Below are 72,089 nucleotides of genomic sequence, written 5' to 3'. Positions count from 1 at the left end.
TACCACTCGGGTGTCGTGGTGGTGATAAGGTGTTGACCGCATCGATCAACGAGTAGGGTGACTTGCCTTTGCACTGTAGTAGGTCTCGATATCTTCTTTAGGGAAGCTTTTTTTCCAGCGCTTGCTCCAACTGCTGGTAGATAGGTTGTTGAAGCGATTATCCGTAGACGTACAATCGATTTTAGTCGGAGCCATCAATCGCGCTGGAATAGGTTGTTCAGCAGCGTCGTCTTACCACAGTCCGATTTCCCAATGATCAACTGACTTATCGATCGCTAAAGTAGGAGGTAGTGATTACTCCTCGCGGGGGCGTTGGCACTGTAGGAAATGTCTTCAACGTTCATTTATTAAAATAACATAGAGATGATTTTCTGCGTGAAAGTCATAGAAAGACGGACACAGTTAACACAAGCGCTAGCGAGGTAATGACCAGCAACGGGCGACGAAGAAAGGTTGGCAACTACAATGTGTGCGATGCCAAGAAGTCTCAGTTCGTTGCCACAACCGGTACAGGGTTCATGAACAAACTAATCAACCGATTACCCATGGAATTGCATGTACCCGGACACAACTTCACCGGGCGAGGGACTAGACTTAGAAAGCTACTACTTCCCGATGGCACCCGAAGGCTTGGTCAAAACCCATTATTCAAGTTGACCAAATATCTCCACGATCTTTGTTATGCCCAGCACAAGGATGCAACCGCACGCAACACCATATGTGACGAAGCTATGCTAGCCTCGCTTAACACCATTTCCAACTGTACCACACACGAACGCTTGGACTGCAGTATCGTCGGACCAATCATCGGTACCAAAGTTCGATTCCGTCTAGGTGTTAAAAAACTGTTAGCTGGACTGATGAGCTAGCTGAGGAGTTGCACAAACCAGTTTGACGTTAGTTTCATAAACGCTGTGTAGCGGTGGGTGGTGTGGATGAGACCTGGGCGGCCGACCTCATTGATATGAGTGACTTCTCTAGGGACATCAAGGGAAATAAATTTATCCTGAGCATTATCGATGTCTTCTCGAAATATGACTGGCTGATACCACTCAAGAACAGGAAGGGGCTGATGGTGCGGGATGCCTTCCAAGCGGTGTGCCCAAGAAGCTATGTACAGACAAAGGCACTGAGTTTTACAACACACATGTAAATCAGCTGCTTCAAAAGCATGGTATCGATCTTTACTCCACCGGGAACGAAGATAAATCGAGTATTGTCAAACGTTGAAACCGCACCATGAAAGAGAAAATGTTCAAATACTTTTCAGCCAACTCCACACGCACCTATATCGATGTCCTGGACGATCTTGATCGCCAGTGCAATACCACCAAGCACCGCTATCAAGATGGTCCCTGTTGCCGCAAGTCATAAGGAGAATGAAAACAAGTTGTATTGGAACCTTTACGGCAGCATAACTCCCATTAAACCACCGCGATTTTCCGAATCACCAAGATGAAAGGTACATTCGAGAAGGGATACACCCCTGTCGAGGATAAATAGAGACAATCACATTACGCGGGATTCATACATGTACTTATACGCGTTACCGCTCTCTATATGTAACGTCATGGTTGCTATATATAAACGTCATTGTATTCCAGCATTAAATCATCCATTTGTATAGACGTCTTTTTCTCTATTCATACAACACAACGCAAACTTCAATTATACGATCACGAGATTGGTGCCGTGACCAGGATAAAAGATGGATTCGTCGAGAATCAAGTGTATTCGAGCTGGAAATAGAGCCGCTGTAACGAAGTTTGCAATGACAACAAATATCAAAAAGGCATTTCTGCAAGTTGGACTTCATAAATCTGACCGTGATGTAACTCGCTTTTTTTGGTTAAGTGACCCAACAGATTCAACCAGTCCGTTTACAACATATCGTTTCAAGTCAGTCTTATTCGGAGCTACATGCTCACCATTTATACTGAATGCAACTTTATTAAAATACTTTGAAGAGAATCCTAGTCCAACAGCTTCAAGAATTACACAAGACTTGTTTGTAGATAATGTTTTAACTATTTTTACTGCCTAAGACGACTTAATGCAATTTTACCGTGATTCCAGGTGTTTATTACAGAAAGGAGGCTTTAACCTCAGATCATGGAACTCTAATTCTAACAGACTACGAGAACTTGCTGAAACAGAAAACGTACTAGATTCCAGTAACGAGGTCAACATACTTGGAATGCGCTGGAATGTTGCGGACGACAAACTTTTATTTGCCGAAGTAGACATAGATTCAACCATGGTAGATGTAACCAAAAGAGAAATATTACGACAGTCGTCTAAAATCTTTGATCCGCTTGGCATACTTAGTCCCGTGACAGTGAAAGCTAAGATACTAATGCAGTCACTATGGAAACGTAATTTTGGATGGGACGAACGCTTACCTGAAGATGTAACTACGCAATGGACTACTTTATCTACAGATCTTAAAGATACAAAATCAGTTGAATTTACCAGACTACTTAACAACGATGGATTATCGCCACAAACAGCAAGATTACACATTTTTACCGATGCTAGCAAACAAGCTTATGGAGCATGCGCCTACATTGTACAAGGAAAACATTCGCAATTAGTTATGGCTAAAAACAGAGTTGCACCGCTTAAAGTAATTACTTTGCCGCGATTGGAGTTGATGGGCGCCGTAGTTGGAGCGAAATTAGCTAAACATGTGTCAAATATTTTAGGAATTACAGAAATTACATTTTGGTGTGATAGCCAAATCGTTCTGAGTTGGTTGTATTCGTCAAAAATACAAAAAACATTTATAGCTAATAGAATTACACCCCCCACTGGACCGAGGAAGTATTCACCATTTCCCTAGTTTTGTCAGAGGTCAACCGGGCAATCTTTTCTACGATCTTTTCATCTATCTTCTCAAGGGTTTCAACCAAGTCCTTGGCCGCGGTGAAAATCTAGTTTCCAGAGTGAAAGTATCTCTCGTTCTCATCATCCGCCTTACCTGTTGGATTAATCTTTTCAAAGGTACAGTGCATGATCACATTGGTTTGCCCCTTACAATGCCCATATTCTATAAGTTCCCCACGTGACACCCGAGAGACCTCAAGGGGGGTCTGCACATCCATGCCATGATGGGGTCATATTCCAGGTAGTAAATACATCTTTAAAGGCTTTCTACGGCAAATGTACCTCAATGTTATCCCCAGTGGCCTTCCTATCTTCCCAAATCTTTTCCTGCACCTTCTTTAGCAGTCGATCTATCGACAGCCTGCTAACCCCTTTCAACTCAAGTTGTTTTGTCTGGGTGATAATCTCCTTCCTCGTGTGGGGTTTGGGACGACGATGAAATTTAAGATTTGTCTTCGTTTCTATCACCTCTCAACCAACTGATCTTTCCTCAACCGGGAATACCCTCGAAGGTGGTTCATTTTGACTATACCTCTCAGGGCTTTCACGTTTTCAACTACTAACTCCATGTTCACTATTGGATTCATGTCTTTATCCTAACAATAAAAAAATCAATTTAGGTCACCCCAAAAACACCATTCCCAGTTCACTGTTTTTCAGACCCAGTTTTGGGACCTACAAAACCTATCCTAACACTCTCGATCCTACATCCTTATGAAAAATCAGAAAGTCGTGAAACGTACCCGGTGTGTCTGGATTTTTTAATCCCATAGCTCAAAAATTGCACAGCTCCATCGGTCTCTCTCTTTGCCAAGACGGTAGAAAGCTGCTTGTTTAATCTCTCACATTCCCATGTGCGAATAGTTTCCCCTTTCGAGCACAAGGTTACAATTTTGCAGACTTTTACTTCGTGTCAACATCTTTAATGTCTTTGACAATCCATGTTGAGTCCGGCCTTAATCCTTGCCATTTGAGAATTTCCTCGTCATTGCAGCGCTGTTCTCGATTGGCCTTAACAGCGTCCACTTTTTTTTCAGAATTTATACCTCTTTCGCCGTATTCTATCTCTGATCAGACATATTTTTAATCGTAAAATCCATTGTGTTTATTCTATTTTGAATTTTTATTGTCGAGCCTGCATCTTTTGTTGCAGAAAGCTCGACATAGGGATAGTGATCCGGCGGCGGCGGCGGTGTTAGATTACTTTTTAAAAACTTTATATTTTAGAAGGTAGAAGATCTGGATGCTTCAAACTTTATATATAGATGCCTCATGTTACGAACTTTCCGTCAGCCAATGTCATTGACCTCATTTTCATGGTTCAGTGACTACTTGAAAAAAAGTTAAGATTTTTTGTAATGTTAAATTCTCTCTTATTATTAGTAATAAGATAACTATATTTGGTATGTGCATACCTTGCAAGGTCCTCATGTCCGTCAGACAGTTTTCACTTGACCTCGACCTTATTTCATGGATCGGTGAACAAGGTTTAAGTTTTGGTGTTCAAGTCTATATCTCAGATACTATAAGCAATAGGTCTAGTATATTTCGTGTATGGAAGGACTGTAAGGTGTACATGTCCAACTGGCAGGTGTCATCTGACCTTGACCTCATTTTCATGGTTCAGTGGTTATAGTTAAGTTTTTTGTGTTTTGGTCTGTTTTTCTTATACTATATACAAAAGGTCTACTATATTTGGTGTATGGAATGATTGTATGGTGTACATATCTAGCTGACAGGTGTCATTTGACCTTGACCTCATTTTCATGGTTCAGTGGTCAAAGTTAAGTTTTTGAATTTTGGTCTATTTTTCTCATACTATATGCAATATGTTTACTATATTTGGTGTATGGATTGATTATTAGGTGTACATGTCTAGCTGACAGGTGTCATCTGACCCTGACCTCATTTTCATGGTTCAGTGGTCAAAGTTAAGTTTTTGAGTTTTGGTCTATTTTCTAATACTATATGCATTTAGTCAACTATATTTGGTGTACGGAAATTATTTACATACTTATCTATAATAAAATTATGTCAGTCGCGCAGGTTTTATTTGATTGACCTCATATTCACGGTTCATTGCTAAGTGCTATGTGTTTGTGTTTTGGTCGGTTTTTCTTAATTTATAAGCAATTATAGGTCAACTATATTTGTTGTATTGAAGAATTGTTAGATGTACATGTCTACCTGGCATGGTTCATCTGACCTTGACCTTATTTTCATGGTTAATTGATCAATGTTTCATTTTCTTGGTTTATGTTGAGTTTATGTGACAGTTGTAATAAAGCTTTATATTTAAGACTATCAAAATAATATCAATGATTAGTAAAGAAGGCGAGACATTTCAGCGTGTGCACTCTTGTTTTTTTTTTTTGTGTGTGTGTTTCTTTCTTCCACAAAGAATGTCTTGATTAGGGATCGAATGGTTGCAGCAGTCCACTCCATTATTCAAAATAAGCTATTTCTTAATGTTCAAGCATATTTTAATATTTAGGTCCTTCGTTACTCCTCTAATATGTGTTGCTGAACATGTTGACTATATACATTTTGTTCCTCTCGTAATAAGCTTTCTAATGAGGTGTAAGGTTTATCTATTATTAAGGGCTAAAGGGTCAAAGCATTCCATTACATTATTCAAAATATCTATTTCATTATTCAAAATTGGCTATTTCTTAATTTTCACGCGTACTTTGGCATTTGATCCTCCGTAAACCCTCTAATGGTCATTGCGGCACATATCGTTTATACTCAGTTTATTCCTCTATCAATAAGCTTTAATTTAGTGTATAAATTTTGCCTTGATTAGGGACTGAAGGGTTGCAGCAGTCCATTACATTATTCAAAATAAGTTATTTTTCAATGTTCACGCGTATTTCGAAATTTAAGTCCTTTGTTACTCCTGTAAAATTCGTTGCTGAACATATTGACTATATACCTTTTGTTCCTCTCTTGATAAGCTTTCGATTGAGGTATAATATATATCTGTAATTAGGGGCTAAAGGGTCATAGCAGTCCATTCCATTATTTAAATTAACCATTTCATTATTCAAAATATCCATTTCATTATTCAAAATTGGCTATTTCTCGATGTTCACGCGTAGTTCGATATTTAAGTCCTTCGTTACTCCTCTAATATGCGTTGCAGAACATATTGACTATATACATTTTGTTCCTCTATTAATAAGCTTTCGATCTAGTTATCATATATATCTGTAATTAGGGGCTGAAGGGTCCTGTCAGTCCATTCCATTATTCAAAATTTCCATTTCATTATTCAAATTTGGCTATTTCTCAATGCTCACGCGTATTTCGATATTTAAGTCCTTCATTTCTCCTCTAATATGCGTTACGGAACATATTGACTATATACCATTTGTTCCTTTTTTGATAAGCTTTCGATTGAGGTATAATATATATCTATAATTAGGGGCTGAAGGGTCCTGCCAGTCCATTCCATTATTCAAAATTTCCATATCATTATTCAAAATTGGCTGTTTCTCAATGTTGACGCGTATTTCGATATTTAAGTCATTCGTTTCTCCTCTAATAGGGCGGAACATATTGACTATATACATTTTGTTCCTCTAGTAATAAGCTTTCGATCGAGGTATAATATATATTTGTAATTAAGAGCTGAAGGGTCCTGCCAGTCCATTCCATTATTCAAAATTTCCATTTCATTATCCAAAATTGCCGATTTCTCAATGTTCACGCGTATTTCGATATTTTTAAAAAGTCCTTCGTTACTCCTCTAATATGCGTTGCGGAACATATTGACTTGGTACATTTTGTTCCTCTTTTGATAAGCTTTCGATTGAGGTATATTATATATCTGTAATTAGGGGCTGAAGGGTCCTGCCAGTCCCTTCCATTATTCAAAATTGGCTATTTCTCGATGTTCACGCGTAGTTCGATATTTAAGTCCTTCGTTACTTCTCTAATATGCGTTGCAGAACATATTGACTATATACATTCTGTTCCTCTATTAATAAGCTTTCGATCGAGTTATAATATATATCTGTAATTAGGGGCTGAAGGGTCCTGCCAGTCCATTCCATTATTCAAAATTTCCATTTCATTATTCAAATTTGGCTATTTCTCAATGCTCACGCGTATTTCGATATTTAAGTCCTTCATTTCTCCTCTAATATGCGTTACGGAACATATTGACTATATACCGTTGTTCCTTTCTTGATAAGCTTTCGATTGAGGTATAATATATATCTATAATTAGGGGCTGAAGGGTCCTGCCAGTCCATTCCATTATTCAAAATTTCCATTTCATTATTCAAAATTGGCTGTTTCTCAATGTTGACGCGTATTTCGATATTTAAGTCATTCGTTACTCCTCTAGTAGGGCGGAACATATTGACTATATACATTTTGTTCCTCTATTAATAAGCTTTCGATCGAGGTATAATATATATCTGTAATTAGGAGCTGAATGGTCCTGCCAGTCCCTTTCATTATTCAAAATTTGCTTTTTATCAATGTTCTCGCGTATATCAATATTTGAGTCCTTCGTTTCTCCTCTAATATGCGTTGCGGAACATATTGACTATATACATTTTGTTCCACTATTAATAAGCTTTCGATCAAGGTATAATATATATCTGTAATTAGGGACTGAAGGGTCCTGCCAGTCCATTCCATTATTCAAAATATCCATTTCATTATTCAAAATTGCCGATTTCTCAATATTCACGCGTAATTCGATCTTTAAGACCTTTGTTACTCCTCTAATATGCGTTGCGGAACAAATTGACTATAAATCTTTTGTTCCTCTCTTGATAAACTTTCGATTCAGGTACAATATATATCTGTAATTAGGGGCTGAAGGGTCCTGCCAGTCCATTCCATTATTCAAAATATCCATTTCATTATTCAAAATTGACTATTTCTTAATTTTCACACGTAATTAGGCATTTAGGTCTTCTAATATTCGTTGCGGAACATATTGACTATATACATTTTGTTCGTCTTGTAATCAGCTTTCGAATGAGGTATAAGGTTTATCTATAATTAGGGTCTAAAGGGTCGCCGCACTCCATTCCATTATTCAAAATATCCATTTCATTATTCAAAATTGACTATTTCTTAATTTTCACGCGTAATTAGGCATTTAGGCCTTCTAATATTCGTTGCAGAACATATTGACTATATACATTTTGTTCGTCTTGTAATCAGCTTTCGAATGAGGTATAAGGTTTATCTATAATTAGGGTCTAAAGGGTCGCCGCACTCCATTCCATTATTCAAAATATCCATTTCATTATTCAAAATTGACTATTTCTTAATTTTCACGCGTAATTAGGCATTTAGGTCTTCTAATATTCGTTGCAGAACATATTGACTATATACATTTTGTTCGTCTTGTAATCAGCTTTCGAATGAGGTATAAGGTTTATCTATAATTAGGGTCTAAAGGATCGCCGCACTCCATTCCATTATTCAAAATATCCATTTCATTATTCAAAATTGGCTATTTCTTAATTTTCACGCGTATTTCGGCATTTAGGTCTTCAAATATTCGTTGCGGAACATGTTGACTATATACATTTTGTTCGTCTTGTAATCAGCTTTCGAATGAGGTATAATATTTATCTATAATTAGGGGCTAAAGGGTCGCCGCAGTCCATTCCATTATTCGAAATATCCATTTCATTATTCAAAATTGGACATTTCTTAATTTTCTTGCGTATTTCGGCATTTAGGTCTTCAAATATTCGTTGCGGAACATATTGACTATATACATTTTCTTCGTCTTGTAATCAGCTTTCGAATGAGGTATAAGGTTTATCTATAATAGGGGCTAAAGGGTCGCCACAGTCCATTCCATTATTCAAAATATCCATTTCATTATTCAAAATTGCCTGTTTCTTAATCTTCATGCGTATTTTGGCATTTACGTCTTCTAATATTCGTTGCGGAACATATTGACTATATACATTTTGTTCGTCTTGTAATCAGCTTTCGAATGAGGTATAAGGTTTATCTATAATTAGGGGCTAAAGGGTCGCCACAGTCCATTCCATTATTCAAAATATCCATTTCATTATTCAAAATTGGCTGTTTCTTAATCTTGACGCGTATTTTGGCAATTAAGTCTTCTAATATTCGTTGCGGAACATGTTGACTATATACATTTTGTTCGTCTTGTAATCAGCTTTCGAATGAGGTATAAGATTTATCTATAGTTAGGGGCTAAAGGGTCGCTGCAGTCCATTCCATTATTCGAAATATCCATTTCATTATTCAAAATTGGCCATTTCTTAATTTTCTTGCGTATTTCGGCATTTAGGTCTTCAAATATTCGTTGCGAAACATATTGACTATATACATTTTGTTCGTCTTGTAATCAGCTTTCGAATGAGGTATAAGGTTTATCTATAATAGGGGCTAAAGGGTCGCCACAGTCCATTCCATTATTCAAAATATCCATTTCATTATTCAAAATTGGCTGTTTCTTAATCTTCATGCGTATTTTGGCATTTACGTCTTCTAATATTCGTTGCGGAACATATTGACTATATACATTTTGTTCGTCTTGTAATCAGCTTTCGAATGAGGTATAAGGTTTATCTATAATTAGGGGCTAAAGGGTCGCCACAGTCCATTCCATTATTCAAAATATCCATTTCATTATTCAAAATTGGCTGTTTCTTAATCTTGACGCGTATTTTGGCAATTAAGTCTTCTAATATTCGTTGCGGAACATGTTGACTATAAGCATGTTGTTCCTCTTGTAATCACCTTTCGAATGAGGTATAAGGTTTATCTATAATTAGGGTCTAAAGGGTCGCCGCACTCCATTCCATTATTCAAAATATCCATTTCATTATTCAAAATTGGCTATTTCTTAATTTTCACGCGTATTTCGGCATTTAGGTCTTCAAATATTCGTTGCGGAACATGTTGACTATATACATTTTGTTCGTCTTGTAATCAGCTTTCGAATGAGGTATAAGATTTATCTATAATTAGGGGCTAAAGGGTCGCCGCAGTCCATTCCATTATTCGAAATATCCATTTCATTATTCAAAATTGGCCATTTCTTAATTTTCATGCGTATTTCGGCATTTAGTTCTTCAAATATTCGTTGCGGAACATATTGACTATATACATTTTGTTCGTCTTGTAATCAGCTTTCGAATGAGGTATAAGGTTTATCTATAATAGGGGCTAAAGGGTCGCCACAGTCCATTCCATTATTCAAAATATCCATTTCATTATTCAAAATTGGCTGTTTCTTAATCTTGACGCGTATTTTGGCAATTAAGTCTTCTAATATTCGTGCGGAACATGTTGACTATAAGCATGTTGTTCCTCTTGTAATCACCTTTCGAATGAGGTATAAGGTTTATCTATAATTAGGGTCTAAAGGGTCGCCGCACTCCATTCCATTATTCAAAATATCCATTTCATTATTCAAAATTGGCTATTTCTTAATTTTCACGCGTATTTTGGCATTTAGGTCTTCTAATATTCGTTGCGGAACATATTGACTATATACATTATGTTCGTCTTGTAATCAGCTTTCGAATGAGGTATAAGGTTTATCTATAATTAGGGTCTAAAGGGTCGCCACAGTCCATTCCATTATTCAAAATATCCATTTCATTATTCAAAATTGACTATTTCTTAATTTTCATGCGTAATCAGGCATTTAGGTCTTCTAATATTCGTTGCAGAACATATTGACTATATACATTTTGTTCGTCTTGTAATCAGCTTTCGAATGAGGTTTAAGGTTTATCTATAATTAGGGTCTAAAGGGTCGCCACAGTCCATTCCATTATTCAAAATATCCATTTCATTATTCAAAATTGACTATTTCTTAATTTTCACGCGTAATCAGGCATTTAGGTCTTCTAATATTCGTTGCGGAACATATTGACTATATACATTTTGTTCGTCTTGTAATCAGCTTTCGAATGAGGTATAAGGTTTATCTATAATTAGGGTCTAAAGGGTCGCCGCACTCTATTCCATTATTCAAAATATCCATTTCATTATTCAAAATTGGCTATTTCTTAATTTTCACGCGTATTTTGGCATTAAGGTCTTCTAATATTCGTTGCGGAACATATTGACTATATACATTTTGTTCGTCTTGTAATCACCTTTCGAATGAGGTATAAGGTTTATCTATAATTGGGGGCTAAAGGGTCGCCGCACTCCATTCCATTATTCAAAATATCCATTTCATTATTCAAAATTGGCTATTTCTTAATTTTCATGCGTATTTCGACATTTAGGACTTCAAATATTCGTTGCGGAGCATGTTGACTATATACATTTTGTTCGTCTTGTAATCAGCTTTCGAATGAGGTATAAGGTTTATCTATAATAGGGGCTAAAGGGTCGCCACAGTCCATTCCATTATTCAAAATATCCATTTCATTATTCAAAATTGGCTGTTTCTTAATCTTCACGCGTATTTTGGCATTTAGGTCTTCTAATATTCGTTGCGAAACATATTGACTATATACATTTTGTTCGTCTTGTAATCAGCTTTCGAATGAGGTATAAAGTTTATCTATAATTAGGGGCTAAAGGGTCGCCACAGTCCATTCCATTATTCAAAATATCCATTTCATTATTCAAAATTGACTATTTCTTAATTTTCACGCGTAATTAGGCATTAAGGTCTTCTAATATTCGTTGCGGAACATATTGACTATATACATTTTGTTCGTCTTGTAATCAGCTTTCGAATAAGGTATAAGGTTTATCTATAATTAGGGGCTAAAGGGTCGCCACAGTCCATTCCATTATTCAAAATATCCATTTCATTATTCAAAATTGACTATTTCTTAATTTTCACGCGTAATCAGGCATTTAGGTCTTCTAATATTCGTTGCGGAACATATTGACTATATACATTTTGTTTGTCTTGTAATCAGCTTTCGAATGAGGTATAAGGTTTATCTATAATTGGGGTCTAAAGGGTCGCCGCACTCCATTCCATTATTCAAAATATCCATTTCATTATTCAAAATTGACTATTTCTAAATTTTCACGCGTAATTAGGCATTTAGGTCTTCTAATATTCGTTGCGGAACATATGACTATTTACATTTTGTTCGTCTTGTAATCAGCTTTCGAATGAGGTATAAGGTTTATCTATAATAGGGGCTAAAGGGTCGCCACAGTCCATTCCATTATTCAAAATATCCATTTCATTATTCAAAATTGGCTGTTTCTTAATCTTCACGCGTATTTTGGCATTTAGGTCTTCTAATATTCGTTGCGGAACATATTGACTATGGCTATTTCTTAATTTTCACGCGTATTTTGGCATTTAGGTCTTCAAATATTCGTTGCGGAACATGTTGACTATATACATTTTGTTCGTCTTGTAATCAGCTTTCGAATGAGGTATAAGATTTATCTATAATTAGGGGCTAAAGGGTCGCCGCAGTCCATTCCATTATTCGAAATATCCATTTCATTATTCAAAATTGGCTATTTCTTAATTTTCATGCGTATTTCGGCATTTAGGTCTTCAAATATTCGTTGCGGAACATATTGACTATATACATTTTGTTCGTCTTGTAAACAGCTTTCGAATGAGGTAGAAGGTTTATCTATAATTGGGGGCTAAAGGGTCGCCGCACTCCATTCCATTATTCAAAATATCCATTTCATTATTCAAAATTGGCTATTTCTTAATTTTCATGCGTATTTCGGCATTTAGGTCTTCAAATATTCGTTGCGGAACATATTGACTATATACATTTTGTTCGTCTTGTAATCACCTTTCGAATGAGGTATAAGGTTTATCTATAATTAGGGGCTAAAGGGTCGCCACAGTCCATTCCATTATTCAAAATATCCATTTCATTATTCAAAATTGACTATTTCTTAATTTTCACGCGTAATTAGGCATTAAGGTCTTCTAATATTCGTTGCGGAACATATTGACTATATACATTTTGTTCGTCTTGTAATCAGCTTTCGAATGAGGTATAAGGTTTATCTATAATTAGGGGCTAAAGGGTCGCCACAGTCCATTCCATTATTCAAAATATCCATTTCATTATTCAAAATTGACTATTTCTTAATTTTCACGCGTAATCAGGCATTTAGGTCTTCTAATATTCGTTGCGGAACATATTGACTATATACATTTTGTTCGTCTTGTAATCAGCTTTCGAATGAGGTATAAGGTTTATCTATAATTGGGGTCTAAAGGGTCGCCGCACTCCATTCCATTATTCAAAATATCCATTTCATTATTCAAAATTGACTATTTCTTAATTTTCACGCGTAATTAGGCATTTAGGTCTTCTAATATTCGTTGCGGAACATATGACTATTTACATTTTGTTCGTCTTGTAATCAGCTTTCGAATGAGGTATAAGGTTTATCTATAATAGGGGCTAAAGGGTCGCCACAGTCCATTCCATTATTCAAAATATCCATTTCATTATTCAAAATTGGCTGTTTCTTAATCTTCACGCGTATTTTGGCATTTAGGTCTTTCTAATATTCGTTGCGGAACATATTGACTATATACTTTTTGTTCGTCTTGTAATCAGCTTTCGAATGAGTTATAAGGTTTATCTATAATTAGGGTCTAAAGTGTCGCTGCACTCCATTCCATTATTCAAAATATCCATTTCATTATTCAAAATTGGCTATTTCTTAATTTTCACGCGTATTTTGGCATTTAGGTCTTCAAATATTCGTTGCGGAACATGTTGACTATATACATTTTGTTCGTCTTGTAATCAGCTTTCGAATGAGGTATAAGATTTATCTATAATTAGGGGCTAAAGGGTCGCCGCAGTCCATTCCATTATTCGAAATATCCATTTCATTATTCAAAATTGGCTATTTCTTAATTTTCATGCGTATTTCGGCATTTAGGTCTTCAAATATTCGTTGCGGAACATATTGACTATATACATTTTGTTCGTCTTGTAAACAGCTTTCGAATGAGGTATAAGGTTTATCTATAATTGGGGGCTAAAGGGTCGCCGTTCTCCATTCCATTATTCAAAATATCCATTTCATTATTCAAAATTGGCTATTTCTTGATTATCACGCGTATTTCGGCATTTAGGACTTCTAATATTCGTTGCGGAACCTTTAATAGCTGACTATGCGGTATGGGCTTTGCTCATTGTTGAAGGCTGTACGGTGAGCTATAGTTGTTAATGTCTGTGTCATTGTGGTCTTTCTGGATATTTGTCTCATTGGCAATCATACCACATCTTCTTTTTTAAATTTCCTCATTTTTATGCATTTTGTGGCATTTAGGTCCTCCGTAAACCCTCTTATGGTCATTTCGAATCAAAATATAGCGATTGTGTCACAGTCAATTTTTTTCTATATTTTTTTCACTATTCACCGCTTCAATTTGAATAATGAAACATAAACCATTTCATTATTCATTATTCATTTTTCAATAGTGAATAGTGAACTATTTCATTATTCATTATTGAATAATGAATAATGAACTATGAATAATGGACGTACTTCAGCGCGGTGATTTTTTACTATAACCTGGGAATAGTATACTAAATGTCAATATACAGATTTTCCCTGCTATATCAAGTTAAATCCGCTTCTCATCCGTTACTTATAAAACAGTCAATAAAAATTCAGGATAATATTTTAATATATAAGTAATTGTCAACGATAAAGAAAAAAAGTATTTTGCCCTCTCTGCTTCACGAAAAAGCAATAAAGCATCACATGTGTGAAACTGTTAAAGATAAAATCAAAAGCCATGCAGTAAAAGTTTTATAGTTCCCTCTAGCGGATAAAGTGCATCATACCTCATGTTCAACTCTAAACAAATAAATGCGGACAAGTAACCAAAAAATTTATGGAAATAAAATAAGATTATTATTATATTGAAATTAATATTAATTTTACTACTCACTACAACACTTTCACGTTTGCACTATTTATTTATCTTTTGTAATTCCAGAGGGCAGAAGAAGATATGAATTTTTTAAGAGCATTGAATATTATTGTTTTTACCTTAACGAAGACAAGACAAGACAAGACAAAACAAAACAAGACAAAAGACAAGACAAGACAAATACTTTATTAAAGTCTCACCACTTGTTACATATAAAATATACAGACAAGACAAGACAAGACAAATACTTTATTAAAGTCTCACCACTCGTTACATATAAAATATACAGACAAGACAAGACAAGACAAGACAAATAATTTATTAAAGTCTCACCACTTGTTACATATAAAATATACAGCTTTTTAACAACCAGAGCCACTCTATAAAGAGTTATAAGAGACTATAAAATTATTTTTTTTAAATTATAATACAAATACAAGTCAACTATCATGAATATAAAATACATTTTCGCTTTATTAAAATTTCATAGCAGATTTGGCAGTATAAAATACAATTTTTTCATTTGTAAAAAGAAATATATATCAGACATATGTAAAAAATTCTCATCAACATTACTGGCATGGTTAAAAATAACATTAAGAATATTTGAATATACAGGACAGTTTAGAAAAAACATGTTTTTCATCTTCAACGTCATCAGTACAGTTAAAACATAATCTATTTTCAATATCAATATTTTCATAACGACCAGTTTCAATTCTGATGGGTGCTACACCACATCTAAATTTTGCTAAAGGACTCCTGTATCTACCTGGTATATTAAAAATTGAATAATTTTCTACGCCATATACATTTTTGAACATTCTATATGTACGTAATTTATTTTTGTCATCTGAAATAATCTTGTCATACCATTCTTCCTTAAATTTTTCAAAACATACATTTTCAATATTCTTAATTAAATCCTTGTTCAAAATAGCACCATTGCACAAATATTCCATATCAAGTTTTTTAAACTTATTTTTTACTCAAAAATGCCAATTTTTTACTTTTTTACATGTTTTACCCCATATAAACACTTTTTTGTTTACTCTATCATCATTCATTTTATTAAAACGTGTCCAGTTTCTAAAAACACTAGTCCACTGTTTGATTTTACATGGCATCCAGCCCATGTCACCATACAAAGACATATTAGGCGTGTATTTTCCTACACCCATGAAAAAAACGCAAGGCTCTATTTTTAATACTATTTATACATGAAAAATCACGTGTTCCCCATATAGATGCACCATACGAAACGTGTAAAAAACATCTTATTGCATTGTTTATAGAGCTCAGATTCCATACTCAGCTTGTATCCTTTTCATTGTTACAGTATCCAACACTGAGATCGTACAGAAATTGAAAAACTATGAAATTTTGACTTTCGTAATTGTCATGTGCGATTAATCCTCTATACACAAATATTTAAACGGTAAAAATGTTTTCTGCACCATATGCGCATTTCGACAATCAATCTTCTTCAGTGATGCTGAATTAGTTTACACCAATCAGCAGACATCGTAATAAATTGGTCTTATATCAAGTCCACACAACAAGATTTAAGGTCTTAAAATGGGGGGTTTATATGGATTTCTTACTTTACATAGACATTTATTCTGGGGTGTTTTCATACATCTCACATATATCTAAGTATTAAATAAGTCATAGGCAGTGACAGGATGCACCATCATCTGAACATGTAACAAGTATATGACAGTTATTATTCAGCCATTCAATCAGTTGATGTAGTCGTTCACGAGCGTTTGGTTTGGTTAGTTTTGATTACCCTCGTTTTGAATTTACCTTGGAGTTCGGAATGTTTGTTTTTACATTTTTCTTCCAATACGCAGCGGGAGGAATTTGTCCACTTTTAACAAGACTTACCAAACATCAGCGCCTAAAAGAAATGTTCTGATTCGTAAGATATCACTATTTGATGTCCTGGGTGAAAACATTGAACAGTATCTACAATGCACAAAATTAGACATCCTTCTTCATCCTTTTAGTTTTACATGTTGTGTTTTGTGTTATGTTATTTGTCTTTTTTCTCTTATTTTTGCATTACATTGTATGTTTGATTTTGACTTATGATTTGAACATCTATTTAATATATATCGATCATCTTTGACAATATTGATATAAATTTCAAATTTGGTTCAACAAATTTTGATATCATTCATGATTGTTCAATTTCATATTCCTTTTCCAATTTTAAGAAATGATTCATAAGTGGTTGAAAATACTGACCGTATTATACCTTTTATTCCTCAAGTTTTAATTGTTTTAATATATCTATTTTAATTAGTTTGTTGGCAAGAGTTGAATATTTAATTCTAATGTTGGCATAGCCAGAAGACACGATATCGATAGAAATCATAGATATACGATAACTATATCGTGACTTGGAACAAACTGTGCAACGTTAGGCTCATTTAACTCTTTGTCTTTTTTCCTATTTAACTAATTTATTAATTTTGTAATTACATAATGTGAACACAGTTGGATTGAACCGAACTTATTGTAGAACTTACGAACTGCAGGTAAATAGTAATAAAAATCCTTGCTTTCATTTTAAGTGTATTTTAATTCTGATATAAAAAGAAAAAAAAACACTTTATCAATTTCGTACGACCGAAGTGCCTTCTGGGTTTATTCTCACTAGAAACTCAAACTCAAAATCTTTTGAAAGCAGTTGATGTATGCATACGTAGTCTAAACATTAGAAGCTACTTCAAACTCTGCCCGAGCGAGTTTTAGATATCTGTAATTTGTCAAAAGGATTTTTAAGGAAGTTTCTATTTTTTTGCTTTATATTCTAATCTTTAAGAAGAAAAACATGATGGTAAAATACGTTATTAAGCACCTATATCAGTGCTTCGCATCTATGGTAATTGCAAGGCATTTTATGTGCGTCAAAATATATCTATCACTAACTCCAAAAACCATATGTCATTTGCACAAAAGTTTAACATTTAATTTGCGCCAAATTTCTTAATGTAATTTGCGCAAATAATACAGGCATGAATTATAAACATTGTATACAAAATACACTATTAATAGTAACTTCATGACATAGTTTGTGTTTGCACATTTAATTATAAACTGTACATCATATACATCAGATCTCTTTTTCGAGAAAAAAAACATGTCAATCTTTGATGGTTTTAAAGGAAAATATCAATTATTAATCAATTGATGTACGGAGGCGGGCAATAACTTGAAAACCCTTTGACAAAACCTTTAAAAATTTGAGCTCATGGCAAAAGAAATAGAAGCAGGAAACAAACGTCTCCTGAAAAAAACTGAGAAACTAAATAAAAAAAAATGGAAAAAGTACAATAACTACGCATTCACATGACCACCGCAGGACACAAACTTTAAAATATTCCATAGATAAAAAAATATATGACCAAAGGTCTAACAACTTTTTTTTCGATTTGCATAATATGTATTATTTTGAAAATACAGTTTTATTCAAATGATGATAATCACGAGGTTGCATCACCACAACAAGATTAACAATCCCCGAATTCCAAGGTCAAACATATTAAACTTGTGTCCGCATATTACATGTAGTGGTAGATAAACTTTAAAAAATAATATGCGTTTTGAATATGATATTCCATTACTTATGGGACGCAATGGATTGCTAATTCGACCTTTAACTTTAAACTGGTAAACAAATGATACAAAAGTTCAAAAGTATTACGCATTCCCATGACCACCGCAGGACACAATTAAGATATTCCATCGATAAAATATTTATGGTCAAAGGTCTACCAGTTACTTTTGTTTGATATGCATATATAATTTTAACGTTTTATTTAAATAATGATAAACAAGAAATAAATCATAGACAGCTTAGCCAAAGGTGCTATATAAAATCTCTATATAAACAAACGGAAAGAATTACTACGTATACAATTAGAAGAAGTTACTGAGAGGTAAGTCCAAGTCTAAAGACAACATTACGTTTTTATCCGTAACAATGTGCTTCATCAGGTGTGAGTTGTTTAGGACAAGGAACAACTTATTATATTATTGTTTTAAACATTATTAAAACATATATGGATGGATGAAAAGAACAACATTTTTTTCTGAAAAATATTTCAAGCTTTTATGAACTTACTGCAGTTTAGATTGGTATATCCCCAGAATCGTATCAACTATTAACATGGTCTTATACAATTGTCAAAAGTTGTAGTTGTATACTTATATCGATATTGTTTTCCGGTCCATCCGAAGTATTATCCATATTCATACTAATTGATTTATCCGGTCAAGATATCCAACTAACATGTCATGGTGAGCCGAGGTCGCCTAAATTTTTGTGTTGTGGTGAGCCGATGTCGCCTAAATGTTTGTGTTTTGGTGAGCCGATGTCGCCTAAATGTTTTTGTTGTGGTGAGCCGATGTCGCCTTAATGTTTGTGTTTTGGTGAGCCGATGTCGCCTAAATGTTTTTGTTGTGGTGAGCCTATGTCGCCTAAATGTTTGTGCTGTGGTGAGCAGATGTCGCTAAATGATTGTGTTGTGGTGAGCAGATGTCGCCTAAATGTTTGTGTTTTGGTGAGCCAATGTCGCCTAAATGTTTTTGTTGTGGTGAGCCGATGTCGCCTAAATGTTTGTGCTGTGGTGAGCAGATGTCGCTAAATGATTGTGTTGTGGTGAGCCGATGTCGCCTAAATGTTTGTGTTGTGGTTAGCCGAGGTCGCCTAAATGATTGTATTGTGGTGAGCCGATGTCGCTTTAAGGTTTGTATTGTTTCTGCATTCTACAACGAATGAGTATATATGTCAGGCAACCCAACGATAACATCGAATTCATTACCTTTGTTTGCCCGTTATAGTTTAATTGGTTGATGTTACAGCATTCTGACTCTTCAATGAACAAAGTAACGTGATAGACACCAAGAAAAAATATGCAGCTGCAACCAGTGCTAGGGGTCACCTGTAACGTGCTGTGAGGTGTGAGGGTTGTGATAGGGACCGTCTTGAACGTGTAGTTAATGTGTGCATTTTTTGTATTGCAATGAATACCTCAATATGAACTTTACATGGAGAACAGCAATATAATGGTCATTGCTTAACTATGTGTTTGCAATTGTAAAAGGCTTGTCAGGATTTTGTGTCATGGAATAATATACCATTTCTTTTCTTTTTCTTTTTATTTCTATTTTTCTTTTCGCCACCTTATATATATTTACTGAAATACAAATCAATACATAAGCAAATCAAAACAAGCTTTTTTGATTTTTAGATCCAAACAACCAAGAATAACTAACGGAAATGAAGGTATTTGTGTTTGTGTTGTTAGCCATTGTATTGGTGACAGTTGTTGAAAGTCGACGAGGCGGAAAGGGAAAAGGAAAGGGACATGGAAAGGGACCCGGACCTGGAAAGAGACCGGGAAGACTACCATTTATGTGTGAAGGTAGGTTTTCAATATAGTTTACACAGTTTCCAATTATGAATGAAGCACATTTAAAAAGTGGGAATAAATATTCATAGGTATAATTAGTGTTCAGTCCTAGATCCATGCACAAGAAAGTGAAAATTTCATATCTTCTCTCAATTATACAACGGTTAAGTAGTGATATAAATCTGTAATTTCATACTGATAAGGCGACCAATAATATGACTTAACTAACAGATGTTTTAAACACAAAATTGTAAATCTTTGAAAGTTTTAGGAAAATGCACAAGCACATTTGGGGTTGACCCTCCCCCTTTTTTCTAAATTTAAAAAAAAAAAATTTGGAAATATTTTTTGATGTATCCTGCCTTTCAAGATTTATTTGAAAACTAAATTATTTTTTTGATATGGTTTTTAAACCAGTTTGATCTTGCAATTTATTGAAAAAATTAAATTTTGTAAAAAAATCAAAATCACATATATATAATGAAAAAAAAGATACTTTTCTTGATTGGTATTGTGTATTTCATTTTTATCCCTTATAGATTGAGAGAGAAACCATGTGGTATCTGTGAACTTAACATAATATAATTGATGTGACAGTTTAATTTAAAAATATGGTGTTTTCTAAGTGGTGCAGGAGATAAGTTCACTTTTTATTCAACATCATTTTGATGCAAATTCTTGGGCTTAGTTCATAGACTGTGTTGTGATTCATTATCACTAAAAGTGTTTTAAAAACTGCATTTTTTTCGAATTCAGTATTGCAATTTCCTTGGCTAATAGTATAGGTCGAAATAATAATACTTTTTCATTCATCTTTCCGCTTTCATTATTGAGCTTTTTAGCATGAAAAAAAAGGTAAGTTATAATAATCAGGAATTAAAGTTTTTGTTATAAACCAAAAAAAAAAAATGTATATATACAGATATTATATTTTATTCTTAATTTAAAGGCCTTAAAGCAGAGCTCGCGTTAATCATACAAAGAGAAAAGGAATAAACAATCATACTATATTCATACTTTAAATGTTCTTGTTGATTATTTATAATTTAAAATTTTGCAAAACATACTAAAAGCACAAAAGTATGGATAATATAAAAAAGAAGATGTGGTATGATTGCCAATGAGACAATTCTCCACAAGAGACCAAAATGACACAGTAATTAACAACTATAGGTCACCGTACGGCCTTCAACAATGAGCAAAGCCCATGCCGCATAGTCAGCTATAAAAGGCCCCGAAATGACAATGTAAAACAATTCAAACGAGAAAACTAACGGCCTAACTTATGTACAATAAATGAACGAAAAACAAATTTGTAACACATAAACAAACGACAACCACTGAATTACAGGCCCCTGACTTGGGACAGGCACATACATAGAGAATGTGGCGGGGACAACATGTTTAATAAATGCACAATAAATATGTATAAGGAGGAATAACTCTAATTTATATTATTTGGTATCTGTATATATAATACATTAGCTAACAATGACCATCAATATTCAGGTAGTATTGTGTGGAGGGAAAATAATATTGTATTCAATGAATTAAATTATACATTGATTACATTACATGTATATTTCATTAAAACCCATAATGTGAATAGGCTGAAAACAATCGCTAGGCATTCCACTATCATATTTTTTTCTGTATAAGATATGACTTTAGATATCGGAAGATGTGGTATGAGTGCCAATGAGATAACTCTCCATCCAAGTAACAATTTAAAAAAAGTAAACCATTATAGGTCAAGGAACATGACATACAAAATTATGAACACTTGGAGAATGCTCTGTCAATCGGAATACAGTAAAAATGATAAAAAACAAAATAAGTATGATATATATATATATATATAGTAAAACATTAACATGAATACACTGCAGAAAATCAGCAAGATAATTTATTAAAACTTGGTGTATGTTAGCATAATTAGGATAGTTACGTTGATAAAAAAATCAACGACACTACTGTTTTAATCAGTTTTCTTTCCTTATTTCAAAATTCACAAAGTGAAACATTGAAATCTGAAATCTAAATCGTCGTAGTTATGGATCTCCTTTTCGAGATATTTGATAAAAAAAAAATGGCGGAAAAAGCCGACTTGGCCTCTTACCTTATATTTAGCACTGGCATTATATTGGTATCAAATCGTAAGAAAAGAAATCAAGAATCTACTTAAATTTTGGTAATGACCTTTTATGAGCTATTGAAGTCGTCTATGAAAAGAAAAGTGGTCGATATGGGACACGGTAAAAAAAAGCATTTCATCTTCAATTCATAACTAAATGACAAGGTGTTTAGTGTCAACGGTTGTCTGAATGCGTATCTCGGATATGTTACCACACCTCCAAAAAGTCTAACATGAGCATATGTTCATATACATTGTATTCGTATGGACACCACCTATCTAAACCTACAAAGTCACACGTGACTTTGTGGTTTTGATTTCTTTTGTTTTACCTAAATGTTTTATTTGGAACAATTTTTTTTTTTTTTTCTATTTTTGTAAAAATGTGTAATCGAGAGTCCGTGTATGAATCCTTTTATACTGTTTTATTGAATTAGTAAAGGTAAGAGAAAAAAATCACTACAAAGCACATAAAGTGAACAAATGGACAAAAAACAAACCAATATTACAACGCACATAAATTGTAACAAATGAACCAAAACCAAACCAATGTTACAACGCACATAAATTGTAACAAATAGACCAAAAACAAACCAATGTTACAACGCACATAAATTATAACAAATGGACCAAAAACAAACCAAAGGATTAAAAAAAATAATTTGAAAGGAACTTTGTTAATAACTAACGATTGGCTGCTCGATAGACATAATTAAAGCACACGTACTTCATCAATTTATGGTCAGAGTTATAATCCATGTTACGATACCGCATTATCGACGATGCCTTACAGTCTGTATCAAATATACCAATGCTGTGCAGGGAGGGTACACCACTGTCCACATAGTTATAATCACTACTGGAATAACAAATATTTAAGTGTTTCACTGACAAGATACGGTTTATTTTCATGGAAGCGACACCATAAGATTGAAACCCCGACAATAAAATCATACAATGGTATCAGTATACCTGTATACAAAGGAAATAATATACGGGCATTTCTATTTAGAGATGGAGAGTTAATTTAGAGATATAGCGTTAAACCTTATATTGAAATGAAATTATATGTATAATTGTTGCAGCACCTGTAACTGTCTGCCAAGGAGCTGAGTTGACTCTCCAGTGTGATGCTGACGAAACAATTATGGTAGCCGAGGCCACTTATGGCGATATAACTTGTGATGGCGATATCCGTGCAAGCCCGTCTACATGTACAGATGCAGGTGCCACTGCCAGTGCCCAGAAATTGTGTGATGGCAAAATATCTTGTAAAATCACAGCTAATGATGCAGCTTTCACAACCACTACATGCACTGATAAGACGGAAAACTTGATGGTCAGATATAAATGCAAAGGTATGTTTATTAATGTCTTTTTTTCTAAATATTTCACGCACTCTTTTATACCGTGAAGCTAGACAACCGGTTTATTACATGGTCAAAGATATCGGATGTACTTTTCTTGGATAATTCTCAAATAAACCAAGCGTATGCACCAAGAAAAGTCGTTCTGCTCATTGTTTTTAAACATCAATTATTTCGGTCCGCTAAACATATATGTCCTGTTGCTTTTGATGTGTATATATCTTGTTCTGTTTTAAGGACTTCAGCATTTGATTCCCTTTCAATATAGATGATTTAGTTTGAAAAAGGTGATTATACTTATGTGAGACAACAACCAAGAGACAGAAATTCCGCCAAACAAGACAGGTGTCTAAACAATATATCAAGCTCTTACCTACCCGCGAGTCTCGATCAGCTGCAAAAAATCTCAATTTTATAAAAATATAGATCTCTGATTTCGTTTTGCAAGTTAAGATTGATCGATATTTTATATAGATTGATAAAATCTTAAAAGGAATATCTACTGTCTATATGCCCTTCCTGGCCACCTGTGATCACCACCGGCTTTTGATGTGGTTCTTGTTGCGCAGTATTTAGTTTTCTGTGTTTTGTTTTGCATACTGTTGTGTGTTTTGATCGTTTCTCGTTTTTGTTGCTGTGACGTTCTTTGGTATCTCCTGCCTTTCTTCTACAAACACTACATTATTTTTTGTATCAAAGTATAATGCCGTTTAGAACATTATTAAAATTATTTGAAAATTAGACAATTTCGGGAAGGTTCAAATCGACGAATAACGTAAAGGACTTGAGAAATGTCCTTTAATTTGTGACATGCCTGATCGATAGATAAACTCTTTCAGTAACTACTGATAGAAGTATATAGAAGACTATGACCCTTACCGACACAGCCGTGAAATCAGAGTCTAGAAAAAACAACACCAATATTTCTAAATATAAAACTGTGTGCATTGTAGATATCATACATTACATGAAATTTCCTTATTTCTTAGATAATAGAGCTTTTGCACTTTCTGGAGAAAGTGCAGAAATAAGTTGTCCAACTGGTTCACAGATTGAGATTACAGAACCTCTTTGTAGCGCTGCACCATGTACACCTGACATCCCGACTGCCTGTAATGGAAAGACGGAATGTACTGTTGATGGACCGACTACGTCATTTGTTGATGGGACTTGTATGGAACAGCGAGTTAAAGTCGAGTGGAAATGCAACACGGCTAAATGAACAGATTTTATCACTATTCATACCTTTTGTACTCCTTCTGAGAAAAAGTTTAAAAAAAACCTATTATAAAAGTATTAATATTTGTATATGTATTGGTAATTGTTCTTTATATTATTGTAATTCATGTATGTAAAGATTTATGTTTTCGGCCAAATAAATTTATATTATTATTACAGTCTTTTATGAAGCCAAGAAGTAATTTCTATAGAATGCAACAACAAAACAATTACCCCCCCTAAAAAAACCTTAACATTTTCAAACGAAAAGAAACACATCAGTAAAAAAAATCACAAAATTTAAAAAAAAAAAAAATTAAGCACAACAACCCCACACAGACAAATCAGGGATGACGTTACATGTTGTAAAATGACAAACAGTTCCTGTTGCATCAGTTTACCCGTCTTAATAGGTATAGTTACGACTTTGCCTTTGGTCTTAATGGATATTGTCTCATAGGCAATCAATATTTCAAACATGTTAAACCACGCCACATAATACAAGTGTCTGTCCAAGTCAGGAGTCTGAGTGTTTATCGTTGGTTCATGTCTGCCATATTTGTTTTTCGTAAATTATATTATTATAAATTAGGCCGTTAGTTTTTTTTCGTAAATTGTATTATCATAAACTAGGCCGTAAGTTTTTTCGTTTGAATTGTTTCATAATTCTTATAACGGGGGTCTTTTATAGCTGACTATACGGTAATATAGGTGTCTTCATGGTCGAAGACCATACGGGGACCTATAATTGAATAAATCTTCGTCATATGAACTCGAATGGATTGCTGTCTCATTGGCAATAATACAACATCTCTACAAGTTTTATACATATTATGTTGAGCTATAAAAAGAAGGGAGTTAAATGAGATAACATGGTAAAGACGGCATACTATATGAGAGTATGAGGGGGAGTAATATGAGGGATAGGGCTTAAGTGAGCATACTTTGTTACAGTATAACTAGAGGCTCTAAAGAGGCCATATCGCTCATCTGGTTCTAAATGCATCTTCTACATTGGCAACTCTCCAACATTATTAACTAATTAGATATAAGAAGATGTGGTATGAGTGCCAATGAGACAACTCTCCATCCAAATCACAATTTGTAAAAGTAAACCATTATAGGTCAAAGTACGGCCTTCAACATGGAGCCTTTGCTCACACCGAACCGCAAGCTATAAAGGACCCCATAGATGACTAGTTTAAAACCATTCAAACAGGAAAATCAACGGTCTAATCGATATAAAAAACGAGAAACGAGAAACGCTTATGAACCACATCAACAAACGACAACCACTGAACAACAGATTCCTGATTTAGGACAGGTGCAAACAAATGCATCACTCACCAGCAGGTTCAAACATTTTAGCAGGCGTCAATCTTCACCCTAACCGGAAACAATAGTGTAACATCACAATATAGAAAGACACACTATAAAATATCAATTAAAATAGACTAACTCAATCAAAAGACATATTAAAGAAAACAATTATTGTTAGTAAGAGTACAGAAGTGAAAATTTATTGTCATACTAAATACTTATCCAAGGTGGTATAATATGTTAAAAATAGTGAGACGAGATATAACACAAAATAAGTAAACATTAAATAACAAAAATGCATTAAGTACAATTTGAGAGTACTCATAGTTACTGAAAACTAGTTAAAAGCCAGAAACAATTAATAATAAAAAAAAACATGCATAAGAGACTAAAATCAACTAAAACACATCCCAGGGATTTAGTGTTTTAACGTCATGGACAGTCAAAGAAGACATGTCTTGTGCAATGCTAAAATAAAAGTATTGACAGGCAGTTGGATAGTTAGTATTTAACCTTTTAATAAATATGTATAATGTTATATATAATAGATTAAGTAATCTCTATATAGAAAATGAACGTTTATGTGTATTTATACATCCCAAAAAATACAAATTTAGTTATGTTTTAATTTGTTGATGACAAAATCGATATTAGTGCCAATGTAAACAATATTCAAAGATCTACTTACAACATTGATAATATAACCTTTACTAATAAGTTTGTGTAAAGGTTCGATGAGTTTACACGGATCACATAGTGATTTCCGCTCTTTTAGTACAATATTACCGTAAAATTTAGGATGTGAAAAAAAATACCGTTTTGAATAAGTTTTCTAAAGGTACAGCCAAATTTACTAATCAAATCTTTGTATCTATGAAAGAATTTAGTAAAAGTTTTAAGTAACTTATGGTAAGAGGGTATTTTTCATAAAATTGGTTGTAACTTTATCTGTTGAAGTCGCTTCAATTTCTTAAAAAAAAGATTTAAAAAATATTAACTATTAGGACATGGAAAGAAATGATCGAAGCCAACAGTTTAGTTTAAACTAATTAGTATGATTATAATAATTGTTCAAAACGACAAATGGATCAGACACACGTTTTACAACTTAATAACGTATTAGCCAAAACAATAAGGAATATACATATTAATACTATGAATTCAGCAAAAATAAATCTCTAATTTTAGTCACTCCTTCAAAAGTCACAATAATAAAAGCAACGCAATATATATATATTGCAGAAAGCAACCATCAACAACCACTGGATTTCTGGTTCCTGTTTTTTTCGGGTTTTTTTGTAGTATCATTCGGGCCTTTCTAATAATAATACTTTATTCAGAAGCAATACAGCTTATAGAATATACAATTTTACAATATTTTTTTTGAATGCATCAGTGAAATATAATACAATAATTATACACAATACATGTATGGCGGAGAATGAAAATAAATTCATATGATAAATAATTAATACAACTACATTTACCTAAATTATTAAGTTCTTTCACATTGTGAACGGATAACAACTGTATAAGATGTAATCTAACTCACATGTACTATAACTTACACGTAGTACACATGTGATAACGTTTTGTGCATAAACATTTTTCATTTTTTAAATTTCTGTATATACGAAGCAGGAATGTTGTTTTGAATATTTATGTTTAGTTATAACATCTACAAACAATGATAATCGTATTTCAAGATTACAGACCCATCAGCCATAGATACTTGTTAAATATTAGCACTTAAATAGATTACGGACCCATCTACCTTAGATACTTGTTAAATATTAGCACTTATATTACATGCAAAACGAAACTAAAGGTCTACATTCTAACCCGAATTAAAACCCTTTATAACGCAGGGGCATGGAAATATTTAAATAAATGTGTGTAACGGAAAGGTGGAACTACAAATGCATTTAAACTAATACCTCGATATAATCGTTTTCACTATTTAAAGTATATGTGTAATTCCAAACGGATATATAATATTGTAATTGATAATCGTTTACACAAACAAAGTTAGGAACCGAGCCTGAGGAACGAGCACATAGCTACATAGCTACTAATATTGTGAATATATAACCATGCTGTAAAAAGGAATAATGTACGTCCAAACTCACGGTGTTGGAGGACTAGAATAATCGTCGTTCTGTCATAAGTTCAAGGTATGTCCTATTGTCAATCGTTTTTTTGCTTACTGCTTAGACTATATACTTTGATAATCAAAAGAGTGGTAATATAAAAAAGAAGATGTGGTATGATTGCCAATGAGACAACTTTCCACAAGAGACCAAAATGACACAGAAATTAACAACTAACAGTCACGGTACGGGCTTAAACAATGAGTAAGCCATACCACATAGTCAGATTTTAAACTACTAACACTAGTAGCACGATTTCAGTCTGAAACGGTCATTTTGGTCTGATCACATCTTGATTGACTGGATTTACCGCTAGAAAAAATCTTTGCAGCCAGTTTTTTAAACGCTTTGACTCACGTTTTATATTATATGTTAACTTTGTCTCGTCATAAATATTTAGAAATATTCGGCGCTACATGCCAATTAAGTGAATAGAAATAAAATTATCAACAAATTAAGTCTTTATAAACACAAGTCATCATCGACATAAAGATAAAAATTCTAAATAAGGGAAACGAGAAATTCTATTCGATTTTTTATTTCACAAAAAGCATTGTTTAGTACTTTACAATTTGTAAGCCTCTCAGAAACAGTGTATTATCATCATACACGATTGTAGAAACTTGTCAAATTGAAAATTTGTTCATTTATTGACTACATTTTCGATATCCCATTTTTTAAGCAGTTTGAGTCCTTTGTACTATAAGCACAGGATATATGTCTACAACACCAAATCTCTATATTAGAATTAGCCCCCAAGGGTGACTGGGGAATAGAAATATGGTCACTTGGTCTTCTCCTGACCGGCAGTAAAACGCTTGCCGACGTGGGGCGTCCGTTTGGCTGTGCGGGATGTATCAAGTTCGCAGTCACGTCCGGTCAGAAGGGGGACGTTAAATCCGATGTCTCGTGTAAAGAGAGTGCCACGCTCTTTGCACGTAAAGAACCCTTGCAACAACTCTTTGAGGGGTCCGTAGGTGGCCTGTTGCAAGGCAAAATTTCTGTCCCTACTATCCATTTTCCAGTGGCTGTCCAAATTTCCCCGACCATCATCCCAGATGGCCTCTATTGTATCCACCTACCTATTGTTTTTATTGTGAGCTTGTTCTCGTCCTGAATATGCATGAAATATTTGCCACTGGACGTTAAGCAACCAACAATCAATCAATCTATATATATATTAGAATTACATTTTTAACCCGGTCGATAAAAATGTATAATACACATGATTTCAATATACATGTATATATCATAAAAATGATTTGCATAACAACCTTATATGAAAAGTTAAACTTAGTCAATTTAAGATTTATACGCGTCTATTTTAAATAACCGGGTATTTAAAAAGTGCTATTATTAAAGGAGTAGGTCCAGTAAGACCCCTTTTTGGCCGCAAAATATAGCAGTTTTACAAAATTGTTAAAATGTAAACTTTTTGCTATTTATTGGAAAGTAGAATGCTTCTGCTACATAAATATGGGCTGTTTTTGACACTGAATACAATGCACATATATCGGATACTATAGCATCATTGAGTCATGCTAAATTACTGAAATCAGCACAATTTTAGCATTTTAGTTACATTTTAGACGGTTTCCGTCTGAAATGAAAGTGGCCGCATTTGTGCTCATTCTTAATATTGAAATGTAAGTTGTATTTGATGATAATACATAATATTTATAAAGGTTGAGGATGAACACGGATGCGGCCACTTTCATTTTTGACAAAAACCATCTGAAAAGTGACATTTTTTAGCATATTTGATAATTATTTCCTATCTAAGCTTAAATCGGAGAGTTTTTAATGACCTAATCAGTCAAAATCTTTCACATAAATGAATTGAATCAACTGAAGTAGACACTTAAGTGTTTAAAAAGTGTCCAAAATCTTTCGTCAGATGAACCTGAAATTTGAGGCCAAATTGGCCGTTACCGGACCTACTACTTTTGCGCAGAGATCTTTTAATTTAATGTTTTCAATTCAAAATAGTTTAAGAAATTTTTGGATGCAACACGTCTTCTGATTGGCTGAAAGATTTTTGTCTATCAGCTCATAGACCCCATTTTGTCTTTATTTGTAGATCTTTCTAATAAGAACTTGGAAAGATGGAAGGGAAAACCTTGTTAATCCTAATACTTGTTTTGTTTGTGTATTCTTTGATTGGTGGAGCTATAATGATGGCGCTAGAACAGACCAATGAGGAAACAGCTACAACAGATATAACAACTACATTGTCAACATTTCTAAGTAAGAAAAGTAGATCAGCAAGTAAATGATACATAATGTATAGAATAGAGAATGGAAACGGGGAATGTGTCAAAGAGACACCAATTCAATCAAAGAGCAAAATTCAAGGCTACCAATAGATCTAAATGCAGCGGGAAAATTCAGCACCCAGAGATGGGATTCAGCTAGCGCCTAAAATTTAAGCATATGTCAGACGCCACACTAAACTGCAAAACACAGAAAAACAAAAAAGTCACAAAATTTACCAAGGTTAGAGATTTCTGACATCGGACAGGTGCGGCGGGGTTAGACATTGTTTGGTGATATTTCAACCCCTTCTCATGATATCAAGCCCTATGTGAAATACTTATTTAAACCTAAGAGGGGTAAAAAAAATGCGTTAAACGACATTTTACTTATTATCTAATACATTTACATTTGATATTGATAGCATTGATACCAATAACATGCTAGTAAACTAATTAAGAAAGAATCCCTTCATGTCACGCTCTATGCTCATTTTAACATGGATAGGCATTGTATTTGCCAATATTTTACACTGAGTGTTAGCGTGGTGTTAAATATGGTCAAATGTAACATGAAGGAATTATTTCGATTCTAATAGAAAAATACAGTATCTATAATACTAAAAGAGGGACGAAAGATACTAAAGGGACAGTCAAACTCATAAATCCAAAACAAACTGACAACGCCATGGCTAAAAATGAAAAAGACAAACAGAAAAACAATAGTACACACGACACAACATAAAAAACTAAAGAATAAACAACACGAACCCCACCAAAAACTAGGGGTGATCTCAGGTGCTCCGGAAGGGTAAGCAGATCCTGCTCCACATGTGGCACCCGTCGTGTTGCTTATGTGATTACAAATCCGGTAAATAGTCTAATTTGGTAGGTCATATTCATGAAAGGGAAGGGGATTGTAGTTACGACGTAAGGAACATATCCGACATCATTTGTGAAACGGTTATTCCATAACGGTCAACCAACTCGTGATGGCGTCCGTAAAATTTACGAAGGGATGATTTCAACTTCACCATTTGGAACTCTTGGTTTAATAGCTTCCTTGTGAGCAGCAAACCTCTATCAAGAAAATCATGATAGGAAATGCAAGCACGGGAATATCGTATCAATTGGGAGATATATACCCCGTATGCAGGTGCTGCTGGAATGTTGCTACTTAGAAATGGAAAGTTCACAATTGCAAAGCTGAAATCATCTCTTTTGTCGTAAAGTTGTGTTTTCAACCGACCCTCATTGTCAATTTCTAGATGTAAGTCAAGATATGAAGCCGACTTAACTGTATCTGTAGTATCCTTTATCTCTAGTTCAATTGGATAGATGCGTTCCACATAATCACCAAATTTTGAATTGTTTAGTGAAAGAACATCATCTATATAGCGGAAAGTAGAGTTAAAGGATATTGCTAACTTCTTATCTTTCTTTCTAAGAAGTTCCTGCATGAAGTCAGCCTCATAATAATAAAGAAACAAGTCGGCGAGTAGAGGGGCACAGTTTGTTCCCATTGGAATGCCGACAGTCTGTTGAAAAACACGTCCTCCGAACGTAACAAATATGTTGTCAATCAAGAAATCAAGCATCTTGATAATATCAGTTTCAGAGAATTTTTTGTTTGAATCAGAGTGATTCTTTACAAAGTAGGATTTATCCCTCCCTAAGACAAGATACTTGTATCTACGTTGGCCATTCTTTTTTATGAAACAAAGTAATACCAACTCTTTCAATTTGTCTTTTAGTTTGGAATGTGGAATACTTGTGTACAGAGTAGAAAAGTCAAATGTTTTAATACTGTTACAAGATGAAAGAGAGTTAGATTGTATGTACTCTAAAAGATCTTTTGAATTTTTAAGTATCCACATCTGATTCACGCCACCTCTAGAATAGGCAGTTTCACAATAACTTTGAAGCCCGTCTTTGATTGCTGATAAAATAGATGTTAATAATTTAGAAAGAGGTTTCGTAGAGCACTTGGAAGACCCAGCAATATACCGTTGTTTGTAAGGACACTTATGTAGTTTAGGTATCCAATACAGTGATGGAAGATCCAGTTCTTCATCTTTGGTTGAAATTCCAAAGGAACATATAACAGACCTATGATTATCCAGGATTTCCTCTTTGGTAAGTGTCGTGAGGGTATATGTTGAGTTTCCAAGTGAATTGTCAATACCTAATTCGTTTATCAAGCAGTTGATGTAGTGACTTTTACACACAAAAACGATGTTATTTGGGGCTTTATCTGCGGGGACAACAACATATTTGTCATGGAGGTCGGATAGGTGTTTTGCAACATTTGGGTCTTTAAAGATTGACGTAGCATGGGCATTGATGGACCCATTCAGTTTCTTAATTCTGATTTGTATCAACGACCTCACTGCCTTAATCCATTCGGAAAGAGTGTCTACGTCTTCCTTCTCTTAGCCCATTGCCTGGCATAATCCTCGACTGAATCCATCAAAATTTTAAAGTTGTATTTCCAATTGATGGATTTAGGCTCACGATATTTGGGACCTTTCGATAACACATTTCGTAGAGAAGTGTTATTAACAATGTTAAGGTCACCGGTAATAACGTGGCCAGCAGGATTATATGTGAATTTGGAACTAGCACAAGTGCAATCAGGAGGTTTAGACTTGAAGTCGTTAATATCGAGATCCTGCAAAACGCGTTTATAATTGAAAATTTTAGTTGCAATAGGTTTGGTATAGGTATAAGAAATTATTGGTACAGACTGGTCTTTGAAATAAGGAGGTATTTTCGATTGCACTAATTTATGATGAAGGATATTGCCTAGGTTGACGCCATCGAGACCTTTGTTGGCAAAGGAAAGATTAAGAAAAGACCTTTTCTCTTTTTCATCTTTTCCAATGCGAACTGGCTTGAAAAGTCTGTGACTAGCAATATCCGAAATTATAGCTTCAAGTTTGTATTGGTTTGAATGAGGGTTTGTAACAGTGGATTCCAAACATAAATTGAACAGAGAATGAAGTTTTGAAAGGGGTAATGAATAAAGTTTCGTGCGAATGTGATGAATACCTAACGGCTTTTGTATGAATGGCAGCAAGTCATTAATAGAGACATCATGCAGAGAAGGTGATGTATAATGACAATGACCATGACTGCGTCTACGTCGAGGAGTCGAGTAAAATTACGAGGTCCATTTTGTCAGCCGTCATCGGGTAAAAACGACAAATCAAAGAATTCAACTCTATATAGAACTAATATAGGACAATGGTGTAGATTAAAAATTACACCACTCCAGACCCTTTTGTTTTCCACATAATTAATATTGCCAATGATTAACAAGTTCCGGGTCGAATCCGATACCGATACCAATAGTATATTCACCTGTTAGCTATTACCTTATCTGTACGTTCCGCATTTGACAGGCGCACCACCAAACGGTGTATTTAGGATTTTGTTATATACACGGGTCAACAGCATTGTCCTATATTAGTTATCTTAGAAAGTCTTGCTGATTGCTGAATAAAACTACAATAGGGAACAATTTGACAATGATAGAATTTAGTAGTGTCAGCCCTTTGATTATGACCCATGTATATAGCAAAATCCTAAATACACCGTTTGGTGGTGCGCCTGTCAAATGCGGAACGTACAGATAAGGTAATAGCTAACAGGTGAATATACTATTGGTATCGGTATCGGATTCGACCCGAAACTTGTTTTTTATAAGTCGAAGAGTACGAAAATACCTTAGATATGTTTGGCTGCTCCCGTTTCTCCCCCATGGAGTCTGTTCCTTAATTTTTCATATTTAATAAGTTTAAAATCAAAAAGCAGGGTAAATATATATATAATAAAAGCTATGTAAGTTGCTAAAATACATATATTTTACAGGATATAAAGGGAACACATTTTTCACAGGCACTTGTTTCTGTCAATGTGGGGTTTACTATCCATACCAGTACAAAAAAACACAAGGTAGCTAACGGAAATTTTCAATGTGTTCGCTTCAACCATTATTTTTTTTAATTTCCCTTGATTTTTTCACAAATAAAAGTACACCAGTCTGGTTTAATTCATCTGGTTACCTGTTTATTTATACTAGTTACCAGTAACCAGAAAAATGTGACCAATGGGATTACACAGTTATATTAACTTCCTAAGTTAACCGGAAGTTAAGTCCTTACAAATTCAATGGTCTGGAAAAAGGTCAATAAATCTCATCTGAAGTGTGTTATTCTGTTTGAGGGGTATTCTCAAGGTACGTGAAAGTTGTTTCATTGTAAAGATAAATCAATTACCGACAGACTGGTGTACTTTTGTTTGTGAAAAAATCAAGGGAAATTAAAAAAATATTGGTTGAAGCGAACACATTGAAAATTTCCATTAGCTACCTTGTGTTTTTTTTGTACTGGTATGGATAGTAAACCCCACATTGACAGAAACAAGTGCCTGTGACATTTTTATATAATTAATGGAATAAACTATTTATAAATATTTCGAAAAATAGTTCTAGTTTATTTGATTCAACAGCAATATTTTTTGTAGAATTGTTCTTTTTACATGTTATAAGACAAAATAGGCATACAATACGTTCAGCGTGCAGTACCGTGTATAGTAGAAACTCAAATGGACTCGATGCTAGTACCGAAGCTTGGAAACACCATCTGTATTGAAATCAGATTGCATGCTGATCGAAGGCATATTTCATATTATCTTCAGGGCAGATACACAACAGTATATGTTTCAGGAATTACCATTTAACAAAATCAAAACCGCTACCACAAAGTACTTAAAACCTTTACTAAATTCTTTCATAGATATAAAGATTTGGTTTTAAAGTTTGGTTGTACCTGTAGAAAATAATATTTCAAACTGGATAGCGCATCCTTATTTTTACGGAAATATTGTTTACAGTGCCCGGAAACTTAGAAACGATCCTGGTAAACTTATCGATCCTTTAAATAAAGTTACCCTAAAAGGTTACCAATTCAACACTGTAATCAGATCACTGAATATTGTTTTTATTGGTATTAACTATTAATATTGATTTTGTTATCAGTAAATTAAAAGCAAACTTAATATTATTGTAATACGTTTACACATTCATGGATCTACAATCTGTCGGTACCTGTATCTTGACATTACACAATGTCATGTTTTTCTCCAACTGTTTATGACGTCTTTACACTAAATCCATTGGATGTTGAATGTGTACTGATTGATAATTTAGTCTTAGATGCATGATTATTTCTATTAGTTGTTAGTGGCTTTGAACTAGCTGTCAGTAACTGCGAGTACTCTCAGATCTGTACTTAGTGTCGTTTTCTTGTTGGGATGAACAAGTTCCCGGTCACGTCCACCTTTTTCAACTGATATTTATAGTTCGTTCTTATGTTGTACTGTTAAACCACTGTCCCAGGTTAGAGGAGGGATCCCGCTAATATGTTTAACCCCGCCACATTATCTATGTATGTGCCTGTCCCAAGTAAGGAGCCTGTAATTCAGTGATTGTCGTTCGTTTATGTGTCGCATATTTGTTTTCGTTAATTTTTTGTACTTAAATTAGGCCGTTAGTGTTCTCGTCTGAATTGTTTTACATTGTCATTTCGAGGCCTTTTATAGCTGACTATGTTGTCTCATTGTTGAAGGCCGTATGGTGACCTGTATTTGTTAATTTCTGTGTCATTTTGTTATCTTGTGGAGAGTCTCATTGGTAATCATACCACATATTCTTTTCACAGCCGACCACTCATCTTGCATGACAAACAGTGAATTAGCAGCTTTCTTATCGGAAGTAAGAGCTGCCTATGATAGTGGCGTGTTGTCAGTAAACGGAAGTACTACTGCTGCCACACAGTGGGATTTCGGGAATTCATATTTCTTTGTTCTAACAGCGATAACTACAATTGGTATGTATCATAGCTTGTTATTGTCAAATAACTAGAAATACATATACATTTTGTGTACTACAGATAATCTTATTTTCTTGTTTAAAGACGTTGTATGAACATTAGTAGTGTAATCAGCAGGCGTAAACCGGGACAAAATAAGAGTTTTGTATAAGTTATGTAATTGGTTTGTGTGTTGTAAGACAGTCCACAAATTTATGCTATCATCTTATAAGCCCGATATTTTACAATGGTAAAATATTAAAGATGAAAAGTTGTCTTTTTCTACTGAGGAGACATATAATAATGAAAACAGTATTAAAAGTCTACTGATGATAAACTTGTATGAAAGTATCATCTGTTTAAGAATTGAATGCTTCTTTTTGTAAATTTATTGGGGTGTAAAAGCGTTGACCGAAGTACATTTTGTATGAAGCGCGGAAGCGCTTCATTCTAAAAATGTACCCACGGTCAACGCTTTTACAACCCTATAAAGTTACAAAAAGAAGCATTCAATACTTATAATTACATTTTTTAGCTATGATCATGAAAACACGAATTTTATATATTTTATTATTTAATTCACCTGTGCACTTTATTGTTAGGGCACGTGTTATCATGAGTGAAAAGTTGTATTGAGTAATGCAACTGTTTACGAAATAACACGTGATGTGCAGTTAGCCAATCAGAATAAAATATTATAATGAAACATACATCTAATGTAATTATTCACAATTAAAGAATTATATCCCATCATGTACATGTTATATTATGGAAACAACGACATAAACAATGTAAGAAGAGAAGATGATGCATGCATCCTAATGAAACATAAATGCAAATAACATATAATGCGTTCGAAGCGCAGTTCTGCATTTACCTTATAAATGTAAAACAATAAAAATGTTAAAAATAAATAAATTGCAAAATAATATCACTGTAATTGTTGCATACTAACATGTCTTTCTAACTTTCATTTTGAAGGATATGGCAATCAAACACCAGCAACAAAAGGTGGACAGGCTTTCATTGTTATTTTTGCTTTAATCGGAATTCCAGTTACAGGGTTGATGATTGCAGGACTTGCAGAAAAAATAAAGAAATTCTATAGTTATTTAAAAACTAAGACAATACCATGTTTGGAAAAATATACCAAAACTGAAAATGTGTTAAAACATTTGTTGATATATTTGACTATTATTTGTTTACTGATATTGATACCGTCGGCTATATTTTACACAATAGAAGGCTGGACATACGGAGAAGCCATTTATTATAGTTTGATAACCTTCACAACGATTGGATTCGGAGATTTTGTTGTTGGTAAATGTCTATTTTATATCAATATTTTTATGTAAACTTTCTACTTGTTTACAATTTTCATCATAAGGCGCAATTGTAAAACAGAAAAAAAAAATGGAATATAAGTGTTATTTTGATAAAACAAAAATATGAAGTCTGGACTAAATATTGAGAGGTTTAGTTCACATTAAGAATATCAATATAAAGAAATCTCAAATTTATTGTTTAAAATGCGTTCTGAAGAAAAGCTAACAAACCTATTCACTGTTGAAAATATTTGTTGAATTATTGAACAAATGTGTTTATTTCCGATTCAAAGACCATATAAGTGAATCAATATTAATGCCAAAATATGCCATTTTTAATGACCCCACATGAAAATTTTTTAATATATTGAAAAGACATACTTAAGCATTTCGTAATGCAGCTACTTACATTTCCAGGTACTGAAAATGAAGGTGGTACACGAATTGTTTACAAACTTTTAGTTATCATATGGATATTTATTGGCCTTGCATGCCTTGTGACCCTTATTGGAGAATGTACAGAAACATTAAAAGCTTTCACTGAGAAAAGGGAAAAAGAAAAGGTAAACTACTATCAGCAATATTTTATATTATTACTATGCGAAAAACTGACGACTGAGCAAATAGAACCACACTAAAACTAACGGTGATCCCAGATGCTCTGGAAGGGTAGAATATCCTGCTCATCTATAGGCAGTCACCATGTTGCTCAAACTAAGTTTAAATTCTGTAATAAGTATCATTTGGCGATAAATTTGCAAGTTGGTTAATAGAGTTTCATACTGAAATTATAACACTTTTTAAAAAGATTATCATATTTTTGGTAGAGGGGCATTATCTAGTAGTATTTGACATCATTTAAGATGATTCAAAAGCCTGTAAGATTGTGTAGAGAATGATTCTGCTGTAACATCTCTGTAATACAGTTTCGTGTACGTTTACGTTGCTAGTTGATCAATGACAAGGAGATACATTTAGCCAGAATCCTAGGTAAGGGTTAACAAACTTGAAATAACCATTCAAAGTTAATCTTCTGAGAAGTAAATTGGTCTTCAAAACCAGCTGGCGTGGATTGTTACTACGTATAGTATATAAAGTTACAATTGTCTTTTTAACTGGTACTGAATATGAAAAAAATATCATAAATGTTCTTATTGACAAAAGGGTAGGACGTTCTTTGCATTGTGTACAGTTGTTTCAGTGCAACGAATATAACTGAGTTATGAAAAAGCACAGGACTTTATTTAAGCCTTTGTGTAATTCAAAACACACGTACATGTTGTTTCTATTGTTCCGGATGGTCCAATTAACTTCCATACTAAAGAGCATACGTTTAAAAATGAGTCAACTTATTCATATCGTATTTATCATTTTTATGCTCATTATGCATGTTTTATTTCCACCTTTCTTTAAATGTAACATTTTTTGTGCACACGATAAATATTTTACAATTGAAATGGAGATCTGTCTTATTTAAGGTGAAGGATGGAAGTAACATCCGGGATACAGATAAAGATGTTAACATAAAGGTATGTAACCTCTAGGAATACATTAACTGTTCATAATGAAACCATCCTGATAAACAATATACCTTAGTCAAAGAGATCTTACCGTTTACATATTATTTGGAATCTACCTTTTCCCAATTTTAGAAGGAATTTTGAACTACATCACTGGATTGTCAGGTCGAGACAAGAGCCTTACTCTTTTGTAGTATAATATGAAAAAGATTACATTTGTGTCTGATCAATCAGAATCAGAATCAGAATCAGAATAATTTATTATAGTGTCACATACCAATATAAAACACAATGAATACATATAATTACATAATATGTAATTAAAAATTAAATATTTCAATTAAAATATTGGTACCCAGCCAAATTACTGACTTATGAGACACTTTAAAAATATAATACATATCATAAAACAATTAAAACTAATGTACTAAAATATTACTATCAATGACATATAATTTAGGATTTTTACAATAAAGAGATAAAAGCACAAAAATAATTAACTCTGAGGAAAATCCAAAACGGAAAGTCCCTTCTCAAATGGCAAAGTCAAAATCTCAAACACATTAAACGAATGGAAAACAGTTGATGCTTTATTTAATCTGAGATTTGTAATTCATGGATAACAGACCCATTCATTCAAACAGAATTCCTGTCTGGTGGACAATTCTAATCGGAAATTTCAGTGCACAATTTTATCTAAAATGCTTATCTCTTTTTCATATTTGAACATTTTAAATCACATTTATAAAGGATTTCATTTTCATTTTCGTTTTCTAATTTTTGTCTTTTCAGACTGACGTTGCAAATGGTGATTTTACAAAAGTGGCGTAAATTTTTCATAAACAAACTTCGGTTCATGAGACTTATGCTGACTTAAAACGTACATGTATATCTTATATGAAATGGATCAAACCTTCTTTTTCAATGTGAACGAGACTTCATGTATAGATAATATTCCAACGAAAGTGACGGGTACTTTGTTTTAATATACATTAATAAAAATGTCAATTCGGAGCAACCGTAGTTTACATGTGTTCTTATAGCGACATTTATATATCAAGGTAAAAGCTAAACACTGAAGGAATCACACTCCAAAAAGTGAACCTTTACGAGCCTTTTAAGAAGAACAACTTTGTTAGATATGCACCAAACTATATTGTAAGTTTAATTTGTTAACATTAATCTTTAAAGATGTTTAATATATGATTTCAATGGACAATTGAGAGTCGAGAGTCGAGTTAAAATATTGGATCATGTCAAAAGTATTAATTTTATTATGAAGCACACCAATGGCTTTTCTCACGTTATTTCAAATAAATATAAAATATTTGGTGTGAAGGTCTTTCCATTTTTTTAACATTATTATAAGAGTATGGTTGGTGGGACAAGTTCCATATGAAAGGCAATTTTGACTCATGGACTAATAAACTAACGTCCTTTATATAAAGGGACAGGTGGGGAACAAGTTGTTCGATTGAAACTCCCACGGGCTACGGTTTCTTGGATTATGAGGATCACAGAGATCATAGATCCCCTTACAAACCCGTTAAGGAAATCATAATAGGAAATGTACGCTCTCGAATATCGTATCAACTGGAAGATATATACTCCATATGCAGGCAGCTGGATTTTTTCTAAATCTTTTTTTGACCAAAAGCAGGATTTTGGATTATTTAAGAATAATTTATTTTTGTTTTGTTTTCAAAGACTCATTTTGAAAAATGATTATTCATTTTGTTACTCACATTTATGACTCATTATCTTGATACTAATATCTCTTAATCACTGCAATAATAAAAGCTCATCAAAAATAAACTGTCTCATGAATGGTCTTTTTCACTTCCTTGACTTATTTTAGTACATATTGTAGTTTATACATGTATATAAACATATTTGTTGAATTTTTGTTATAACAATATGATTTGACACCATTCATCATATCTTTCAACTGTCGTGAATGGATGAGTAACAAACAAGAAAACAATATTTATCAAACTCCTTTTTCAATCTTTATGACCTTTCGGAAATGAATGTAAAATATAATTTCACACATTTATAAGTTGTGAAACGAAAGGATTTCCAATTCACGTTAAAATACAGGAAGAAGACATAAGTTCATTTTTTTTTATCTTAAGGATGTATAACGTTATCACATGATACGAACACTGTTTGGTATATTTTCAACTATACACGAAGTCGGGAATCATATTGCCAAGGTAAAACATGCATATATCAGTTTTGTTCTCTCTATATTTATTAACAGTTTTAAAAAAACATTCCAGAAGAACAGAGTTACAAAATACATAAGTGGTAAACGAACGCTGAAAATTAATTTCTGTTTTAAACTTACATGTAATTCAAAAGTTGTATAATTAATATTAACGATTACATAATATGTGTTAACAGAGTGATTATTCGTTAATATGGAGAATGCAATGATCGCGACAGCAAGCGCATTATAGTTATGCAATATAATTTAGAACACCTGTAGTTTTGATTTGATCAAAAGTCTATATTGTTGACTTCAGTAAACTATACTGATAGTGTTATCTCAGAGTGTTATAGTGACATTCTGATGTACATGCAGTATTACACTTTCTTCAAAGTTCTATTGACAAAAATACAGAATCATTTTCGGGCTGCATTTGAGACTATATTTTCTTAACTTTTATCATTAGCTATGGATAATTTATTTAAAAGAGACCAGATAATAACCAATTATTTTTGTAATCAACATGTTTAATGGTATAAAATAATCAGTACAAACAAAATGCATACGTATATAGGCGACAACATATGACTAAGATGACAATCAAAATTTAAACTTGAAAGAAGTTGTTATTCTGAAAATAAAGTACGTTTAATTAAGTATTGCTTTCAGTTTGTAACATAATTACCTTCACCGAAATACGGAAATGTAAAGTAAATTTAGACGGAGTGCACACAGTTGCAAAAGCGAAACAGGAAAATATAATTATAAATCTGGATATTTAAAATAAACTATTTGATCATTACTAAATGCAGCAGTATGAAATAAGTATCACATTTTGTTGGAGTTTACTTGTTTTGACAATGTTGGAAATTGATTCAAGGTTAGGTTTCAAATTATTTTATTTAATGTATTTTATACAAGAATATTAATATAGAATTATGTTTGTAATACTGCAACTAACTATGTCGGCCTTTCTTCCAAAATCAAAACTGTGCAACGCCATGGCTAAAAGTAAAAAAGACAAACAGACAAATAATACTACAGAATACACAACATAGAAAACTAAAGACTAAGCAAAACGAAACCCACTAAAACTAGGGGTGATCTCAGGTGCTCCGAAGGGTGAGCAGATCCTGCTCCACATGTGGCACCCGTCCTGTTCACATAGTTGCTTTAAAGTAATATAATACAAATTAACTGGGTGATTACTTATCTTCACTTTTACATACGAATAAAAAATAAAAATAGAATCACAACTACAAAATATAAGACAGTATTCGATCAGAAGTACAAATACAATTTCGTAACTAAATACATGAACGCTGGATAAACAAATAACGAGACACGTCTTATAACATTGCGAATTCACACTCAGCAAAAAAGTCATATTCAGGGATATGTCCCATTCCGAACTTAAAGACCAGACGACGTACATGGTAAACCACAATCTAAGACGTGGAAAACATGTCCTTAGTTAGTTTAGGCACAGACACATCGTACGGATCAACCAATTCGTGATGGTGTCCATAAAATTTACGGAGTGTCATTTTAATTTTTCCTCCTCATAACTTTGTTGTAGCAGTTTCTGCGTAAGGAGCACAATCCTGTATATGAAGTTTGTATAGTGTGAACATGCACAAGCATTAATTATCAACTGTCATATGTAAACACTTAACTAGGGGTAGAGGATATGTTACTGCTGAGAAAGGGGAAATTGATAATTGGGAAGTTGAAATCGTCCCGTTTGTCATAGATTTAAGTGTAAAGTCGTCCATCTGTGTCAATATTGACCTTTAGAACACCAAGTTTGAAAATAACTTGGAATCCTGGATTTGACTGATGATCAAGTTGCTGTTAATAATTTAGAAATATGCTTCATAGAGCACTTATAAAACTCAACAATATAACGTTGTTAGTAAGGACACTTATGTAATTTAGGTTTCCAATACAGTATCTGTATTTTCAGTTGTGTTTCTAATTGATTAGTCTAACAATATTTTGAGCCTGTTAATAGCACATACCGCAGAGAAGTGTTATTTACAATGTTAAGGTCACAAGTAATAACGTGTTTGTAATCGAAATTTAATTGTTTTTTATTAAGAATATTATAACCAAACGTTTATGTCATCGCGACTTTTGTTGGCAAAAGAACGTTTTTGAAAGTTTCTTCTTTTTCTTTTTTGTCAATACGAACTGCATTGACAATTTTGTGACCTGCAATATCCGAGTTTGTAATGGTTTAAATGGGTTTTTGTTAAAGTGGTTTGTAAGCATACATATAAGCTGTACAATACAACTGTGAAATTGGCTGTGAATAAAGAGTAAAAATATAATATTATAAAGGCAATAGTAGTATAAAGTAAAATAACAAAAATACTGAACTCCGAGGAAAATTGAAAACGGAAAGTCCCTTATAAAATGGCAAAAAAAAAAAAATGATGAAACACATCAAACGAATAGACAACTGTTATATTCCTGACTTTTGAAATGTAGATAATGGTGGATTGAACCTGTTTTTATAGCGCTAAACCTTTCACTCGTATGGAAGTCGAACCAATACTGCTGTTCAATAGGTATGAATCGATTAAACTGAAACAAATTCAAGTTACAAACCTAGACTGAGGGAAACACACCAACTATAAGAAGAAAAAACCCAAACACTAAACTGCTATCAAGGCAAGCGTCCAACTACATAGAAACAGATTATTAGTTAACAACTGTCATATTCCTAAGATAAAATGGTGTGTTGAACCTAGTTAATTGCTAACTGTATTTTTATGTAAACAAACAATAATAACGGCACTTATTGGCCAGATATTTGAAGATAACTTGTTAATTGCTCAAAAGGACGCCTTTTTGGCCAAACTGATTTCTCACTCTTTACTAAAACGTCTCGTCCCATCTTCGACTAAACAAACACAATGTTCTAATTACTTCAATACTCGCATATTCCAAGTTTGTTGAAATTTAATCTAAAAAATCAGATTATAATTTAGTCTGCATAACCAAAGTTTATTATTTCAACAAAAAACACGAAGTACAAACTGTATAATGGAGTGTGTGGATCGGTTCACGTGAATATAAGTATAGCCCATCTTACAGTGTTATAGAAATAAGAAGATGTGGTATGATTGCCTGCAACCACTTATAATTTGTGTACGTTATAACTAGTGTAGCAATATCGGAACCAGTTTTGTTCTTTTCTTGTAGATCTCTAACAACAACTTAAAAAAAAATGCAAATAAAAACCTTGTTAATCCTGATACTTATTTTGTTTGTGTATTCTCTGATTGGTGGAGCTATAATGATGGCGCTAGAACAAGCTAAGGAGGAGACAGCTTCAACAGATATAACAACTACATTGTCAACATTTTTAAGTAAGATGCCATGTATTAAATAAATAATGAGTTAAATGTTATTAATATGTTTTAATTGTACTTACATTGATCAACATAGTCGGAGCTACATAAAGGCAACAGTAGTATACCGCTGTTCGAAACTCATAAATCGATAGAAAAAACACCAAATGAGGGTTTCAAACTAAAACTGATGGAGAATGACGACACAACATTAAAATGTAACACACACAGAAACGATCTTAGCATTAGATAAAATCCGATGAGAATAACAAATATAACATCAAAACTAAATACATGAGTTTGGGATAGAAAAGTACCGTGACACGTCTTATAGTAATGTGAATTCACACTCAAATAAAAGAGGAACCAAACGACACATCAGAAACACAACGTTAAAATGTAACACACAGAGAAACGAACTATAATATAACAATGGCGATATTCCTGACTTGGTACAGGACATTTTTTTAAACATGTGGAATGAATTTGCTTATCCTTTCAGAGCACATCAGATCACCCCACGTTTTGGTGTTTTTCTTTTTCTATGTTGTGTTTTGTGTAATACTGAGATTTGTTTTTTCTTTTTTTTTTTAATAGCATTGTAATTTTTTTTATGAGTTATGAATATCCCTTTGGTGTACTTCGCTTCTTTTATTTAAAAACTCGACATGTCAAAACAAACTATTAATATCTGACAGGTTTATTACACTTGTATTGAGGGATAATATTCTGTGAGTTTTACATGTTTGAGTATTGGTGGTAAACCATGGACACAGAATCTGTATTTAATAATATTTTTCGTTGAACAATAAGAATATATCATATATTCAGCACGACAGATATAAAACTTTACATTAATGTTTTGGGAAATAGCTTTCAACATCAATAAAACATTGTTTTATTCACAGCTGATCACTCCTCTTGCATGACGAGCAGTGAATTATCAACTTTATTAACGGACGTTAAAGATGCATATGATAGTGGTGTTATGTCAGTTATCGGAAACACTAGTGCTGCCACCCAGTGGGATTTCGGGAATTCAATTTTCTTTGTGGTAACAGCGATAACTACAATTGGTATGCACATGTATCTCCTTCTGTCTTATTATCCAATAACTAGAAATAGTTATATATTTTATGTACCATGAATTCTTGATAGACGTTCTTTTAGCATATTTGGTGTATTAAGTGGATTGAAAACAAGATAAAATAATAGAGTTGCCTATAACAGATTGTCTTATGTGTTGCAAATATGTGATCATTATCATAAGCCTGAAGATTCACACTCAAAAGTGCTGCCTATTCATGAAGACAATTATACATTGTTTGATTACAGTGTATAATATCTTAATCGGTTATTTTAAGAATAAGTTTGAAGATGGACTAGTTAAGAATGGTGATTTCTATTATATGTCTGCATAAATCTTCATTAAGATGGCTGTGCTTCTTAATTACAATCCATAGAATTTTAATAATTTATCCAGCTGTTTTCGAAAATACATTAAAAAGGTATGGATCTACGGACTCTTTGCAAGCTACAGGTTAACACTTTCTATTGTAAATTAAATTACGTATCTGAGTTATTTCTCTCATTTGGCAAAGTTGAAAAAAAATATCAAACAAAAATTCAGTTTTTTATCGAAAATACAGCCGTTATTATAACTAAACACATAATTCACTTTGTTAACATTAGGAGTGTAACATATGAATTACATACTACTCTTGAAATGTATTTGCACATTTTATTAATGATTTAGACCACTCGTTGTCTGCCACTTCAAAATCCAAGATTGAGGAAGTCACCCGAGCTACCTTAGGGAAGTTCTAAAGGGTTATTATAAAATTAATATAACTTAATAATCTCGTAAAATGAAGCGTGAAAACTTTCATATCACAGAGTAAACTAAAATTTGGGAATTCTTTAAAATATCTTTGAAGTGTGTTTGGAAGTTTTCTCAAAGTAAGATGGTGCGATGTTTGAAAACATACCGTGTAATTGTAGACCAAACAGAAAGTCCGACGTCTTGTACAGCCAGCACCAACTAGTATTTTAAAGGATAACAAGACACGTACCGTAAAGTCAAATTAAAAATGTCCTAACATGTAATAAGTGTAAAATACTCAAACATAAATTTGTTTATGATTTTAAATGCTGTAACTGTAATGCTTAAATTACATGTCTTTTATTTCAAGGGTATGGAAATCAAACTCCTGCAACAAAAGGTGGACAAGCTTTCATTGTAATTTTTGCTTTGATCGGAATTCCAGTTACAGGGTTGATCATTGCAGGCCTTGCAGAAAAAATAAAGAAACTCAATAGTTATTTTACAAATAAGAAAATACCATGCCTGAATAAATATACCAAAACGGAAACAGGTTTCAAATATGTTTTGTTATATTTTACAACAATTTGTTTGCTCATTTTGATACCATCAGCTATAATATCCGCAATAGAAGACTGGGCGTACGGAGAGGCCATTTATTATACTGTGATTACCTTCACAACCATTGGATTCGGAGACTTCGTTGTTGGTAAATATACATTTTGTATTAGTTACTTTTTAAAATATCAATTTGTTTGAAGATTTCAACCGTGTGTAATCGTATAACACAAATATTATTGATTGTAAAATTTAGTTTGCCAACAAATGTAGTATGGGCCAAACAATGAGAAGTATATTTCATTTCAAAAGGAGATATAAATACTTTCTTTTAATTCATTAGTTATTTATACTTATTCACAAATACTTGTGGGCAATTAATAAATTTTTTGAGAGTTGTCTCATTGGCAATCATACCACATCTTTTTTATATTTTAATTACTGTTTGAAAAAAAATGTTTGCATTGTTTCTTTTTGGACCATTGCGTGAAGTGTTGTGTTGATATTTTGTTAGTCTTAAGTGACCAGTAAATACATAGGTTTATATTTCAAACAATATTGTGTGACATTTGTGTCTCATTGACAAATTGTGTCCGAAAACGTCACGCCCCCAATTAAAAGATCACAAATCCATCAATTTTAAGTCATTGACGATGAAAGTACACGTATCTTTATGTTTTCTTACAAGTAGAGTGTGAATGGATCCAATAGATGTATATGCTTCTCGTAAGATGACTACTTGTAATGAATATTCTTTTCTAGGGACTACAACTGAAGGTGGTACAAAAATTGTTTACAAACTTTTAGTTATTATTTGGATATTTACCGGTCTTGCATGGGTTGGTGCTCTGATCGGTGAATGTACAGAAACAGCTAAGGCTTTCACTGAGAAAAAAGAAAAGAAGCAGGTATAGCAATTTTATTTTAAGTCATATAAAACTTTAAAATAAAAGAAATATTGAATATGTTTCTATACTCGAAAGACTAAGTTTTACTTGAAAACAAGTGCACGTGACAATTCTTGTTCAAATCTTTGGTATTATCAAAATCTCCATTAATGTACTGCTATTGAATTATTTGCTTCCCATACACTAGATCGCCGATAACTTTTCTTAATCTTCTCGTTAGAACTTCAGCCAACATACGGCGCAAGTGCGAGAGGAAACCCATGATGACAGAATGTAAATAAAAGTGCACTGGTATTTAAATAGACAATTTTAAATTAACAAAAAGGAACGCATGGAAAATATAAAACAAATATAGCTATATCAATTTTGTTTTTTTGCCACGTTCTTCACGTGTGCTTTTGTTTATCACTTTCACGATCCAGTAAACCTTGGCAACAAAATTTAACGTTAATAAGCTTGCGATCAACAATCACTGAATAATTTTTTTTTTCGTCGATAATACGTTATAGATTCGTAATAAATACATACAGGCAAGAAGGATTTGTTTAGTATGTATATGCATGCAAAGTTCAATAACTTTGATAACAATAAATGCACTCTTTCAAATATTTTCATATGACTTTAAATGCAATATATGCTAAACATTTTACAATTGTCTGTTCAAACTGACACATGTTCCCTTTTAGGTGAAAATTAGAAGTGACGTCGATGATACATATGAAGATGTTAATACAAAAGCCTCAAAACAAAACAAAAATACTGTCCGAGATGAACCAATCGTGACAAAAGATACATAAGTCCTAAAAGCTGACCATTAACATATTTAGGATCTAAACCTTTTTCTCTTAGATAGAAACTAAGACGGAACTCACGGACTACAGACCATGATTCAATGTCGTTCCTCTCATACGCACAATTTCAATCGGATTTGTTTTCAATAAATATAATTCCAACCAAAAAACGTTTTCAAATAGTAAAAAAGCATGAAATTCTCCAACTGGTCCCTATAGGACATATTATCTTGTTTTGGAGCTGACAATTTACATTTTTCTCCTGACTTGAATGCGTTCAGCATATGACCACCTATTGCCTGTTAACACAACATAAACAAATTTAGATGTTTAACTATTCCAGTCCGACAAACCACACCAACTATTTCGCTTTACCAGTCGAAAGGCGGAAATTAAGTCAGGGAATTAAAAAAAAAATACTAAAAAGAAAAGCAGACACTTTATAATACTTCAAAATAGAATTACGCATGGGAAACTAAATTTGAAAAATGCAGCCTCACATATCATTGTTAGAAATATCATAAATTGCCAAATTGCAACGTTTTGAATATTTATTAATTGGTGATTGCTTTAAGTTCAATGACAATTATTTCATGCATTACCGCACAAACGTGTCTGTGCATTTAAACTCCCTGCACATACAAACAGGCGTTTTAAGCAAGAATGCTACTGCTTTGTTAATGATTTGTATTTAATTTGAATTTTGTACTAATTTAGACAATAAATATAATTATTGAACTACACAACTGATAATTATGTGTGGTCGGTAAAGGTTTTTCGCTTATAATTTTAAATAAAAGTGGGATGTTTACTAAAACGCGTTTATTTATTAATATCGATTCCGCTCCGTCAATGTTAATATTTTATATTTTCAGACTGACATTGCGACTGGTGATCTTGCAAAAGTGGCGTAGATTTTCATATGAAATCTGTGATTCGTGACACTAATTATGTCTAGGCCTCTAAATCTTGACAATGTTTAAAATGGATCACAACGTCTTTTAGAATGACATTAAGATTTTCGGTTGGTCCAAAAATATATAATGATATAGATACTCTTTCAACGCATGTGAATCGTTGAAAGCCTTTTTAAGGATACTTTGTATGAAGAAACATGAATCATCATTTGAATTCGCGGCAACATTAGATTACATATATTCCCATAAAGACATACAGAAGTTTTATATCAAGGAGAATGCCTAGAACTGAAATAATCATATGAAGTCAAAAAGAAGGGAGACCGGGAGTGTTGACGGATTAAGAGTCCACTGCTACACACGCACCACCAACTGTGCAAATTCCCACAGAAAAATTGTTTACGATCAATGACAATATACATTTATGCAATGCATCTTTAAATCATGAAAATTGTAGTTAATGCTGTATGTGCATATGAGGTCGTTGGATTGACAAAGGGAACCACCTGTACTACATGTACTCTGCTTGATAGCAGTTCAGATTTATATAGGACAACAGATGTATACAATATAATAGTATTGTTAATGGATACGTTTGTCATATTTAACAATACAAAACATTACTGTTGAGTCTTTTGTAGACAAAACGCGCGTCTGGCGTATATACAAAATTTAGTCCTGGTATATATGATGAGTTTATTTACGGGTACACGTTAATGACAGTAATCATGAAACACATTCATATTAAGAACAAATAAACTAAAATATCGTCAGGACCCTAAGTCCACCAAATAAGCACTGACTTATGTCGACGTTGTATGAACATTGATCAGCAACAAATCCAATTAACCTAACCGTCTATAAATTCTCTAAAGTGCACTTATTACAATACAAACGGAAATAAGACTTACAATATATATATATATATATATATATATATATATATATATATATATATATATATATATATATATTACGGATTACAAATGTGTCGAGGTTTGTGACTGGATAACAACACAGAGATGTCAGTATATATTCAGGAAACTGCCGGGATATATACGACGTTTTTGTCCCCAATTGGAACCTAAAAAACGTCATCATAACACCGGTTACTATGTGACGTAGTCAAAAACTATCAGACTGTCAGAGGCTCACAGAGGGAAAATAATGACGTGCTTCAGTCAATAATACATTTTTGATACAAAATCACGCAGTTTACACTTTTAATACTTAAATTTTATGTTAAAAGTATTATTATAAATTATTACATACACGATAAAATTATGTTCACAGCAAATTAGAAAATCCTTCACGTATGCCGAACATATCAGGTTGTGTTTTTCAATATATATGTGTTGTCAACAAATACCTGCACTGGAAAATAACATTAGGTCAGGGGTAATCCGTAATATATGTGTAATTCAGGTCTCAGAAAGGGTATATACTATGACATTCCCAGCTTAGGGCTTATATCCCCTTCGCCTTCGGCTCAGGGGATATAAACTCTAAGCCGGGAATGTCACAGTATATACCCTGTCTGAGACCTGAATATCATATAATATTATCATTCGTCTGGTCATACATTACTATATATATTATCAATGTAGAAATCACAGATTTCAATAAATCATTCATAGCAAGTTTTTTTTTACTAAACCATCCTTTTGAAAAGATACTCGAACCGTAAATTTTTCTACAAATCGTATTTCTACTATCAAAGAATAAAACACCTCATTCCAAAACCAAATACAGCTTACAGGATTCATACAAATAATGATATGAATCGTGTATGCCCATATATGAGAATGTTTACAAAGTAGAAATTTATAAATGCAATATAATAGAAACTACTAGTGGAAAATAAACATGACATATGACAACACATATTCTTTATAAATGCAAAGTTTTTGTGCTGATTTTATAAATGTACCATTATAATTTCATTCTCCCATAATATGACACACAACATCTAGTTTGTATGCAGATGAATTTCACAAATAATAATTTGTAATATAGATTTTATTAACTTGCATTGGCATTTAAGTTCACACTTGTCGTCTGTTGATATTCTGTTGTTCACATGTTGTAATACACTATAATTATATTATTTGTTTATGTATTTCTGGTCTGAGTGTTTTTGCGTTTATGTGTACTGAATTTATGTCACGTATTGTTGCCATTTAAGTGGTATTTGTAACATTGAAATATCAGCTGGAGGTTTGGCTAACCATAAAACCAGGTTTAACCTACCTTTTGTTATCTTAAAATGACCTGTACCAAGTTAGGAACATGACAGTATTTATTAAAGTCCGTTTCTATGTATGTTGGCGTTTGTTTTTCAATCAATTCAGTATTTGTGTTGTTCCGTCGTGAGATAGTTTTACTGAACAACGGTATACTACTATTGCCATCTCCTACTTAAACAATTTTATTTATTGACTTCGAAGATTCGCGTCTTTGACTTTAACTGGTTTCACAACCGTTCCCGCAAAACCCATCACAACAGCTAAATAATCATTCATTGGGTTGTTGAGCAGTATATAAACGGCAGTTTATGAAACAATTATTTTCAAAATGACTGTCATAGAAACATATATATATTCTCTAGTATTTCTACTATATCTTGTATCTAGTTGTCAGGTCATGTTGAATTACCATTACATTCATATCCGAATTATCCATCTTTGCAATTTTTTTTATAATAACCAACAACTTTTTATATGAAATAGGAGACCCTTTCGTCGGGTTGTCGTCTCTTTGGCACTATCCCCTTTCCATTCTCAATGATCTATAAAATGTTTTTTAATAGACCAATACCATAAGTGTCCCGTGTGTTCTAGTTTCTGGATAATGTTATCTTGTTCATTTAACAATAAAATGATCATATCTGTAATATTCTTTGAGTTTGTTATTTACCTTGTTTTGAAAAATCATATACTAAGTCTTATTTGTTTTAATTATGAATTTTTCGAAACAATAAGGTTTTTCATATCCTAGGCATAGATTACCGTAGCAACACTTTGCGCGCAACTTTTTGGAATATTGGATCCTCAATGCTCTTCAACTTTATACTTGTATGGCTTTCTTTCTTATTTGATCTGCGTATTACTGATGAGTCTTATGCAGCCGAAACGCTCGTCTGACGTATCAAATGATACGTCTGTTACCTTTGATAACTATTGCAAAAAAAGAAGAGTCTATACAACAGCAAATCTGCGCTGTAGTTAATTTGACCTAAGCGAGTTTTAATTTATTTGTACTTTATGTAGTTATAAGCAGTATAAGACACAATTAACTATAAATATATATATATTTCTATTGTTTTGATTGCTTTGCTTGGTGTAGTCATCTTACGGTTCAGTATTGTATATTCTTCATACTGAAGGCATTGTCCTTATTACTCCTGAAACGAAATATATAGTATCTAGTAATAGCGCTATACTATACTAATAATATATTTGGCATATGAATAAAGTAAAATCACAAAAAACTGAACTGTGAGAAAATCAAAAACGGGAAATCACTAATTAAATGGAAAAATCAAAAGCTCAAACATATCGAACGAATGGATAACAACTGTAATATGCCTGACTTGGTACCTGCATTTTCGTATGTACAAAACGTTGGACTAAACCTGGTTTTGTAGCTAACTATAAGTTGTAAAAGGTACTATCTAGAACTTTTTACTTGTAAGGTAAAAGAAACAATCTTATTAAAAATAAAATGATGAAACTACATGAGAAAAATTCGCCAAGCAATATTAGGCAATTAAATGTCTTGATAAAGGGCTGATGAACGTATTATGAAAACGTCAAATGCACAAGAAGACAAAGTGCTGTTTGGCTCATAAAGCTTGCTCATGTTAATTTAAGATGGAGATAAAACTGGACCGCATGTCGTCATAATACATGCATTAAGTTCCCAAATAAAGGTAACAGTAGGCGACCGCTGTTCAATACTCATAAATTAATTAAACGCGCACAAACCAAAACAGAGCGAACCACAACTACTATAAGGGGAAAAAGGATCAACAGGAAGACTGAACTCCAACAAAAAAGAACGCCAACATACATATAAACGGACTATTTGATACAAATAAAATAATCTTGAATTGGTACAGGAAATTTTAAGACAAAAATGATTGATTGAACCTGTTTTTATAGATAGCAAAACAATTATAACTACTTATCTCAGATAATGCTGACTTATTTAGCCAGTCCTCACTTTGTCCTTGCGTGATATGGACGTTTATATTCTCTTCCAAGCCTCTTTGACACAGACCTTTTAGTTTTAGGTCGGAATAATTGGTAGCACTTGTCTGTATTTTAGCTTAATAGTTTTATTACGTGTTTAGTTTTAACTAATATATTTATTAGTTGCATCTTAGCCCTGTGTTTTGTCTGTCCCTTTGTTATCTTCCACTTCACTTATCATATTCTATGAATTAAGACATATCTATTATCATTAATTCAAGAGTGAAAACAAATGTCAAAAATGTTATGTGTCAGTCAAAACCTTTCATAAAATATGAAAATATGTTTGAATATATATTTGTTTACTTTTAGTATATAAAATATACCTATTCAAAACATGCTTGAAAATTGTTATCATAATGTCAAATTTTGAATTCTTAAATATATATTAGTCTCATACTATACCTTCGTCTATATATAAAATACGCCAACACGACTATTAAAATCACAGTAACCACACATCCAATAGATATTCCTGTCACAGAACCACTAGACAATCCGGTCTGCTTAGCAGGTTGTTTTACTACAGTGATCAAAAGAAAGGATAAAATATTTATATAATAACATGTAGATAATGATTCTACCAAAAAAAAAAGAACCAAAGTGGGTAATTTTGCTTTAATAGCTTGAAATGCTATTGAAATATTTACATGTAGCACACTACATTCCACAATAACGAGCTAATTTTATTAATGCAAATATGTTTTTTCTTCATTCAGCTTTGGAATTTGTAAAAAATAGAATTCACATCTTTTCAAAAATGTACGGCCAAATAAAAGTATGTGTAAAGTGTACAGGTTATGATAGTATCTGTATTAAGATGATTCAGTGTCGGAAAGCAATCACGTGAATATAGTAAGTTTTGATTTTCTTTTGCAGCGACTATCCTGTTTTGAACATTTACAGTGGAAGTCTATTTTGGGCTCTACCTATCACTTAGTGTCTGTTATTGAGTAATTGAATTATGTTCTCCTACAATGTTTACCTCTGTCACTTTTATATGAACCATACATACATGTTTTGCTTACATGGACATTGAAACTTTATGTTTGAGCACAAAGTACTATATTTACCTTCACAGAATGTACCTTTCCATTCCGGTTTACATCCCTGTGAACACATACCGTTACCTTTACATTTCCCTTTTAGGCACGATTCACTACATTTTTGAAAACATTGTTTTCCATAATAACCATTTAAACAGTTTATACAGTTTCCGTCTGATGGATTACACGACGTCAATGTGTTATCCGCTAAAGCACATTTTCCACAAGATTTATTACAAAATGGTCCAAATTGACCAGTAGCGCAAGGTTCGATACAGGTACCACTATATTTTTCACATATATATCCATTCGAGGAACTATTTTTACAGTGTTTACTGCACGTTTGGTTGCAATTAAAACCGAATCTTGAAGGCGGACAAACAGAATTCGTAAAATTCATTGTGCAGTGAGTTTTATTACATGGAGGTGATATATGAAGGCATCGGCCGGTCACTGGATGGCATATCAAACAATTTTCCGGACAAGATACATCGCAGTTTCTTCCGTATTTTCCAGGCGTACAACCCGACATACAAACACCTTTTTGGTCGCACTTTCCACCCATACATTGGCTGCATGATTCATTACAGTATCGCCCAAAGTTTCCATCCACACACCCGGACATGCACCCTCCTTGTCTATCACATTTCCCATCCATGCAATTGTTACAAAATCGAGAGCATCGTGGACCAAAGTGACCATCCATGCAACCATCTAACGAGAAAAAAAAAGCAGTAAATAATTAAAGCATGATACAGCATGTCAAAAGTAGAATTAATTGATAGTTTCTTTTATTTAAAGGCCCAGTAAATGTTGATATAAACTAATGTAAGATAATAATGTAAGATAATTAATGTAATAATTTTTAAAGACCGAGTTTAATTCTAATCTTTTTTTTAAAATCATTTCAGATGAGAAGTACTAAAATAATTTGTTTCCATTGAAATTAATAAAAATAATAAATACATTGTTAAAAAAAAACCCAAAAAACAAAAACATTGCCTGAAATAATTTCACAAAAAATCCGAGTAAGTACTTGACTTTGTGTACTCAATTATACATCGCATGTGTGAGTATCGTATTTGCACAAGCACAATTTTTTTGTGAATAAAAAAAAAAAAGAAACATCCTTTTATTTGTCCGATTTTTATTACTTTGAATAATAACAAGAAGTAATTGTAACAGGATGCTGTTACGAAGTCTCCCAAACAAAGCTCCCATAACTCGCCATTCATATGGTCCCATGTTCATTTGATTTGATTTTTTGTCCCATACAAGAATATATATGGCTTACGAGTAGGGATCTCCACCATTTACAAGTATTCAAACAAGAGGGGGTGGTGGTGACCCCCAGGAAATTTACCTACATTTCATTTGATTTGTTTTCTTGTCCCCTACAAGAATGTATATGGTTAAAGGGTGTGGATCTGGACCGTTTACAAGATAATAGCACATTCTCAAATTGAACAGGATGGGGCTACCCCCAGGAACTTCCCTTTAATTTTATTTGATTAGCTTTATTGTCCCATACAAGAATATATATGGTTTAGGGGTGGGGATATTGACCGTTTACAAGTTTCCATACAAGAGGGGGTGGGGTGACCCCCTTGGGACTTCTTTCTTATTTCGTTTCATTTGTTTTATTGTCCCCTACAAGAATATATATGGTTTAGGTGTGGGGATGTTGACCGTTTACAAGTTTTCAAACAAAAGGGGGTGGGGTAACCCCCTCCGGACTTCCCTTTTATTTCATTTCATTTGTTTTATTGTTCCCTACAAGAATATATATGGTTTAGGGATGGGGATGTTGACCGTTTACAAGTTTTCAAATAAGAGGGGTGGGGTGACCCCATAGGGACTTCCCTTTAATTTCATTTCATTTGTTTTATTGTCCCCTACAAGAATATATATGGTTTAGGGGTGGGGATGTTGACCGATTACAAGTTTTGAAACAGGAGGGGTAGGGTGACCCCCTAGGGACTTCCCTTTAATTTCATTTCATTTGTTTTATTGTCCCCTACAAGAATATATATGGTTTAGGGGTGGGGATCTGGACCGTTTACAAGATAATAGCACATTCTCAAATGGAACGGGGTGGGGATGACCCCCGGGGACCTCCCTTTAATTTAATTTGATTTGTTTTATCGTCCCATTTAAGAATATATATGGTTTAGGGGTGGGGATCTGGATCATTTACAAGATATAAGCATATTCTCAAATTGAAGGGGTTGGGGATGAACTCCCAGGGACTCCCCCTATATTTCATGTGATTTGTTTAATTGTCCTATAATCAATTCTGAAGACTGCATGTATCTATCACTTACAGTTTTCAAGTTACATTCATTTGAAAATTTTAGAAAATAAAATCCCATAGGGTTCTATAGTAAACCCCTCCCTCCTTTCTACCCCCCAAAATACCCCTTAATAGACCCCAATGCACAAACGAAAGATTGATGGCTCACCTAGACATATTACTCTACCATTTTATGAAATTCTAGGTCAATCTGACAAGCGGTTTTGGAGAAACGCTGCGGACAAGTTCATTTTTAAAGTGGCGGAAGAAGAAGAAGAAGAAGAAGAAGAAGAAGAAGAAGAAGAAGAAGAAGAAGAAGAAGAAGAAGAAGAAGAAGAAAAAGAAAAAGAAGAAGAAGAAGAAGAAGAAGAAGAAGAAAAATAATAAGAAGAAAAATAATAAGAACTGAGCAAAAACAATAAGTCTTGGGAGACTTAAATATAAATGAGACCACAACCGATATAAATTATATAGCATATGATAGTAAGTTGTATGCAAGTTATAAGTAAAAAAATCCTATCAAATGGTCATACAACAAGTGAAACTGCGAGCTACTGCTCACTGATGATACCCCCGCCGCAAGTGGATAATATTAATAGTGTAAAAATATGCAAGTGTTCGGTAAACAGGAAGTTGTCAAGTGATGAATCTGAAAACGCATCACACGGTATAGCTGACTTATATAAATCCTGAAACCAAATTTCAGAAATCCTTGTATTGTAGTTCCTGAGAAAAAAGTGACGAAAATTTTCAACTTGGCTATCATGTGTAAAATCATACAAGTGTTCGGTAAACAGGAAGTTGTCGAGTGATGAATCTGAAAACGTATCACACGGTATAGCTGACTTATATAAATCCTGAAACCAAATTTCAGAAATCCTTGTATTGTAGTTGCTGAGAAAAATGTGACGAAAATTTTCAACTTGGCTATCATGTGTAAAATCATACAAGTGTTCGGTAAACAGGAAGTTGTCAAGTGATGAATCTGAAAACGCATCACACGGTATGGCTAACATATATAAATGTTGATACCAAATTACAGAAAGGGTGGATGTGTAGTTCCTGAGAAAAATGTGACGAAAATTTTCAACTTGGCTATCATGTGTAAAATCATACAAGTGTTCGGTAAACAGGAAGTTGTCAAGTGATGAATCTGAAAACGCATCACACGGTATGGCTAACATATATAAATGTTGATACCAAATTACAGAAAGGGTGGATGTGTAGTTCCTGAGAAAAATGTGACGAAAATTTTCAACTTGGCTATTATGTGTAAAATCATACAAGTGTTCGGTAAACAGGAAGTTGTCAAGTGATGAATCTGAAAACGCATCACACGGTATGGCTAACATATATAAATGTTGATACCAAATTACAGAAAGGGTGGATGTGTAGTTCCTGAGAAAAATGTGACGAAAGTTTCATGGGACGGACTGACTGACGGACGGACTGACGGACGGACTGACGGACGGACTGACGGACGGACTGACGGACTGACGGACGGACAGACAGAGGTAAAACAGTATACCCCCCCTTTTTTAAAGCGGGGGTATAAAAAATATTATGATGACTTAAAGCTAATTCATTTGTCATCATTGTGTCTTAAAAAAAAGCGGAATTATACAGATTATCTTTTGATTACATTGTTGCTATTAACTTTACATTTGTTTAATCAACAATCAAATGTTGACTTAATTTATTTTTTAGTTAACCCTCAAGGGTATACTTTCCAATGTTTTCATGAAACTCTAAATACCAATGATAATAAAGCACATTACTATGGACTATAATATATATACCTTCACAGATACCAGTTGTTTGATTACATGTTCCTCCAAGACAGTTACCGCAACCAAAATAGCAGCTGTGACCATAATATCCAGGGTTACATTTAATGCAACCACCAGAAAACTGATCACACGTTTTGTTTAAACAATAACTGGAACAAGTCAACCTACAGATGTCACCTGTCAAACCATCTTTGCATCCATGTATGCATGTGCCATTGGTCGGGTCACAGAGACCATCAATACAGCTAGTGTCACATCGTCGATCGCATGTCCCTAAACTGTAAGGATTATCATACCATCCCTCCTTACAACCTTTCAGACAACGTCCTGTACGGCCATTACATTCATCATATAAACAATTTTCACATCGTGCGCAAAACTTTTCAAGTATGGGTTTGTAAAACCCACTATCACACTCATCGCAACCGGCAGCTTCAAAATTATTGATATTATCCTTAAACTGTGAACATTTGGAACAGTGTGGCGTAAGGAGTGAACATCCATATTTGCATGTGGAATAATACCAATCAGGTTCACACCCATACGGACATACACCGGTTGTTGAATTACATACAGTGTCATTTCCGATACAATGGCTGCTGCATTTATCAACACAGTGCGTCCCGTAATATCCTGGCTCACACCCGTCTAAACATAACCCTGTAGTATTATCACAATTTAAATGTCCACCTTTACAATTGTCACTACATCTACAACATCCTCCTATTTTCGGATACCAACCAGGATGTTTACATTCGACACAATGCGACCCTGATTCATGTTTAAAACATTGGTCCACGTCACATGTACATTGGTCACCGAATAAACCAGAATTGCACCGAGTACATTTTTCGCCACTTCGTTCACATTTTGTACAATTAGACGGACAAGAACTTTCGCAATATCGACCATAATATCCTTCTGAGCATACATTACACGTAGTATTATCAATGCAGGAATCACAGTTGTCAATACATGTATCATTACAGTCTTTTCCATACCAGCCTTTTGAACAGGAACAAGAACCATCAAACATTGAACAAATCGAATTTCGACAATTAACTGGGCATCGAAGTTCACACTTTTCTCCAAACCAGCCTTTCGAACATTCATAACATGTATCATTCCTTGAACAAGAGTCACAGTGTGCTATGCAGTTAAATTGACAGTTGGAACCACCGAACCCAGGTTTACATCCCCAACAAGTGCCATAATGTCGTTGACAAGCCGATTTGCACCGGTCACTACAATTGTTTTCACAATAATTTCCCCAAAACCCATAATTGCAGCCATATGAACATTCACCGGTTTGTCGATCACAGCCAGCAACCGCGTTGCAATTTGAGGGACAATTCTTGTCACAATTATCGCCGTAGTAAGGGCTCTTGCAAGATAAACAAATTCCACTTTGATTACAATACTTATCGTGACATCTTTCCGAGCAGCTTTCTGTACAGTTTACACCATAATAATGAGTCTTACAATTTGTACATTCGCCAGTGATTCGATCACATCTATAATAGCAGTTGTTTGGACACGTCGAGTTACAATCGGATCCATAAAACCCATTCGTGCAACTTCCGTTACAATAGCCAGTATCATTAAAACATCTGTCAGAACAATTTATACAATCTGAAACAAACAATAATTTTACTCAATATTTTTGAAACGATATAGTTTCTTATGATATTTATAATTAAGTATTAGGTTAAATCATCTGATTTGAAACCAGGTCTATTGAATGATGCATTAGATAGGTCACCGGCAAGACTTTAAACGAAACGCGCGTCTGTTGTACATCCTGTTTATTCTAGTATCTATAATGAGATTATATATATATATTGAAATAGGAAGTTGTCCGAATCTATTGCATTTTCAAGAAACCAACATAAATGTACCGATGAATGAAGATGTGTGGCATACGACTTTGAGAAAGCAACATATAGACACATAAACAAATTAGAAAAAAACAGTACAAATTCGTTAAATGCGGTTGGAAATGGGGGCGATTTACTCCTTGATGTATGTAGACTCCCAAATGTCTTTTGGTTTTTGTCACGTGTATGTTTTGATTTTAAAATACTAATGATTATAAGTTCTTTGAAAGAAGTGTTAACACATTTTTTTTTAACTTTTCATATCATTTTTTGACAGCTCCACGAAGTGCTCAATAATGTAGATGCTATGTAACTTGTAAGTCAACTAGCCACCAACCAGAGAACAAAATATAAGGCTAAAATTAGTAAACCACACTTTAAAGTAAATATATAAGTTATAAGTACCATATTGATCATTGTTAAAATAACGGTATGTATAATTGACAAACAATTATTTAGATTTGCATATTCTGTTTTACACGAATACTATCTGCAAGAATGACGACAAGAGACAATGTTGGGTTTCTATTCTATATATATAACATTTAAAATACATAAAATACATAAAGTGCATTTTGAAATATATGTTTCTCCTAAAATTTGAATATTTCTGTTCTGAGACATTTGAATGACCATGCAACTATAAAATGACTAATAGCAAATTTAAAGCAGTAGCAGTAAATTATCTACGACCACTTCTATTTATTATCCTATTTTATCAAATTGTAGATTCCTATCTTATTCCAAATCAATTTCTCTTATACATATTTATTGGACAATTTCATTCGTTTTTCAGAAATTAACAGTGCTAACTGATATATTGCTAATTAAAAAGCTATAGTATCAAAAACACGTTTTCAAATATTTAGCGTTGTAAGATACACGATTGCTTTTCTTCTTTTAAAGAAACAACTTGTGTTTTTTTTTCGTACAAAGGTCCATATAAACGGTGTTTATCATATAAAATAAGAAAAAAATGTGGTATGATTACCAAAGTGACAGTTCTCAAATGACACAGAAATTAACAACTATCGGTCACAGGACGGCATGAAACAATGAGTTAAACCAATAACGTATAGTCGGCTATAAAAGGCCCCGTACTGACAAATGAAAACTATTCAATTGAGAAAACTAACGACCTGATTTATGTAAAAAAAATAATGAACGAAAATCAAGACCATTTTCTATTTTTTTTTTTAAAGAATTCAACCTTTTCTCTTAACCTTTTCAACGTCCCTGAACAATCACTGTATATAAACCTTCTCAGGTAATAAAGTAATAAATAGGTGAGTCAACCTTTGTGATACGCTTACTTCACCTTAACCTTGCATTAATATATGTTACCTAATATAGTATACATACAATGAGATAAAAATAAATGTTAAACATTAATGTACGCTATCGTGAAAATCCTGCATTTATTCTTATAATCATAATAATTAATTATATTCATACCTTGATTATTTTCACAGTGTATGCTTGTTATAGATACGGATACGACAGTTAATCCAAATAAAATTACTTGTAAACATGTTACTTTCATGGTGGCTACAGATGAGTGGAGATATTATTGCTGCACGTGATTTTATAATCTACTTTAACATTTCACAATAATAATAACAATAAAATTGCTTTAAAATCAGTTAGTGGATTCCCCCATATTTGTTATTTATCAATTCATAATATTTTTGTGACAAGGTAGGTCAAAGACATGTTATCTACCGCAAAATAAGATATTACTAAACTAAAAAAGAAACGTTCGGACTAGTTCACTTGATCCAAGTACATATAGAGACTTTAAACATTGTCCCTTTAAATTATTGATTCATTCATTGTTTCTGGCATTAGTTTCGTATTTGAATGCTAATGATGCTGTTTTATCTGGTCACTGAAAGGGCACAGACAAGATAAACAAAACGATCTTCAATTTATCAATAATCGTCTGATTACCTAATATAAGTTGTTTTGTTTTAAAGAATTCTTGGCAGAGGAATACATGTATAAGTTAAACAAATTTAATATTCTAACAACCCCATGCTTATTGTAATAATTCGCATCTTTTTTAAATTTGGAAATGACGCAAATTAGTTAGTAGCCATGCTTTGAATGATATTTCAAAGTTAGTTATTATTTGCCAGCTTAAAAAACAAATTTACACAGAGAACTGGCTGTTGTATAGAAATGTCATCACTTTGATTTCTTTCATACTAAAGATGTGCATTCGTTTGCATGTGCGAGATGCATAAGGCAAAACCATAACAAACAATAAAACAAGTGGAGCTGACCACAACCTGGCCAGAAATGTAAACGAATAATAAACAAAATGTCTGCCCTTATATTATTACACCTATACATTGCATTTATTGTATGATTGAATGTTCGCGTTCTGAATATATATGTAATATTCTACAATAAACGTTAAGAAAATAACAAACAATCAAGCAATCGTATTCGTTTCAACTTCTTTATTTAACCCCCAAACGAATAAAATAAAATTTCAAATGATTTATCATTCTACTGTTGAACTAAACATAGATAACAGAAACCGCCAAAATTATTGGACAGTATAACAAAAAGATAGCAGCAATCGCCGAGTATATTGAACAAACCAAACAAACCATTCAGCATCGCCTGACTCCTAAACACAGATAAAAAGACAAACAAACAATGAAAATTAAGAACGAATAACAAGTGATCCATCAAGCCTGATTTATTACTATCGACTGTTTGGCTACCACAATTAGTATAATATCAACATAAACACAAAGTGCAGATATTTTGTTCATTTGAATAAATTCTCTATTGGTCCAAAGGACTGACACGAAAATATAAATATTTTAATTCCTAGTCTTTCCTGTCTGTTTAAAGTATGGCGGTCGTTTGGAAACGCGATAGGTATGTATTTGCATGTTGGTCCAATCGGAATATTGGACGTTAATCGGTGTTGACGTTATGTCTAATATTCCGTGATAGGTGAGAGCCATGCTTTTTTCATGTTTTAGAAACTTTTTAACAATTATCTGACAGAAAGCACAGATGCCATGTTGAAAAAACAAAATGTTTGCCCCTTTCCATTAGAATAACATATAAATGTTAGTGTCAGTCTGTATTTAACTAAATAATTTTGCCTTTTGATCAGAAACTTCGTTTTGAATTTTCTAGAAGTTTGGTGTTTTTGTGATTCTACTTTTTACCATTTGCATTTTTTGTGAAATTGAATACCTTAACTAATCGTAAATGTTATACAAACTACAATCATTCGATTTGGTCAAATCGGAAAAAAGTTTAGGGAGCAATTTTCTTCATGATTGACTTGCGATTGTATAAACCGAATCGATAAGAAATAGCTATAAAATAAATTAGATAACAAGAATCGACACATATATTCTACGGTGCTCCCTTTACAAAAAGACAAACTTACAAGATAGAATGCACGAGTATGATACATGAATTGATACAGTTATGGCTTCCGTATATCACCAGGTGTAATTTGTTGATTGAGGATATTTGAAGCAACTTTAAGATGAAGAAAAAACCCAAATTACCGCAAATTGCCATTTTTGTTAATCGTTAGAAGATGGAAGTTATGACCAGAAGGTGTGCAAATGGTATTGAATAGAAGATGAATGTTTAGAAGGAGTGTATGTCCCTCTAATGATCATACCGATAACATTCAAACATATTTCGTGACACAAATTATATCGTAATAAGTAAATAGGCGATAGAGACGCACACAATTCAAATTTCAAATTTACGAAAGTGGAACTCCTCAATATATTTCTTCACCTGAAAAAAACATATGCTGTTGTGAAATATGTATGTAAAAGGGATAACGCAGGAAAGAAACCATAAAATGTATTTATAGTAGTGCTAAAGTAAACGACTGCACTTTATAACTTAATAACATAAACTAAGATATATCTGCCCTATAAAGTAGCATAACAAAGATTGCTCTTGCATAACGATCAAATAAATAAAGTTTAAATATCAAAATTCATTTTAATAAGTTACACTCAAGGACTTATAAACCCCTTTGAAAGTAAAATATATTTTGAAAGTACAGTTTTACCTAAGCTACTTTTAGTTTGGTTTAATGTTATACCTTTTTATCTTTATCGCCCACTGATAGTTATCTTAAATCAGGTAACAAGCATACGGAAATCCCAGTGAAAAATCCTTCATTCGTACATAACCTTTTCCACACATTTTCCTAAACTTTTCAAACTAACATAGTTTGTGTAATTGTCAATCAATTTGAAAGATGTGCACCTATACTGATGGAGGTGAGGATTTTTCTAATCTGAATATGTTTTAGAGAAGCCTTCCGACGGTACTGTCATGCTTTCTAAGACACACAACGGAGATTTGTTTTGTTTTTTGTTAACAATTATCAAAGTTACCAGGATTATAATTAAATACGCCAGGCGCGCGTTTCGTCTACATAAGACTCACCAGTGACGCTCATATCAAAATAGTTATAAAGCCAAACAAGTACAAAGTTGAAAAGCTTTGAGGACCCGAAATTCCAGACAGTTGTGCCAAAAAAGGCTTAGGTAATCTATTCCTTGGATAAGAAAATCTTTAGTTTTTCGAAAAATTTAAAGTTTTGTCAACAGAAAATTTATTGTGCGTGGCAGAAGATTAAAGACACTTCCGTATATAGTATCCTTTAAATGACAAAAGCGAATTTAAAGACACTAGAAAAACACTAACTTGCGCTCATGCGCTAAAACGTAACAAACAACAACAAGATTTACTACAACACTTTTGGACGAGATGGAAGAAGGAGTACCTTACATCACTACGAGAATTCAACAGAGCCAGTGGCAATAATTTACAGAGGATAAAGACCGGGGACATAGTACAGATTCATGATGACTCGCCTAGAACTGTATGGAACATTGGTATCATCGAGGACCTTGTGCGTGGTGGAGATGGTTTGGTGAGATCAGCAATAGTGCGTACAAAATTTGGACTTACGAATAGACCAATCGTCAAACTCTACCCACTAGAGATAAATTCAAATGACAATGATGAATCACAAATACTAAGAAGAAGTGTCCATTTACAAAACCGCAATCAGAGACTGTAATTATAATTGAGAACATTTTTCAAAGCAACTACTTTAACGAGTACAAATAACTAGAATACACAATTGATTGCTATTGATTAGTATGATAATGATCTTAAATTCACCATATCAAATAAACCTTCTTTTTTTGTCGAATGTAAAGAAAGTTGTTTTACTTGTCCCTAGCATACATGTATATATGAAAACGGGGATCGAAAATGAGAATATTTATAATTATCTACAAGTGACAAGGGTCGAAGATATATCCATATGCATGGAACTGTACTACCTTCAATTATGAGCAAAACTCATACTGTATTGTAAGCTATTGGCATGGAGATTACAAAATGTGAAACATTTCAATATAGAATACAAACGGCTTAACGTATGCTGAACGCACAAATCAAACAACAAAAACAGACAGAAACCAATCACTACCACTGTTATATTATATGTTATTGAATTATACATCTACATATAAATAATCGCAGTATCTTGATAGGTCCAAATTCTGGTTGTTGCCAAATAATACCAGACCACGGAAAGTGACGGAATCTGTTGACCCCTGGGGTAGTTGATTATATAGATTTTTACTTTCAGGGGTCAAAATAATTGAAAAGACCAAGAGCAAAACCTACTAAGATAGTCTACAAAGGTACAAACAGGGTAATAAATATATTAGAAAACCTTTTAGATACGCTAACGTGACCTTAAAATTGAATTGAAATACGTTATCCTGTTTTAAAGCAACATGATATAAGATATATATATATTTTTAATATTAAACGTATTTTATTAACAATCACCTGTTACATCAAAAATATTTAAATTAATACATGAACATAATCAAGAAATAATTTTCTTTTCGGCAAAATGCATAATAATTAATACTTAACATACCTTGATTTTTTTCACAATGTATATTGGTTATCGATACAAACATGAGAGTTATTCCAACTAAAACTAAATGTAAACAAGTGACTTTCATGGTGGTAACAGATTTGTGGAGATATCACTATTATCCGTGATTTTATAATATATGGCAATATTTCACAATAAATTATTTTAAAAGCAAAACATGCATTTCCCCCATATTTTTAATTCTCAAAATAGTTTTTGTGTGAAATAGGTTAATCAAGGTGACCTGTTATCTATTACAAACCAACAGATTACTAGGTTAGAAATAAACATATCATATAGGAATGTTCGGACTCGTGGACCTAATTCAATATCTTTTATATACCGCTGAAGTACGTCCATTATTCATAGTTCATTATTCATTATTGAATAATGAATAATGAAATAGTTCACTATTCACTATTCAATATTGAAAAATGAATAATGAAATGGTTTATGTTTTATTATTCAAATTGAAGCGGTGAATAGTGATTTTTTTTTTTTAAAATTGACTGTGACACTATAGCTATATTTTGATTCGAAATGACCATAAGACGGTTTACGGAGGACCTAAAAGCCACAATATGCATAAAAATAAGGAAATATAAAAAAGAAGATGTGGTATGATGGCCAATGAGACAAATATCCAGAAAGACCACAATAACACAGACATTTACAACTATAGCTCACCGTACAGCTTTCAACAATGAGCAAAGCCTATACCGCATAGTCAGCTATAAAAGGTTCCGCAACGAATATTAGAAGACCTAAATGCCAAAATACGCGTGAAAAAAAAGAAATAGCCAATTTTAAATAATGAAATAGATATTTTGAATAATAGATTGGAGTGCGGCGACCCTTTAGCCCCTAATTATAGATAAATCTTATATCTCATTCGAAAGCTGATTACAAGAGAACAAAATGTATATAGTCAGTATGTTCCGCAACGAATATTAGAAGACCTAAATGCCAAAATACGCGTGAAAATTAAGAAATAGCCAATTTCGAATAATGAAATGAATATTTTGAATAAAGGAATGGACTGAGGCGACCCTTTAGCCCCTATTATAGACAAACCTTATACCTCATTCGAAAGCTGATTACAAGACGAACAAAATGTATATAGTCAATATGTTCCGCAACGAATATTAGAAGACCTAAATGTTATACCTCATTCGAAAGCTGATTACAAGACGAACAAAATGTATATAGTCAATATGTTCCGCAACGAATATTAGAAGACCTAAATGCCGAAATACGCGTGAAAATTAAGAAATAGCCAATTTTGAATAATGAAATGGATATTTTGATTAATGTAATGGACTGCGGCGACCATTTAGCCCCTAATTATAGATAAACCTTATATCTCATTCGAAATCTGATTACAAGAGCAACAAAATGTATATAGTGAATATGTTCCGCAACGAATATTAGAAGACCTAAATGCCGAAATACGCATGAAAATTAAGAGATAGCCAATTTTGAATAATGGAAAGGATATTTTGAATAATGGAATGAACTGCGGCGACCCTTTAACCCCTAATCATAAATAAATCTTATACCTCATTCGAAAGCTGATTACAAGAGCAACAAAATGTATATAGTCAATATGTTCCGCAACGAATACTAGAAGACCTGATTGCCAAAATACGTGTGAAAATTAAGAAAAAGTCAATTTTGAATAATAGAATGGACCGTGGCGACCCTTTAGCCCCTCATTATTGATAAATCGTATACCTCATTCGAAAGCTGATTACAAGAGGAACAAAATGTATATAGTCAATATGTTCCACAACGAATATTAGAAGACCTAATTGCCAAAATACGCGTGAAAATTAAGAAAAAGTCAATTTTGAATAATGAAATGGATATTTTGAATAATGGAATGGACTGGCAGGACCTTTCAACCCTTAATTACAGATATATATTATACCTCAATCAAAAGCTTATTAAGAGAGGAACAAAAGGTGTATAGTCAATTTGTTCCGCAACGCATATAAGAGAAGTAACAAAGGACTTAAAGATCGAATTACGCGTGAACATTGAGAAATAGCCAATTTTGAATAATGAAATGGATATTTTGAATAATGGAATGGACTGCAGCGATCCTTCAGCCCCTAATTACAGATATATATTGTACCTCAATCGAAAGCTTATCAAGAGAGGAACAAAAGGTTTATAGTCAATTTGTTCCGCAACGCATATTAGAGGAGTAACGAAGGACTTAAAGATCGAATGACGCGTGAACATTGAGAAATAGCCAATTTTGAATAATGAAATGGATATTTTGAATAATGGAATGGACTGGCAGGACCTTTCAACCCCTAATTACAGATATATATTATACGTCAATCGAAAGCTTATTAAGAGAGGAACAAAAGGTATATAGTCAATTTGTTCCGCAACACATATAAGAGAAGAAACAAAGGACTTAAAGATCGAATTACGCGTGAACATTGAGAAATAGCCAATTTTGAATAATGAAATGGATATTTTGAATAATGGAATGGACAGGCAGGACCCTTCAGCCCCTTATTACAGATATATATTGTACCTCAATCGAAAGCGTATCAAGAGAGGAACAAAAGGTTTATAGTCAATTTGTTCCGCAACGCATATTAGAGGAGTAACGAAGGACTTAAAGATCGAATTACGCGTGAACATTGAGAAATAGGCAATTTTGAATAATGAAATGGATATTTTGAATAATGGAATGGACTGGCAGGATCCTTCAGCCGCTAATTACAGATATATATTATACCTCAATCGAAATCTTATCAAGAGAGGAACAAAAGTTATATAGTCAATTTGTTCCACAACGCATATTAGAGGAGAAACGAAGGACTTAAATATCGAATTACGCGTATTTTGGCATTTGATCCTCCGTAAACACTCTAATGGTCATTGCGGCACATATCGTTTATACTCAGTTTATTCCTCTATCAATAAGCTTTAATGTAGTGTATAAATTTTGCCTTGATAAAGGACTGAAGGGTTCCAGCAGTCCATTCCATTATTCAAAATTGGCTATTTCTTAATTTTCACGCGTATTTCGGCATTTAGGTCTTCTAATATTCGTTGCGGAACATATTGACTATAAACATGTTGTTCCTCCTGTAATCAGCTTTCGAATGAGATATAAGGTTTATCTATAATCAGGGGCTAAAGGGTCGCAGCAGTCCATTCCATTATTCAAAATATCCATTTCATTATTCGAAATTGGCTATTTCTTAATTTTCACGCGTATTTTGGCATTTAGGTCTTCTAATATTCGTTGTGAAACATATTGACTATATACATTTTGTTCCTCTTGTAATCAGCTTTCGAATGAGATATAAGATTTATCTATAATTAGGGGCTAAAGGGTCGCCGCACTCCATTCCATTATTCAAAATATCCATTTCATTATTTAAAATTGGCTATTTCTTTTTTTTTCACGCGTATTTTGGCATTTAGGTCTTCTAATATTCGTTGCGGAACCTTTAATAGCTGACTATGTGGTATGGGCTTTGCTCATTGTTGAAGGCTGTACGGTGAGCTATAGTTGTTAATGTCTGTGTCATTGTGGTCTTTCTGGATATTTGTCTCATTGGCAATCATACCACATCTTCTTTTTTATATTTCCTCATTTTTATGCATATTGTGGCATTAAGTTCCTCCGTAAACCGTCTTATGGTCATTTCGAATCAAAATATAGCTATAGTGTCACAGTCATTTTTTTTTTATATTATTTTCACTATTCACCGCTTCAATTTGAATAATGAAACATAAACCATTTCATTATTCAATATTCATTTTTCAATATTGAATAGTGAATAGTGAACTATTTTATTATTCATTATTGAATAATGAATAATGAACTATGAATAATGGACGTACTTCAGCGCGGTCTTATTAAGATTTGGATGTTAACTGATGCCTCAAACTTTTTTTCATTTTATTTGATTTGAATCACATATTACACAAACATAGTTTCCGCCATTAATTTCTGCTAATCGTTCTCTGAAAATCAACGTTTTTCTCTGGCAGCTCTCGACACGAATGCATTATAACTTAAGGCTCTCGTCTTTTTGTAATTTCGAAATGCTCCAAAAATTGAGTAAGCATTCATATTTAGCGATTAAAATTTTAACTTTTTAAATTTTGACATTTAATTGCGATCGGAAAGATTTGATACAAATGGATGACTATTTTAAAATAGTGACGAAACATGCGGTATTACAAAATATACCCAACTAATTTAGAAATGTAACATATTATTCATTTGTCACTATTGTTGAAATTTTTTTTATATTTATAATTTAAGATGAGAGTTACGTAGAGGGAGCGTATTTGTATAGATTGCTACAAGTTAAGTGTGTTTATGTGTGTGGGTGTTTGTGTGTACTGATTTAATTTAATCATCAGCAAACGATAACAATCAAATATATTTCGTAACACGCGTGCGATAAAATTCCTAAATTGTAATACTACTTTAGGTGAACTTATATTTAAATAAATTTTAGAAATTAGAACTGTTCAACATATTTCGTCATCTCAGGAAAATACGTTGTAACCAGTTTATAAATACAGGTATGATAAAATAGTTTTCTCAGGAGTAAAACCATAAAAATCAAGGAACAAAATAAGCTAAATAATATTGATAGGTTAATTGTGCTCCTTTTCGAGATATTTATGTTGTTTTAAAATGGTGTGAAAAGGCTGAATCGGAATTTTACCTTATATTTGCAATGGTTCGATAATAATTCGATTTGAGTCTCAAATCGAAAGAAAAAGACCTAGAATCTGCTTAAATTTTGATAAATGACCATTTAATGAATTATTGAAGACCAATGTAAAAAGTTTTGTGCGGTTATGCAGTTGTAAACTTGAATTCTACTGGCTGCCTTGCCATCTGCTAAATAACCATGTTCGCCGTACACAACCCAATCAAATTGTCCCAATAG

At 33.1% G+C, this 72,089-nt stretch overlaps 3 protein-coding genes and 1 long non-coding RNA gene across 6 annotated transcripts; 3 read left to right on the top strand and 1 right to left on the bottom strand.

Moving 5' to 3' along the window:
- Positions 1–17,178: 17,178 nt before the first annotated feature.
- Positions 17,179–24,970, top strand: LOC143048614 (uncharacterized). 2 transcript variants are annotated; one of them, XM_076222399.1, is made up of 4 exons: positions 17,179–17,310; positions 20,029–20,202; positions 23,410–23,682; positions 24,681–24,970. In XM_076222399.1, the coding sequence occupies exons 2-4, from the start codon at positions 20,058–20,060 to the stop codon at positions 24,911–24,913; spliced, it is 651 nt and encodes a 216-aa protein (XP_076078514.1). In that variant the 5' UTR covers positions 17,179–17,310; positions 20,029–20,057; the 3' UTR covers positions 24,914–24,970. The 2 variants fall into 2 exon arrangements, with proteins under 2 accessions (XP_076078514.1, XP_076078515.1); XM_076222400.1 differs by lacking the exon at positions 17,179–17,310 and adding an exon at positions 18,691–18,714.
- Positions 24,971–28,239: 3,269 nt separating this feature from the next.
- Positions 28,240–40,282, top strand: LOC143048613 (potassium channel subfamily K member 2-like). Of its 2 annotated transcripts, XM_076222397.1 has the most exons (7): positions 28,240–28,403; positions 30,460–30,626; positions 36,355–36,522; positions 37,486–37,824; positions 38,247–38,392; positions 39,308–39,358; positions 40,142–40,282. In XM_076222397.1, the coding sequence occupies exons 2-7, from the start codon at positions 30,485–30,487 to the stop codon at positions 40,178–40,180; spliced, it is 885 nt and encodes a 294-aa protein (XP_076078512.1). In that variant the 5' UTR covers positions 28,240–28,403; positions 30,460–30,484; the 3' UTR covers positions 40,181–40,282. The 2 variants fall into 2 exon arrangements, with proteins under 2 accessions (XP_076078512.1, XP_076078513.1); XM_076222398.1 differs by lacking the exon at positions 30,460–30,626.
- Positions 40,283–41,312: 1,030 nt separating this feature from the next.
- On the top strand, positions 41,313–45,963 carry LOC143048612 (uncharacterized). Its single transcript, XR_012969895.1, has 3 exons — positions 41,313–41,565; positions 44,772–44,938; positions 45,829–45,963. It is a non-coding gene; the product is annotated as an uncharacterized LOC143048612 (long non-coding RNA).
- Positions 45,964–53,116: 7,153 nt separating this feature from the next.
- On the bottom strand, positions 53,117–62,799 carry LOC143048611 (uncharacterized). Its single transcript, XM_076222395.1, has 5 exons — positions 62,631–62,799; positions 59,308–60,930; positions 55,243–55,929; positions 54,575–54,692; positions 53,117–53,319 (listed from the first exon to the last, which is right to left on the bottom strand). The coding sequence occupies exons 1-5, from the start codon at positions 62,716–62,718 to the stop codon at positions 53,274–53,276; spliced, it is 2,562 nt and encodes an 853-aa protein (XP_076078510.1). The 5' UTR covers positions 62,719–62,799; the 3' UTR covers positions 53,117–53,273.
- Between the last annotated feature and the right edge of the window lie 9,290 nt (positions 62,800–72,089).

Source organism: Mytilus galloprovincialis, chromosome 10, assembly GCF_965363235.1.
Source record: "Mytilus galloprovincialis chromosome 10, xbMytGall1.hap1.1, whole genome shotgun sequence".
Taxonomy (NCBI): domain Eukaryota; kingdom Metazoa; phylum Mollusca; class Bivalvia; order Mytilida; family Mytilidae; genus Mytilus; species Mytilus galloprovincialis.
This window is presented reverse-complemented; position numbering and strand designations above follow the sequence as displayed.

Bases quoted from the DNA above. Each gene is read 5' to 3' on its own strand.
- LOC143048614 (XM_076222399.1), top strand. From the start codon at position 20,058: ATGAAGGTATTTGTGTTTGTGTTGTTAGCCATTGTATTGGTGACAGTT. The intron at 20,203-23,409 runs GTAGGTTTTCAA...TAATTGTTGCAG, and splicing joins ACTACCATTTATGTGTGAAG to CACCTGTAACTGTCTGCCAA. The intron at 23,683-24,680 runs GTATGTTTATTA...CTTATTTCTTAG, and splicing joins GGTCAGATATAAATGCAAAG to ATAATAGAGCTTTTGCACTT.
- LOC143048613 (XM_076222397.1), top strand. From the start codon at position 30,485: ATGGAAGGGAAAACCTTGTTAATCCTAATACTTGTTTTGTTTGTGTAT. The intron at 36,523-37,485 runs GTATGTATCATA...TTCATTTTGAAG, and splicing joins AACAGCGATAACTACAATTG to GATATGGCAATCAAACACCA. The intron at 37,825-38,246 runs GTAAATGTCTAT...TTACATTTCCAG, and splicing joins ATTCGGAGATTTTGTTGTTG to GTACTGAAAATGAAGGTGGT.
- LOC143048611 (XM_076222395.1), bottom strand. From the start codon at position 62,718: ATGAAAGTAACATGTTTACAAGTAATTTTATTTGGATTAACTGTCGTA. The intron at 55,930-59,307 runs GTATATATATTA...TTTTCTCGTTAG, and splicing joins AACAACTGGTATCTGTGAAG to ATGGTTGCATGGATGGTCAC. The intron at 54,693-55,242 runs GTAAATATAGTA...TGATCACTGTAG, and splicing joins GAAAGGTACATTCTGTGAAG to TAAAACAACCTGCTAAGCAG.